The sequence below is a fragment of the Poecile atricapillus genome, chromosome 1, assembly GCF_030490865.1.
Source record: "Poecile atricapillus isolate bPoeAtr1 chromosome 1, bPoeAtr1.hap1, whole genome shotgun sequence".
In the NCBI taxonomy this organism is placed as follows: domain Eukaryota; kingdom Metazoa; phylum Chordata; class Aves; order Passeriformes; family Paridae; genus Poecile; species Poecile atricapillus.
Window position 1 is genome coordinate 125,851,828 of NC_081249.1, and position 72,089 is coordinate 125,923,916.

General features: G+C 42.6%; 1 protein-coding gene across 1 annotated transcript; it reads right to left on the minus strand.

Moving 5' to 3' along the window:
* Positions 1-4,297: 4,297 nt before the first annotated feature.
* RRAS2 (RAS related 2) lies at positions 4,298-46,778 on the minus strand. Its single transcript, XM_058844280.1, has 6 exons — positions 46,436-46,778; positions 15,745-15,832; positions 15,172-15,274; positions 13,670-13,778; positions 6,227-6,345; positions 4,298-5,756 (listed from the first exon to the last, which is right to left on the minus strand). The coding sequence occupies exons 1-6, from the start codon at positions 46,538-46,540 to the stop codon at positions 5,669-5,671; spliced, it is 612 nt and encodes a 203-aa protein (XP_058700263.1). The 5' UTR covers positions 46,541-46,778; the 3' UTR covers positions 4,298-5,668.
* Between the last annotated feature and the right edge of the window lie 25,311 nt (positions 46,779-72,089).

Here is a 72,089-nt window from a genome sequence, read left to right on the forward strand (position 1 = left end):
AAGGATGACTCCCTGCAGTCATTGTTTCCCTTCAAGGCAGTCCCTGCACCTTGTTCCCCTTCAAGGCCTTGCTTGGAGAGGGGGGAAACACTTCCTCCAGCCACCAGGAATTTCCCTGCTCTGCTTTAAAGATGGTCATGAAAGATGTCCCAGCAGCCTTGTGAGGGCAGCAGCAGGTTCTCTCTCCATCTTGGATGGGCTCCATCACGTCCTATGAACTTGGATGGGTCAAGCCCTCCAAAGTAACCCTGCCACTGCCCCTGCCTCTTCTCCTCATTCTACCTCCTCACATGGACCTTGGAAATCAGGTTGGTCAAGAGGCAAAGGAGGCTCTGGGTACTGTGTCTACCATCATTACATCACCCAGCAGCAGCTCCCCGTTTTCCTTGTCCAGCACCTGACTCCTGAAAGACAAACAATCAGAGGAGAATGGTCTGGAACAGTCTGAGGAATATGTCACATTCAGTCCTAGCAATATGAAGAAGTCAAATAGGAGTTCTAATGGACTGTTTTGGTGCTACAAGTGGGAAACAGGTGTGTATTTTTTATTTCCACTACAGAGCCTTTCAAGGACAGTCATTACAAGTAATACTGCTGGAAAGAAGTCATCACAAAGCAGCTCCTGTTAGCAATGGAAGAGCCCAAACCTTAGAACCTGGCAGTGACAGATGCCTTCCCAGTTGTCCTACAAACCCAACAAAATTTGGTATCAGTAATCATCATGGATGTATTATTTAGGCTGAACACAAAGTGTTTGTACATAACTTTCTGACTGCAAATTGTATGCTGTTTATCATTATTATTGTTACTAATGATACACAAATATCACTCATTTTTGCTCTGTCTCTGATATTCCTGACACAGCTGGCAACTATAAAAGCTAGCAAACTGAAGAAAATGAAGAATTTGTACAATATTTTAATTAACACACATCTAATATCTTAGACTTGCAAGCATCCTTCCTGCTTTTCATATCAATTTTTCCAGCACCACTATTTATAACCCACTATTTTTTTCCCCAGCTATAGATCATCCAGATTTTACAGAACCCATGGAAAATAATTACTCTGAAATAGGCCTGACACAGGGCCCCATTTAATTACAGATCAACAGCTTTGTTATGGTTCTCGCTGTTCATTCCTACCCTGCCTGTAAGAGCAGGCAGCTTAACTGTGTGCAGGGATCCTGCAGAAAGCAGCACCTCGGGCTGCCCCTGGTGCCATCTCGTGGTGGTCTGTAGGAGATCCCGGGGCATTCAGAGATGTGCTCTACTGCTCTTCAGTTCAGTTAATTCATGTGAAAACCGGGTTTAGCAGACCCTAATCCATGCCTTAGACTAAGAGATAGGGAATTATGAGATTTAATCACTGTCTCTACTTGCATTTTTGGTGTTTGCACTTTGCTTGCTAATTTCTCCCTCTACAATGCTTTCATGTCAGAAGCATTTTTTTTAATGTAGTAATTTAAGAAGTGCTAATGACACTACAATATAAAAGTCTCTCAAACCCCTAATAACTGAAGTCTTAAAAGTCTAGAATAGCAAGCAAGAAACAGAAAAGTCTAGAACAAAAAGCAAGCCCAGCACATATTGACAGTGTTGCTCCCAAGTATTAAGCTTTCCTTGTGGTTTAATCCCTTGCCTTTTCCACACCTGTGGTTTCTCATTTAAAGCTCTTTACCACCCATCCTCTTTCCTGCACCTGACCTGTTGCGTGCAAGTGTTCCCATGGTCAGAGCTCTACAAGAACATTTCAGTATCAAGAATTTTCCCAAGTTTTCTGGCCTTCCAACATGTGTACACAACATTGAGCTTAAGATCTCTACTTACCTTTACCATGCAAAGCCCAGAATTCGCTTCAAGCCTGCAATTTTAACTTTACTTTACAAACAGACCCAGGTAAGAAGGCAGGAAAGGCCACACAAAGAAATGGAGGAGTGCATTTACCATCCAGGATGCTCTGAGCAAGAGCCCATCTTGACAATTTTAAGCCTTCATGTTTTGGCAGACTGCTGCCTTGCTGTGGGTCAGTGCAGTGACAAAGGAAACATTCCCATGCCCCCTCCTATTTCCAGCTTGTTTGTTTTCCTAAATTCTGAGTGTTTCTTTCATAATGGTTTTGATACGTGAGGGTAACCAACTCCAAAATCTATGCCTAAATCAAATGCAAATGCATTCTGCTCAGCCTGACCCTTTCCCAGCAACAAACTTCTAAAGAATAAGTGCAGATAATTTTTGGCAGTGCTGGGCTTGTGGTGACTGACTTCAAAAGTCTCCTGTTTGCAGTAGGCTCATCAGAGTCTTGTAACAAGATGTGGCAAGGCCAGTCAGCGACTATACCACGGGTGAAATCCTGTCACATGAATGAGGTCAGAAGAACCTCAGCCAATATTTTTGTTTGAATCCAGACTTGAACTTTATCAATGATGACTAACCACAAGGCCATGCATTAAAGCCAGACTTTTCCTTGGCATTAGTGGGAGTTAACACCTTCCAAATGTATTTTGCTTTATTAACCCTTTCACAACAGCTCATGCTCCCATGCATAAAAAGGTTTCTGCCTATGAGCACGTCAACCTCACTCCTCATGCAGTGGAATAGCAGCTTCAGTGGTGTGAGATGCCACTAAGAGGTGTTATTTTGTACTTTGAAACACAGATCCAGACCCTACCCTCTGCTCTAGGAAGAACAGGAGATCATTTCTGAGTACATTCTAAGCACTCTAGATTCCTGCACTACAAGTTTATTTACAATGGATATGACCTTGACTGAAGTAACTACAAACATAAGTAACAAATCTTAAAGCATTTCTTCTGCCAGGAAAAGTTTTAAGAATCTCTCTTGGACTGTCAGCTAACTCTTTCCTACAGCAAGGTGGCAATGTTGTAAATTCACAACCAATCCAAGGCATATGGATCAGGGCTACCACTTTTTAGAAGACTGACAAGGTCCCTTTTACATTTTTTCAAGCACCACACCAGGGCCAGAAGCATAATTTTTCACCATTAGTTTCAGCTACAACAATTAGAAAAGCAAATCATTGAAATACCTTCAGCTGTTCTGAACTCACAACCACCTAGATCACATTACCATTACAGGTCAAAAACCCCTATTACTTCTCTAAATATTTATGTCATGTCTGAAGAGTAGGATCCAAATGCCTACATTTAACATCTCCTTAAAGTGCTACAGTCTTGAAAAGAGATAGCATCACACAGAGATTTCTCTGCACATTCTCTCCAACAGAAGCCTTAAAAAGCACGTGCACATGTCTTAGTTAATAACATTGCACAGCAGTTGCTGGTGGTCCCAGGGTTGTTTATTTTGTTTGTAAGGTTCACCATGTTTACAATGTGGCTTAGCAGGTGTTGGTTCCTTAGAATCAACCTCCTCAAAGTTATCCATCTCTCCACGAGAAGCTCTAGCACCTTCTCTATCAGTTATGGGGAGCTGCATGTTAAAAAAACTTACCTATGTAACACTCAGCTATTTAAAGCCATTCTATCATGAGTGAAAGGTTAAAAAAAAAAGGGAAAAAAATGATGAAAGCTAAATTATGTTCACCTCACAAGTTCAGTCTCAGCACACATGCTGTAATCTGTTGTTTTAACTCATTCTAACGCCACATATTCAGTGATTTAACTCCAGAGAGCTTTACATAGTTAAGAAAACACGTGGTGTTTGCTACAGGCTGTAACTTCTTACATTTGACTTGAAAAATGCAATGCATCTCCCAAATGTATTTCCACTGTAACTCCTTGTTTGACTCTTCCACACACTCCTCCTAAGCAGCCTTTCATCAACCAATAAATCCACCAGGGAGGGGAAGCTACTCGCTCTCTCAAAACTGCATTACACAAGCTAATCTAAATTACATTTTAAAAAAACTTAAATTCCTCTGCAATGCCTGGCAGTAGCTTCAATTTAAGGTTTGATGCCTTGCTGCTGTAAAGGTACCTGGAACTTGTTTCAGCCCTGTTTTCTCAGGAGACACTTCCAGATTTATGGCAGAGCACCTGATGGTGAGCATAGCCTGAAAACACAAGGAGTGCTCACTGGACCACTGACTACACACTTCAAGCCAAAGCAAACATCAGCTTTTGTCATCTGTCACGACTTAAGTTGAAATGTTTCTTGAAAGTAAAGTTTCTTTACTTCCAAGCTTGAGGAAAATGCTGTTGCAGACATGTGTTGCTATTCCCTAGCCAGGTGCCATCACTCCCTTCTCCCCGCTACCCCCCCCCAAAAATGCAGGTTTTGGAAGAGATTCAGAAAGAGGCAGTGTGCTTACCCCCCAAAAATGGTTAGATCATCTTTAATTCTAGCACCTGAAGTTATACAAGGGTTTGCTTAATAATCAAGTTTCAAAGAACTGTTGGACACATTCAGTTAAGGTGACAACTGTGCAATACCACTCAGTATTTCGATATCAGGGACCATACTCTTGAATTGTTTAAACACAATCCACAGAACTCAAAATTAAACAACCATCCACAGTTTAACTAAACAATCAGTTAAAAGTCTTACAGTTTAATAATTCACATAATGGTCAGTCTTTAGTAAGGGATATTGAAATTCATTAAAACACAACACTAGATTTTACTCTATAGGTGTGCTGGGCAGGCACATAATTGGCCATTCTTGGGTATAACCGGGAGAGTAAGGAGAAATTTACCACAGTTTGGCAAATCCCACATTTTGTCAGTTAAAAGTGAACTGTGAGAATTAAATACTCATCTTTACATATACACAAGTTATGCTGTGAAAGCATATTTGCTTACAAACATATAAAAATACTTGTTAACTAGTTTGATAAGAAAATAATGTATAAAAGTATATAGCAAAAACATTTAATCATCTCTGACAATGGAAAGATCAAATTCGTTTTTATATCACATGAAACAAAAACAGCTACAATTTTAGTTTTCCTTAATCCCTTACCCAGAAATACAAAGGAAGACACAATTTGTTTTGAAACATAATGTGAAATTTCTTAATGAGCTGAAATGCCTCAATCCAGAAGGAGCTCAGGTATTTGGCCATATCCTAATAGTAGTAATCATCCTGTAGCTGTTCTGGATTCAAAAAATAAATACAGTAGAATGTTTTGGCCACCGAACTAAAACTGCAGCATAAATGAGAGATGAACATTTTTGCTGACAATGAAATTCAGTGTAGGTTTCTTAAGGCTAGCTGAATACTCAAGTCTAATTTAACTGATGGCAGAAACAAAATAAAAAGCCAATCCACCCCTTTTTTAAAAAGTATTCTCTATACTCCAATATAGGTCTCTGTAATAGCTAATGAAATGTCAGAAGTAAAAATAAATTAATTCACAAGAGACAACTTATGCATGACTTCAACACCTCGTCCTACACGGTTTTGTTTCATCTCCTTTGCGAATAAAACTCCACAAGGTGCAAGCTCTGAAGGGAGAGAAGGAAGGAACTGTGGTATTAGAGAAGCAGCCTTAGTGTTTTGGTTTGAAGTCTGCCCCAGGATGACCGAGTCTTCTTCAAGAACTATTCTGCCAGCTTCTTGGACTAAGGCTATTCTGGTGACCACTTTTAGGACATGCACATATAAGGCTAGACCAATACCAGAAGTGATGTAAAATGATGGAAATAAAAAAAAATGATCTGGCAGTTGATAGCTTGGTTCTTGGGATTCTCAGAAAATAACACAATGGCAGCCTTTCTTGTCTTTTTCTTTCCGTGTTGGCTCTGGTGAAGGAGGGCACTCTTGTTCCTGAAATTTCCTGGAAATAAGTATTTCAAATTAAATTCACAAAATAATTTTCAGGTAAATAAACACAACTACTGTGTTCAACATTTTCTTTTTAGACTTTCATAGAGAATGCAATTCCTTTTTATATTCTAATTACCAATAAAATAAGTGATAGTTTTTGAGTTCAGCTTTTGGGTTTTTTTTAAGAAACCAAATTTTTCACAGAAGGCCTGTCTCAGCTGCAGTTTATCACATTCACTGACTCGGTGATCAATAAAATCCAAAATATTAAGGCAACAAAATTCTATTTCAAATATATATCAAATTCATGTAAGCATTTTTCCTAATGCACCTGAGTGCTTTATAATGGAGATCATTGGCTGAAGCTTAGAGGCAACAGCAGGCAGAATCTTCCCAGCAATTTCTCACTGCATTTCAACACCTTTGCTGCAGCTATCCATTAATACACAGACATGAATTATCTGGTCTCAATTACCATACCTTATAACTCTGACAAGTTCATGAAAAGCTTGGTCTACATTCAATCTGATTTTTGCTGAGGCTTCCATGTAGGTTACTTTGAGTTGCCGTGCCAGCTGCTGGCCTTCCTCTTGTGTCACCTGGAACAGACATCAGTCATTAAACTCGAGGGTTCTGCAAGCAGATTTGTATCACTGCAGGTACATGGTAAGCATCCAGCTCCCTCAAACAATAATGGTTATTTGGGCACAGCACAGTTTTCACCCTGTACACCTTATACAGCTGGGAAATAGACTTTTTTTAAAACAAGTTTCTGCAATAGACAAAGACTGACTTTCCAAGGAATTCCCCTCACTCCAGGTGCCTCCAGTTCTGTGTAAGACCAAGTTTTCCTTCACAGGCAGACATTAATCTCGTGCCCCTCCTCAAAGCAAGAGCTTCAGTCAGCATCTGCTGGATTACTAATAGAATTCTGAATATTATTACTAATTTCACCTTTGCATTGTCCCAGCTAAATATAGAGAAACAAACAAACAAAAAAAAAATAATCAGACTACTATTAAAGCAACAACTGCTGTTTAGCTTCTAAGCCTTTATAAAAGTCATTAAAAACAAAGTTCTATCACTGGCATAGCAAAGTAGCAACACTGCCAGTTTGAAACATAGCTTAGATTACCAGAGTTCTAAAAATCCATGAGGCCTTCAGGTAATGCAGAAATATTAAAGAAAACCTGGCTACATAATGACTCCTTGAGACAACAGTGGAAAAGGAGATGAACAGGAAACAAAGAGCATCATGAGAAGTCAGTACAAAATTTAAAGTGATGAGGCAGAAGACAGGAAGCCAGTGGACCCTTCTAGGAAGGAGGAATAAGGTGGGCACAAGGCAAAGGAGACCAGTGAGTATTTCTGGATGAGGTGGAAAGCAGGGAGGTCAGAGAACAGAGGCCACCCTGAGTGGTGCAAGGCACGCGAGGCTCCGACGGGAAGGTCACCCACAGGGCCAGGGAGGAAAGGGCAGCCTTCAGTGATAAAAGGAAGTACAACAGATCTTGCCAAGACAGTGCTTAATGGAAGAAATGTCAAAGATTACACTGCTTTCACAGAAAAACATTAGACCAGCACGTAGAGGACTGATATACTAACAAAAATAAGGAGGGTTTATTCTTAAATTAGTTTTGAAAAGGAACTCAGAATATTCATTAGATTAAGAAGCTACACAGAAATGGAAATAGATGGGAATAGTAAAGAAGTGGCAGCATTCACCACAGTACTTTTCAGCTTGCAAAATAGTTTCTTAACAGCTATACAGTGGTTTAAGAGCCTTCATGCATGGCATCTCCATATGTTTGATTCCTCTGTCCTTAGCATCCCACTGGTACTATATCCATACACTTCCTGCTGAAATCAGGGCTGCTCCCACTAAACCCTCGTGAGGCTCTACAAAATGCTCCCAGCACTCTGTGCCATTAGCTGGAGTAATTCAGGATGCATCTGCCGATCTTAAACACTCACAGCAAGTCTGTGTTCATTTCAGTGCTATCAACACCAGCTGAAGCCAAAAAAGAAACCCTCAGAACCAACTCAATCCCAAGATCAACTACTGGAGCTGCCTTTTTAACTGCAGGGCACATAAGGGGAACTGGAAACCTTCAATCCTCTACTGCTGTCTGAAAACTGAATAATAATAATAATGAAGACTCCTGGTCCCCTAGCTAGAACAATTCCACTTCAACCCATCACTCTGACCCCAGATGTTGAAATATTCCAATTGCAAAGCTTATGAAGGTTGCACTTGGACAAATATTTGTAGCTGTTTTCTGGCACATCAATGACTGTAGAATCTCCTAAAGTTTGCACTAGACCTTCCAGAACCTTCTGTGTCTACCTCAGACTAATAAGTTATAGACATAACAGTACTAGCAAAATGAACCCTTTTACTTTTCTTCATCCCTGCACAGTTTATTCCAGCCCCAGAAAGTAAGAGGCAGAAAAATAAACAACAAAAGTAAATAACTGGCAAGGAATGTATAATTCTGAGGAGAAACTGAACTCAATCTTTAAACACATGTTTAAAGAATTTCTCTGCTATTGTACCTAAAGCACATTACAGGTACAAGTCAAACTAACATTGTAATAAAGTTACACTTCCACAATATCCTGCATCTAGAACATTATAAATAAAGTTCTTGTTGTATTTACTAGAATACCTGTAACTTAAATTCCAAAATAATCTTTGTTGTCAGTCTTATGAGTGTACATTGTTACACTGTCCATTATGAGTACAAGTTACTTGTGGCCAATTTTAGTGACCTCAAAGTCAGTTTTAAAAAATATTTGGTTTGAAAACACTATGGAAACATGTACAGTGCCCAAGATGTAAATTAGAGGCCAGAACATACCAGTTCCATCTTCAAAGCTTAGGGAAATGCAAGTACAAACATAGAAATACTTGTAAATAAAAACATGAATTTTCATCTTTTTGTCGTCCCTTCTTGAATACGACAACCCTGTAACATGACAGCTTTTCCAGGAAGTGTGATGGGACACTTATTTAACATCAAAATAAAAACTAGATCCTTTTTCTTCAAAGAAGACTGGATGTTATTTTGACAGAACTAAAGAGAACCACAGATTTGATGGTAGTGACTGTGTGTACATCTGTGTGTGTTGGTTCTGCATTTTTAGCGAGCTTAAGGCTGAATAAAAATGAGAACCACTCATAATGCTCATCCTATTTGTTATAGGATATTTTACTGTTTGTTTCTGGGTATCACTCATTCAAGCTGTTCAGACAGTCAGTAAAAGTTTCTCAAATGAAAACTCATTACAGAAGATGTGAGCCAGTCAAACATGGAAAATCTTATTCCCCACCTCCCTAAGGTAACGTTCTTTTTCTCAATTTCCATTTGAGTATCTGCACAATAATCCCGTGAACATGTGCCCTTCTCTCTTCACTATTCTGTCTGATATCTGACAGAAATACATTAATTTCTGAAGTTTCCAGGCTTTCCTCCATCTAAAGCAACTCTACAAGGCTGCCTAACCTAACACTGCACCTGTATTTTGCCTGGACACTTACACAAGGGTCACATCATGCAGGCAACAATTAAATGTTTCCTCAAGTTTGAGAGGAATCCATTTCTACCCTGCAGTGCTCCCAGCACGAAACACATTGCTCATTTCCACCCAGAGTTCCATCACTCCTGAAGAGTGCATCTGTCATCCCAATTTTCCTGCGGGGTAGTTCACTATCCCTAATTCCAGTTTGTCCACACTCTCCTATCAAAGGTCGCTTTGGTACGTGCAAACTGTGGTTGTAATCACTGACACATTCAGGCTGGCTCACTGTATTCAGACACTGCATCAGATGCCCAGCTGCTCATTCTCTAGAAAGCCCAAAATCACACAAGCCACAGGAGGATCAGGAGGTGGGCACAGAGGTGTCCCTGGACATAGTCCCAACATCTGCCACTGCAAGAAGTTATTGTCACACTTTCATACAGGAAAATATGACAGTTAAGAGTTAATTCACATGGAATTATCTTTAAAACCTTGCTTTAAAGGTAACTGGGAGCAGAGATGATCTCAGCACTAGGTCTTTGTGTTAGTTAAGTCATGATGCAAAAGCAAGAACTAGCATTTAATGAAACCCAAGCACCTTCCTGTTGCAACTTGGATTTTCCTTGAAACCTTTCCATCTGGGGAATGATCAGACTTGACCCAGTTTAAGCTAGCAGTTATCTACAGAAAGTCATACATATCCTGCACTGACAAGTCTACTCCTCTGTCACTAATGGTTATTATTAAAACATCTGGTGCTCTACTGAATTATCTTACAGTAGAAACATCCAGTGTTGAGTTCTAAGGAATTAACCCATTTAACAGAGAGACTGCTACACAGTATTTACTTTCAGAAAGAGCAGTGAGAGATGGTGCTTCAATTCTGGTTTCAGAGTCAGCAATTTGTGACAGGTGAATTTGGAAACACTGGCAGCTTCATTTCTTTTCATATCTTCCAAAGATTAACGCTTGCTTGTCCTCTAAGGACTCATTTTTCTTTGTCAATGTAACCTATGGATATTGAGAGACAAATATCACCAGAAAGCTGCTTAACTCTATTTATCTATACAGTTATTACTATGACAAATTGCTATTTCAAACTTACCCTTTCACATCCCTCCCAAAACCACTTGTGAGCTGGTCTCTGGTGTCTAAAAGCCCCACTAATTTACACCATGCCTTTGGTGAGCCCCAACAATTTATCAAGATCATACCATTGTTTGTGCACTCCTGCTGTACAACCCAGTTCATGTATTTCCTGAGAAACAGTTGCCACCACACGGGGAGGATTAGTTATGCATCAATAGCCTTGAGATTTATGGTGTCACAAAGACAGTACTCTGTACTCTGTTCAACCTCAACACACATTTACTTGGATAAAGGTGTGGCCAGACCCTTGAGACATCCAGAACTCTTCCACATGTTTAACTCTTTTGGGCTCTGGGAACATTTGTTGAGTATCATTTGCTGATCTAAACACACACTAAATTACTTTCTTTAACTTAGTTTAATTCTTTCAGAGACTGCATGTGTTCCTCTGGTCTGCCTCCTGCCTTTTGGAAAAAGCGGGCAGATGCCCAGTACAAGCAGTTTTGCTCTAAAAACTGGCACCCAATTTCCTGACTTTCTAAATATGTTACATTAATTCTGAAGCTGAGAAATGCACAGTTGGGATTAAAGGAGTCAAGAGCCAAAGAACCAGATAAGCAGAAGATACGTAAGACTCTAGCATGGCCTAGCAGCTTTTTGGTGGTGCCCAATGAGGCCTGACACATCAGCAGGCAAAGTGTGAAAACGCAGAGGACTTGCCCTTATTGAGCTTCTGCCCACAAGTTACAGCCTGGGGATACCCCACACTTCCCACCCACCCACCCCTCCCAGCCAAGCTGAGGGAGCAGCCTCTCCTCTGACCCCACACCTCCCATCACAGCTGCCTGCACAAGAAACCCACAGCCAGAGCAGGATGAACTCGTCAGGCTGAAGGTTTTCCCTCACTTTTGGACTAGCTGGTTTAGCTGGTGGCAGAACTAGTTGACAAGTGTTCAGCCAGATGAACAGGCTGGAGCCCCTCAGTGACTGGATGGCTGAGAGAGCTCACGAGGTGGAGCAGAAACAACCCCCAGTGTAACACAGCTGATAACATCTCACTGCTCGCTGCTGCCAAAAGGCGAGGTCTCACTTGCCTCCCCCCACCCCAACTGCTCCCTGCTCTGCTCCAAACCACAGTCCCACCCCTTCCCACGCTTCCAACACTGGCACTCAAATCTTTCTGCAAGCTGATTTAGCTCACACAGGTCCCAGGAAGCCTCCCCATCCAGAGAGATGATCCAATTCCAAAAGTGCTTCAAGTGAGATCTGGGAAAGAGTGGGAATGTGAAGTCAAGAGGGAGGGGAGCCTCTCCCTTGTGGGGACCAATTATGTCAGCTCAGCATCCCTAAATCATTCCTTCACACTGACTGAAGGCCAAGTGAAATGTGCCATGTGATGGGGAAGGGGCAGGGAAGAGTTAAGAACGTGCAGTAGCTATTTAAGCAAACCCAGAAGAATTTTCTCAGCTACATCTGCCTAAGTCTCAGCTTATGATGGGAATGACAAGTCCACCAATTGGTATATAAATGGTGAGTGAGAGCACCAAAAAGTTATGCCCATCAGCATCTAATCAATTAAGGCAATTAATACAGCTATAAAAAGCAAAAGGAAATTTTGGAGACATGTATCAATATCAGTGGCAAAATTGCAAAGCTAGGCAATTTAGAAAAAAACTGCTTTGAGCTTGAATGTGTTCCAGCCCATCTCCACCTGAAAAAGAAGCTTTGAACAGGACAGAGGGACCAGCAGAACAGGTGGCAGGCACCTCTCTGCCTTTAAGGGAGAAACAGAAGCTGTGGAATGACATTAGGAGGGTGGAGGAGAGAGAACAAAGTTCACAGCTGTTTCTAGAAGTGGATGTAGAGGATTACCGACTACAGCTTCAGGTATCCTGAGAGATGAGACTGACAGTAATGATCTTATTTCCTTTCCAAAGCATCTGGGTGTTTGTCCTTCAGCAATTACAATTAGCAGAATAATTCAGTTTCAGCTCCATAATTTCCATGCCAACATTTGTGCAGGAGATGAAGTACACATTTTCCAGGACCTGCAAGGTTACATCTAGGAATTCTGATGGGGGCATGATGGTAACTGAAGAATAAATGAGTTTTGCTTCTGTCTCAGGGCCAGGCTGTTCTGTGAATGTGTGAGCACTCAAAGTTGCTTCAGAGGAATTTGTGAGCTACTTCTGTGAAAACTTCTTTGAAAACTGACAGCATCTTTCAGCATGATTTTCAATTTTGTCATGATCTTTCTACACAGCTTCTGGGATGAAGAGGCTGTGACAGTCAAGGGACCACATTCAACAGGAACTTTTTTTGTACTGTAACTGTAATTCAACATTGCACAAACTAACTCACTGGGCCCTTTAAGCTATGTTTTTTCTTGTGAAACTCATAAAACAATTACAACAATTTTGTAATATTTGGAAGTAATATTTATTTTATTATATTTGGAAGTAATATTTATTTTATTATCCTAAAATCATGTGTTTGCCATCAAGCTTTAGATGTCATCTTACTGTCTCAAGAGAAAATATTAAGCTTCTCAAATTAGTTGCTGAAGAAATTACAAATTTGACATCTGTTTCTTTCCTGCTGCTATAGTAAGATTATTTTCATTTCAGCTCAAATTAGTTTGATTCATTAAAAATCAACAGCAACTAAGGAAAACACATTTGAAAGTCCTTTAAATCATTCTAAATGAAATATTTTAAGTTGTCTTGTGAGTAGAGATGAAGTGGAAAACTATTGGTCTCAAAACTTTAAGGTACATAAATATAAAAGAAATTGTGTTGCTGTACATCCAGCTTTTAAAGCTTTACATCAGTTATGCAGAAGATGAGTGGCCAGAGAGAAAGCAGTGAGTAACTACTAATTTATACATGACAGCAGTGAAAGGTAAAAGCAAGAGCACTGAAGACTAAGGATTGTTGGAGTTAGTGTTGGAATGCACTCTGCTGGCACAGTGCAGGGGTGAGTAACAGAACTGAGGAATTAGACACGTTCATGCCTGAGTAATCAAGTCATGACAGAAAGCTCACAGCTCTGTGAATAGACTTGGTCTCAACATAACCCCACTGAGTCAGACAGAAGATGTGCTGTGTATGGAATGCCATCATGCTCTTAAGGTTCTTCAAGTACAAAAACTGAGTGGAGTTTGTTGAGAGTGCATTGAAGTTACTTTGTATGATACGACTTTTTAAATTTGTTTGTTCCCATTCTGGGAGGAAGTTTAGTTCTGGGGGAAAACTGAATTTTCTTCCAGAAAACTTCCAGTTTCTTAGCAGTAGCTAACAGCAAATGAATTACCTGTCTTTGGTGGTCCAGATCTGCTTTATTACCAACGAGAATCATTGGAAACTCATCGCGATCTTTCACTCTAAGAATCTGTCGCTGAAATTTATAGATTTCTTCAAAGCTGTGAAAGATAACAGATAACAAATAGAGCATCAGTACACTAATTCACAGATTCTTAGGTTCTGAAAAAGTTCAGAAATGATGAGTCACCTATTGGGACTTGCCCTGCCATGACACACAAGCACAGACAGCTGCAGGCACTCCAGAGTCACAGCATGACCTGTTAGAGAACCATCCAACACTCAAACTAAAAAAATCCCCAAGTGAGCAGTGTCCTCTGCACTGGGCTGAGGTGGGGCTGCAGGGTGAGAAAAACACTGACTGTGTCTCAAAATCCATAGGGATCCAGGGCCAATGTGTTGCAGAGAATCAAGCAACCACAGTCCATTCTATAAATACTGACTCTGGAGTTCCATTCCATCTAGAATATTCAAACTACAGCACAGAGACCCAGGTGACTGATAGTTCAGCTGGGAACCTCCAGAGCTACTTCTGAGAATTTTGGGGGAAGCTATCAAAGCTAGAAATTTTTGTTTTGTCAAGGACAGAAGAACAGCAGAGCTAAATGATCAGAAAGCTTTCCAGTTACCAAATAAGTTGTATCAGGCATTGATGCTGTTCAAGCATAAGGAATATTCCACCAGTGTTTAAGGAAAGGTGAGCACAGCCAAAATCTTCTTCCAGGATAGTATATTAAACAAGCTAATTCTGGCCTAAGCAAGGGTTTTTGGAGAATGAATAAATAAATCACTGCTTTCAAGTAAACACTGTTAAAGCTACATCACTACATAAGGACCTTTGCAGCACAGGCACTTGCAGACAATCACTTACCTTTTGTAGCCTTCCAGAAATATAGTCTGAAGGCATCTACACCTAATTTGCCAGTTAAAATTTAAAAGCAAGATGATAATCAGTAAAAAAGTCACATTAAAAAGAATTAGGCAGCCAGAAACCTCGTGCAAATGTGAACTAGATGGGATGTATGTCACCGAGCACAGCTCCCCATGAGGTTCTAAGAAGATGTTTCATCTTCACTCTGCAGCCATTCTGTCAATGCATGGGGGTAAGCAGAGGGACCTCTTCCTGCAAAAGAGTGCAGGCACATACCCTAAACCCACTCAGAAACCCAGAGGCAGCTACTTGATGCTGGACATGGCAAAGGGATATTCCTAAGAACTGACTGAGTACCAGTCACTCTCAGGAAAATGGTGTTCTGGACTGTAACAAAGCTCTTGAATACAGTTGTCATTTTTTTGTGTATGTTTTCAAGTCATCTACTGAAACAGACACTTTCACAAAGCGATTGGTTCAAAACTGGTCTTCTTCAATGCTGGAAGAGCATCACACCTTCAACCTAACATACTTAATGCTTTGTTTGAGATTATTTCAGTTAATGATAAGGTGCAATTTAAGAATAATTAAAACTTGTTTTAATAAGTTGACCTCAGGCTTACCTTCCTCTATCTGTGACTGAGAAAACAAGCAGAAAACCCTCCCCTGTCCTCATGTACTGTTCACGCATGGCTCCAAATTCTTCTTGTCCTGCTGTATCCAGAACTGCACATAAGCAAAAATATGGATTACTACATTTCATGTTCTGATAGATTGAAAAAAAAGAAAATTCCTGATAAGATATTGTAAGAGTCTCTCCTGTGCACCATAGCCAAGCAGAAACCACTTTTCACAGACAGTACTGGATATTTTTCTAATATTCTAATATTCCAAACACTGACTGAACAATTCAAGACCTACAAAACAAACTGAACAACAAAACACTTGAGGACTTCTGCTAATTCCTGACCATCTGAAACAGACAGAAAATGCTCAGAGATACGTGGGGATGAGGGCTGTTGTTTTACTCTTCAAGAAATCAAGAAATGCAAGAGCTGAAATTTTTAAAGCAAAGCATTGATATTGCACTTGGGGGAGGCAGCACAGAGGTGTGTTTTCCATGCCACCATGTCACTCCTGGGAATAATACAAGTTCCTGATCCTAGCTTTGTGGGCATTGTGGGTGGGCCACTTACTGTCCAAGCGCGCGGCTCTGTCGTCTATCACACATTGCTTGGTGTAGGAGTCCTCAATGGTTGGGTCATAATCCGTAACGAAGTAGGACTGCAGAGAAGAAAACAAGTTTGTGTCTTAGACAAGCACACACAGGACACTCCCTGAGAGGGATCCTACAGCTGGACACTTGACAACATAAGGAAGGGGAGTGTGTTTATCCACGTACAACCATTTGACGCTGCATGCAAAGATAACCAGTAATGGTTTTCCTATTCCTAGTAAATGCTCATAAATTGTAGAGATTACTAGCAGAGTCACTGAGTTAACTGGATTCCCACAGCCTTTCTAACATTTTCTGGACATTTACTGGTAACTCCTAGGAATTCTCAGAAATCCCTAGAATCTTTCAGTTTCTAGGGGTTTCTAAGGTCTCTCTGAACTTCTGGAAGGGTTTAGAAGTTCTTTGGAATTCTCAAGTCTACAGAACTTCCTCTCCCATTCCCAGAGCCAGCAATTTCTGGGAAGTACCAAGACTTTATCAGCTGTTTCTAGAATTCTCTAGCAGTTTTAGGACAATTTGTAGCAAAAGCTCTACTCAGCACAAGTGGCACTTAGCTTGTTAGCTGAATGAAGCTTGTTGGAACATCCTTGTTCCCAGGATTTCTCTCCTGGTTTTAATGACTTTAAGCACTCACATCCTCCAGAAAGACAACCCCTGAAAGCAGAATAAGCCATGAAATGCCCGTGCCACCCATGGCCTAAGCACAAGGCTCCACCAGACACTGCCAGGCTGCTGCATATCACCCACACTGAGGAGCAAAGCACGCTTTGGTGCATTTCTCTAGAGACTGCGTGATTTGGTATTGAATACTGGCTTAGCAACAGCCTCAGAAGACAAGTTTAGAATTCAAAGGATGAAGTTTTAGCTTGCATGCAGTCATAGTAAACTTCACTCCATCTAAAACTAAAGCAATCACACTGGCATAACAAATCTGAACCCTGATCAAATTCCTTCCCACCTATGCTTCCAGCAGGCACCCAGTGCACAATTTGTGCAGAACTGCAGGAGTACCACCTGTGTACATTATTCAGTTCTGTAAACCAGTAAGGAATTAGGAATGTTTTGAAACCAGTTATTGGCTACTAGGAAGAAAAAAAAAAAAAAGAAGGGGGCTTTGCTGAAACACTTAGCCCATCACACAAACTTAAAGATACCAACAAGACAACACTCTGCTCGCCTAAACTTAGCAAAATCAAGTTAACAGATGTCATGGTTGGGAAAACAAAGCGGGGGGGGGGGAAGGAAGAACTGAAATCACAGCACTTGCCTACTAACCTTCTCCAGACACACCACTGTCAGTGCAGAACAGAGTTAACTATATTTGGAGATAATCTATGTGGCTGTATTTGCCCTTGTCCAGTTCCAGTTCGGAGCTGCTCCTGAGGACAGCCTGCAGGATGCTGTCCTGACCCAGCACCCAGCTGACCCCACCACTTGCACATGTCCACACCAGGCTCCTGGTTTAGCAGCAGGGACAGGGGTTCCCCAGCAGAGCTCATGGACTGAGCTTCAGCTGCCTTCTTGGGAGAAACACATCACCAGCTGTAGCACACTCAGCCAGCTGTGGCTGCTGTATATAACCTGTGCTCACACACACACAACCATCGTGCAGCTGGAGTCCATACAGGTTGCTGTTGATGTGTTTATTTAGACCTGGCACCACACTAAAAACCTGCTGCCCCCCAGAGCACAGACCCTGAGCAGCTCCTTTGCATTTCAAGTAGACATCAATGTCCACTCACTGGCACCCAGGACAAACCCTGCTACAACCCCACCCACACCAATCAAAACAAAAAAAAACCCAAACAAACCCTCTTCCACTAAAAATAATCCCAGTAAACCAACAGGCATGGAATCCTAAATGCAACACACAGCCCAAGTGCCTATCTATAGGCAGCAGGACCGTCACCTCAGAACAAGCAGCTCTTTCAACTACAAGTCATCCCTTTACCTTGCTCCCCTTTATGATTTAAAGAGGAAAAAATTCACCCTTCAAAACTGTTCTCATCTTTTCTCTTGCCTCTATCCACAACTCAAAACATACCATCCAGGAGCTTAAGAAGAGACTTCGAGGAATGAATTTACATGAAGTGTAAATAAGGTCTCAACTCTTCTATGGCTTCTAACACTGAAAGATGGATGAAAAATTTATGTGAACATACAGATGTATATATGAAATAATTTACAGAATCTGACTTTAAAAGGATGATCACAAGGACGGGAATTAAAGTCCTATGTTTCATTAAAGAAACAGAAAGTGATATTTATTAAAAAGCATTAGGTGACTAAACCATGGAAGATAAAGCCTGCACTCTAAAATTACTCCCTATCCCTCTCCAGCTTTCATTCCTCCATTCTGCAGAATTCAAAGTTACTGTCTGAACCTTTACATCTACAAAATGGTAAAGGATAGCAGCTTTTAAATAAAAAGGAGAATTTGGAATAGATTTATTTTACTCTCATGAATCAGTGTTAGTAGAACACCTAAAGCAGCAAGTTTTTATCCAGCAAGGGCAATATTTTTCACTAAGAGTTCAGAAAAAGAAATCCATAATGATCTCAGACATATTCTTCTTATTTTCCTCATTATCTGTCCAAGGGCCAACAACTACAGCATGTTCCGTAATCTGCAGGGCATTTCTGTGAGTCCCTCCACCCTTTTTAGCTTGTTTCTTTTAATTAAAAAAAAACCCCAACTATGCACAAAGCAAGAGTGCAAGACTAGGTAGAGAGACAGGGAACGTGGTTCCTCCCTCAAAAAGGGAAGTAAGATTAAGCTGTCCTGATCCAGCATCAGCCACATGTCAAATTCAGAATGAGCAGATGCCACAGCTCCCCCATGTAACAATTGCTCTTACAAGTATTTTCTTCTCTCCCATGGAGCTGCACTGCCAAATCTGCTGTCACAGCCGCTACAGGAGAGGTTTGCAAAGGCAATTAGTGCTGTGGTTTACCTCCAGGCACTGGACAAGGCTTATGTGCCTGAAACAGCTGCTGGTTTTGAAGGAGTCTTCCCAAATTGCACTGGGACTTTGTGCTGCAGGAAACACAACCACCACAGCTCGCAGGCCTTACCCAGCCCGGGCTGATTCCCAAAACTTAGATGTAGCAGACACAGTATTTATCAATTTGAGCAGAAACCGACCTTCCTGCTGCTGTTTAGCCAGTGTTTAAAGAATTAAGGAGTGGCAGAGCATATCCTGAAGCATTCCATGAGGCCATCCCTTCGCTCCCGAATGCCGTCCGGGCAAGGTGCCTGCACACCCAGCAAGCCCAGGACCCCACACTGGCATAAATTATATAAAAATAACTTTGTCAAGGTCAAGGAGTTTGTGGCAGAACTGCTTAAAAACCTCACAGGAGCGCAATTCCAGTGGACACAAACCACTGACAACCTACTGGTTCCACACTGATGCCAAATCCAGACAAATTAGAGGAGCAAGCACATCCCACAGTGTTGGAATACCCAGGCCTGCCTACTGCTGTTTTATGAAAGCTGCCAGTGCAAGCCCCAACACCTCAGAGCTGCCACCCTGCCAAGCTACAGCAGCCCCAGGAAACTACAGCAGGAGGCTGGGATGAGAGCTGGCACCACGGAACACGCGGCACAGCTCGCCAGGGTGGCCTGATCCAGCCCAGGGATCGGGGAAATATCAGAGAAACTCCATTTCTTGTAGGAGCAGTTGAGTTTCTCTGACAAATCCAAAGAGCCACGACTCATTCAGCTGGCTCCACTGCAGTTGGCCACTGCCTGCAGGAAATAATTAGAAGCAGTTAAATTTCTTCTAAGGAGATAGTAACTTGAACAAGCTCTCCTGTTACACCACTCCCTTAATCACCAGCAAAATCAAAGCTCTTTCCACCCGTCTCCTAGAAGGGAAATGAGAAGTTGAGCCCAGCAGTCTCATCAGCCATTCAATTTATCCAGAATATTATGCAACAGGTTTTCTAGGTTTTCTCTTTCTAGGACTGCTGAGGCAATCAAGTCCAGAGACGGGAAAGCTCGCTGCCAAGGATGTTTGCAAAGGGGAAAAAAACCAAAAGAATATAAAAATCCCCATCCCCACGCTACCTACATCACTTAGAGCTGGGCAACCCACCACTAAAACCCCTTCTTATCTACACGCTCCTCATTTTAAAATGCATTTCAAAAGATCTCCTGACCTTCACAGGAGTTTCTACTTGCAGTGCATGGAAACAATGACACTGTACAGAACACTGCTCTAGCAGTCTGTGTTTTAGGCAACTGCAGTCCCTAAATCATTGTTTCAATCACTCAAGTCATTTGATAAGGAGAAGATATGAATACCTGCTCTTAAGTTTATAATCTCCCTCCATTTATATGTTGCCTTTAATATACATAGAGAAATTCCTCCATTAGCTTACAAGCTTGAGTCCCACTCCATAAATAAATAAAAATGACTAAGTAAAGACCCCTTTGATGGAAAGCCCCAGTGCCAATTCACGGCTCTTCTGCATCTCTTACATTTACCCTTCATAAAGTAATCAACAGTCCACAAACTGAAAAGCCAGGAGATAACTTTCTTTTGCACTTTTATGTTTTAGGGTGGGAGAGAAGTAGGATGTTGTTGACAGGAAGCTGCTCTAAGCTGCAGTCCAGAGGCTGGCTGCATAACATTCTTCCCTTTCTCTTTACACCAAGCTCGAAGGCCATGCAAGGAAAGGCAGCCCAGCACAGTGAGAGCACACCACTACAAGTTAAAGGAGAGGTACATGCCAAAATATATATTCATCCTTGCTGTCTCTATAATCTCCATCTGTATTTACTAAACATACACACAATATTTCAAAGAGCCACTGGTTGCTTATTTAAATTTTTTCCACATGTTTTAAGTTTTTGGTTCAAACCCAGTAAAGGCAAGGAAATAGAAGGGTTTCCACCCTCCAGCTACAGTTAGAGACCAGCTCTGGATTTAAATAAGCATCTGCAATTGAAGCACTGCAAACAGCCCAAAAATCCTCCCTAGATATATTTTTTATGCTAGAACTTAAACATGTGTAGCATCCACCAATGCTTCAACTTTAGACTTGAACATACTCCCAAATGCCTGAAATATATGATCCCAAGACATTCCTGTGCTGTGCTCCTTGACAGAGTATTTCTTCTGGCAATCTCTCCTTTGCCTGCCTTCTACACTATCATCTCTTCCCTAGGTTTTACCTCATTTCCCCTGCACTTGACCCACTCAGCCAATATGAAGCCAAATTCATCCCCTGCACTGCCCAGGTCTCCACCATGGGCACACAACAAAGAGCAGTAACAGCTGCAGCCCTATCACACACCACACTGATCACATCAGAAATATTTAACCCAGAAAAAGACAGAAGTTCTAAGTTCTCTTTATTCAAATGAGTATGTCTAGCATTCGTTCCAAGCCAAAGACAAAGTCAGTGCCATAGGTGAAGGCCAGAGCTCCAGTGCCACAGCCAGTTTGTAGGGCCACAAGTGGACAGCTTTCTGTTTGAGGTACTTGGCTACACCATAAAAGCCTTCTCAGACCATGAATTAAGATCTAAATGACTGACTGCACAGCTCAGTTTGGAACTTCCATTGTTTTTCCACCCATGGAATCTTACAGCCTCTGCCTTCAACTCTTGTACCTAAGAGTGGCAGAGCAGTCAAGTGACCCCAGTGACACATTGTGCCTTCCTCCAGGTTGCAAAGGAGGTGAGAGACCATTTCTAAGAGTTCCAATCTATGCTCCTCTGTGTCTGGAGGAGCAAGCAGATGGGTTCTGTGTCACCACAGGCAAGTTCCTAGAGGATGGGTGACACTGACCTGTCACTTTACCCACTATGCTGCCCTGGTCCAGAGCTAACCTGCCCAGCAGAAGGGGTCATCAGGCAAAGCAGCAGCTCAGGGCCTCAGCACCTCAAGGGACTAAAAGAACCCCCTTTCACAGCACATGAGCTCCTTTAGAGCACACAAGTTGGCTGGCTAGAAAACAAGGAAAACATGAAGTAAAAAAACCTTAACTGACTTCTAGAAGCAAACATAAACTCAGACTGCATTCCAGAATAAAGGAACAGACAGAGCAGAACATACAAATTTAGCATTTTGCAGAGCCCCAAGCATTTGGGTCACAGAGAAACCCAAACACACTAAAAGCACAACACTAATCAGAGAGTCTCTGAGGAGCTTGTTCCAATAGCAAACATACACCTCCCCAGGAGCAGGTGGCTCCCTAGGACCCAGTATTTCCAGACAGGTTTAAGTGGTTGGGGCTGGAAAAGCAGGAGGTGGATGCTGTTGGGGCTGATGACATGAAGTGCCACCTCTGCAAAGGTTTTGTGCCAGAAAAGGACTGCAGGAGGTACCCACAGCAACCCAGCACCATTTCAAACACAAATGTTCAGGCATAAACAGTCACACTTTACAGAATGAGGGCAAATATTTTGGTGTTGAATGTTGAGAGAATAGGAGACCAATGGTCTAGAATTACCCTGATAATGACCAGAGTAACAAAATAATGATTAGAACACTGCCTCATGCTACAAAAGGCTAAGTGTGTCATCATCCAATCATCCCATATTCCTACAAATCTTTAAGATGTTCTTTCTTTTAATTATACAAACAGTAAGAGCACCCATTCCTTTCTTCCAAGAAATATAAATTAAAAGATAGTCAGTGCTCACAAGTAATCAATGATGCCTCCCTCAATTTGCACTACTTCCCAGTGCTCTAATGTGTACTGTCAGCGTTGTTATGGCTATCCAGGGAAACAGATGTCATTTGTAACTTCAATTACTGCCATTTCCCAGTGATGTGAAACACTTAATTTCATGAAGAGAGAAAACTGAGGCACAAAGAGAGAAGAGGATTAAGCTGAAGGAAGCTCTAGTGAAAGAAAGATGACATGAGACATGTACAAGCTAAGCCCTGTCACAGTACTGTCACAGCACAGCTGGGCAGGACTGGACAAAGTGAATCTGACCATAACACAAATCCAATTCAGCTAGCCCAGTTCATGCCTGACCATGTCCCCAGGTAAGCTAAAGGGACCCTCAGCCATCCCCATCCAAGCTGAGAAGCAAGCACACCCCTGGCCAGGAAGCTGGGCAGGGAGAGAGATCTCAGCCAATAAATCTGAAGCCCAGGAGCTTTTGAATTGGGTCTTTAAGTGAGCTCTGAATAATAAATGAGGCTGTGGTCTCATCAGCACCTGGAACACGACTTGTCTCCCCACCCACCACTGGCATGTTACAAAGCCCTTTGCAAATTCATACACAAGTTGAAAATTTTAATATGTTCCTGAAAAAATAGCAACACATACATAAAATACCAAACTTTATGATTAAGTACATGCTTAATCAAACATTAATGAAGAAAGAAGAAAATCATAATGGAAAATGCAAAGTTGTTGTGTAAGCCACGGCAGCCTTAGAGTAGATCCATTAGATTGCTCCCCTGCCAACATACAGGTCAAAGACAGTAGGATACAGAAAAAAACACCTGACTTGGTTAAGCAGAGGTAAGTCTCCTTAATTTTTTTTATGCAATGCAAGGATTGTCAAAAGCTGTGCTTAGCCTGGAAACACTAAAAGTGTGAGTCCTGCTACACAGCCACATACTCTTCTGCCCCTCTCCCTCCATGGACACTGATCACTGTGGGAGCACATCAGGAAAAGAAAACTCCCAAGAAAACTGTGTTCAGTGCACAAGCATATTTAATGCACATAGCTAAATGCACCATGGCTCTCTTCTATATGGGCTTTGTTCTGCTCATTACCCAGAACACCTAATAACAAAACTAGTTTTGCATCCCTCACAGGTGTGGGGAAAGATGAGTTAGGATAGGGAGGTGGGGGGCAAGGGGGAAAGTGTATGGAGGGTAAAGTGTCCTCAGTTTGAATGTTAAAACATAAATCTGTCTATGCACCTTTAATTTTTGCATTTCCTAAATGAACACTTGGATTTTGTATCCATAAACACACTCATATCCAGTGATATTTCTCCAGATGGCTGTATGCTAGGAAATTTCAGATTTCATCCCCAGTTAGGCAGGAGTGACTTGTGTGACAGATTCAAGAGCCAGGTTGGTTCTGGAGCATCAACTGATTCTGCAGTCACGTAGTACACCAAGACTCAGGAATACGAAAGACGGAAATCAAACTGACTTTTGTGCGCTGACAGGGAACATCCATCAGCTCTTACACATCTCAACACGCCTAAAAAACTGTCTGCTATTCTTTTCCCTTCCCCTAACTGCTATTTAAATAAAGCAGCTTTGCCTTCTCCAGCCCCACCCTTTTTTTCTCCCTCAAACCTGGCACCTAAGGCATGGCTGGCAAAATAACTTAGGTTTACAGGTAGAAATATAGAGAGTGTAACTGCTAAACAGATAATTACAAGATCCAGTAAGAAAAAAAATAAACCCAGATACAGTAAATTTGCTTGGGGAAAAGAAAGCGTCTTTGCCACTTTGACTAAGCCTTTCAGGGCATGTTCAAATTATAGAGGTTTCAAGAATAATCATTAAAACTGTTTTTCTGAAAAGTTATGTGCCCTTTTGCTAACACACTGCCAAGCTTAAACACACTATCAGACACCAGTACAGCCTCAACTTGACCTTAAATGCCTTTACCAATCTAAAGGATTCTATGGTTCAAATTATGTATGTGGGCTATGTGAACATAATGTAAAGTACATCATACTGATGAGACTGGGTTTTCTTTTCATATATATTTTTCAATGCATGTGAACATCTTTTAAAATACTAACTTCCTTAAAAAACAGCAGACTGATACTTTTTAAAGACAGCTTTCACCTTTTAAACTCAAACTGAATCTGCACTGTGCTTAGGTCTCCTTTCAGTTTCCAGCTTACAGCTCTCCCCACAGAACAGTACCTTGGTATTAACAGCCTGTGAACATTTCCCTCCAGTTTATAATCCTCAAATATCTCAAAATCAAATCACACCAAACACCAAGCACACTCACTCAGAGACCCGCTTTAGGCAATATGTGCACTAAACTTTGGCCTCTTGAGTACTTCCTAGTGGTGCAGTTTTCATTGCTCAAGATCAGAGAGGGTGCACTTTCACTGTCTGAGAAGACTTTGAAAAGCCTTCAGTTACTGCCCTGTAATGCCAGTAAGCACCTACAGAATTCTTTGAAGGCAGCCCTGCAATTTCTCAAGTTGAAACATGTCTGACTGTAAAGCACATTCTATACTGCAAGCGTAGTTGGGTCTTGATTTAATTTCTTTTCATTTTAGCTTCACAGTATGTGCAGGAACAATGAACACACCAGGTATTTCATCTTCCTCATCTTAACCACTCATAATTCTAGGAAGAAAAAGACACTGGCTTTTCATCTATAAAGTTTTATCATGTTCAGATAGTTTGAAAACTAGCAGCTCACACAAGCTCTTCATGATGAACTCAAGTTTTTTCTCAAGAAAGCAGTAGTATTTTTTTAAAAGTACATATCTGATTTTAGGACTGTGTAAAACCAGATAATGGGGACTACAGCTGTAAGAGAAAAAGTAAGGTTGCTTCAAAAATCCCCTGGTGAGGCAAAAGTCATAGAATACTTTTTCTCATGCACATGAAATCATTAGAACACCACAAGATATACAGTGTAATTAAGAGATTTTGGTTTATAAGCTAAGTACAGTAAGTGGAGAAGACTTAGAGTCAATTAAAACCTCTCTTCACTTCTGTAACTTGGAAGTAATCACAGTCAGCAACAGACTTCAGCTTAGTTTAGGGCATTTCCAGTCTATTAACAAAGAAGCCACCTCATAACTCTGATGAACTTGGACTTTTCAGATTGTCTAGCTTAGGTTACGGACATTTGGAGCCAGACAATTACGTTAATTAAATTAATTAAAGTAAGAAGTTTTTCTAGGCCAACGAGTCAGTAACACAAAGCTGCACTCCAGCAACTCTAACCCCTATTTCATATTTTAAGTACTTGAAAATGTCTGATCCCTGGGACTCCACAGCGAGCTAAGATCAAAACTCTTTGAAGTTAACACCTTTCTTATTCTGGCGGGTTCATCAGAAAGAGTCAGGAAGAAAGCCTGAGGAAGGTGAATTCTCCACGTTCTTCCTCTTGAAACATTTGTTTAACATGGAGGTAGAATCAGGTTGACTAGCCCACTAAACCCAGAGCCTACAGCTTTCTAGAATGAGTCAAGCTGGGATTAAGTATTTCTAGGTTAGAATTTTATTCTACAATTAAGCTACAGCAACTTCCTAGTGAAAGAGGAAGGTTTTACCATCCCCAGTTCTGACATTCCACTGTAATTCCCTGCTGCCTTCAGGATGATCGAGAGATCACAAAGTTCAAACTGCCACATAAAAATGATAAAAATCCCTCACCCAAATAAATACTAGCCATGCAAACCACATTTAAATGCCCAGACACCTTAACAAAGTTCACATAATATCACCAAGAGATGCCTTTTGATCCAACTTTAATATATACAACTACTTTATTGATACACAATTTGCTCAAATATATAAATGCCAAAAGGGACTGAACCCAAAGAATGAAAGCTTCCAGAAGTTTTGATCATAGCACTTGTTCTGCTGGAAAACAAAAACATTGAAATGACTCTTTCAGACCCAGTAACACATTTTTATTTACACTGCCAGGTCACTGTAGACATTGATAGCAATGCACTAGCTCCTGTCCTGTAGGGTTTTTTCTATTACCAGTAAATTCCATGGAATTTTTGAACACCAGCTTGGACGATATCCAACATAATAACACTTAGTTTCATTAGCAAAGTCTGGAGTGCTTTATTTTTCAAAGATTTGTTGACTGATCATTAAAATCTAATTATTTAGGAAAAAGCTATAAAATAGCACTTATATCTAATAAGAACTATTGCTTCAAGAAGATAAGCAGAGCTTATTTGCCCAAATTACATATTTATTCAACTCCAACCTTTTGGCCTTAGATTAGACTGTCTAGACTAATTCTGCAGACTACAGACAATTACTATTATCTTTAAGTTTGGAAAGTGTCATAACCAGAAGTGTCAGGAATGCTGAAATTACATTTGTGTAAGTGTTATTTAGCCATCTATTTTCATTTGCAAGGCTAATAATTACTAGCTTTGCCCCCAGATCCTCACCCAACTCAGTAAAACACATAGCAGTTATCCTGGAGCATGACAATTTTAAATGATAATTGAAATAATTGGTTGCCTACCCATGAAATAATGGACTCCTTCAAAGTGTGTTAATCATTCAGGAGCGCCAGCATCAGAGGCTACATGGTGCATATATTACAATGGTAAAATGTGCTGCAAAATTAATTAAAATAAAAACACACTGGGTAACTTTCCTTCAGAAAAGGGTGTCTCAACAGCTTGCAGGTGGCAAGCCGCCAACCAGAAATTCATGCTAAAAACTCCAACAGCAATAAAGCACTAAACACACACTTCTAACACATCAATATCTGAAGTTTTCCACACACCACAGTGACAGGGCATGAAAGCCACACCAAGCCAGGCTGAATAACCCAAGGGGTCCCATGCTGCAGGCCCAGCAGCGCAGCAGCCGGGCACACCCAGAGGTTTTTTTTGCACATCCATATCAGTCATCAATCACACTGTATTCTAAGATGAAAATGTGCTTTCCTCCACCTGAAACCATTTCTCAGAAGTTTGTGACTAAGCAGCAAACCCTCAGAAAGAAGGAGAATTTGCACTGGTCAATAGGTGGTTTTTTCCATGCGATCTGTACTTGCAGATTTGGCTGCTCTGAGCCTGGCCAGCACACGGGCTCCCACGGGGACCAGGGAGCAGAACAAAGCACTCCACTCACTCCCAAATCAGTAAAAAGCTCCATAACCTTCATGTCCCCCTCTGCCAAGCGGAGTTTTTCAAGAGATTCAAATTTCAGCACCTGATTTTTAACCCAGACACATCAAGGAGAAGCACTCAGAACCACAGTTTGGGATTTAGAGCCAAACAACAAAAAGCTGAAGAGCATTTTTTTATCGTGGCTCTAACATAAGGTGTCAGGTTAACCCACCTAATTGTGAGAGTGAAAAGGAAGGAAGGGGATCTCTTCCAAGGCAGGGCAGGCTGCGTAAGCCTTTTCACGCTCGGGACAGCGTGTTCAGGCCTTCCTGGCACACAAGCCTTTGTTTTGTCCGACTGCTTGGGCACGGTGTTCAACAGATGCAATTCTGACAGATGGGAAGAAAAAGAGCCCAGACTTAGCCATTCTAAACTGAACTTAGCACAGCAATGTGGTCACTCCACCTTTGGAGCCAGATGTGTTGTAGTAGAGTTGTTAGAAGAGTCAGGATGGAGAAATCCTACCCCATGTGAGCAGGGAGATACCCAACATGGATATTTCAGGGGTGCAGGCTGACCTGACATCATGATGTCAGAAAGCACAAGCACATTAAGCACATCTGTAGTCTCACAGATGTGGACACTACTGCTTCAGAAATAATTGTCCAAAATTACTATCACTATCCTCAAAATTCCAGGTTCCAGGAAGAACAAAAGCTTAGAAATCAAGTTCATAGGTGCAAGAGGCTGCAGTGCGGACTAGTGTAACTGAAACAAAGTTTCAGCTGGACAATCCACTTCAAAAAAAAAAGCAATACAGGGTATTTCCAATCACAGATACCAGGGAAGTACAATGCTTTCCTTTCCAACCTAATCAGTGCTTGCAGAGAAGTTTAATCTTAATGTCCTTGAAGAATGTCTTCATAGTCTCTCTCACTACCAGCAGCAGCAGATTTCAAGATCAAAGGTTATTACTCCTTCCCATCTGACAACAGCGTAATTCAGCCTGGTTTTCTCATCAAGTGGCTAAGGCACAGGACAGCCCATGAGGATTGTTTACAAAGCCTATGTAGCACTTCATTTCTGACTTTTCAGAAGCTAAGCCATGTCTACTGGAACTGCCACATTACAGGCAGACAGCTGAAGCTCTTAGAAGAAACACATGAGGTAAAAGAGAAAGTTTTATCCTAAATATAAATAAAAACAAGGAAACCCAAACCACCAGACTCATGTTTGGGAAGACAGAATTTATGGCTCCACTCCATGTTTTGCATTAGCATCCCACAAGACAACCCAAAAATGCTGTCCTGCAGCATCTCCAGACCCTGCACCTCAGTGGCACAAGGTTACTCAGTGAGATCACTTAAATCAGCACATTTGCAGAGTGACATATGAAGCTTATGTGCAGCCCTAGCATTGTCTGTGCACCTCCTTCAGAATCCACACTCGCTTATACTCAGCTGAAGAGTATCAAACGGGGTGGTACCTATTTTTCCTGAGTTGTTTTACAGTGTGCATCAGAATCAACATTAGAATCACAGAACAAGCAAGGGGCAGAAGCTTTCTGGGCAGAAGATGCATGGATGGCCATCCTTTTGTTCCACCAAGCGAGCACCACACACAGGCCCACCCCAGCAGCACGGCAGTTGCAAAACCAAATCGTTCACAACTGGAATATTCACTAGGGAGCTTGACAGAGGCAAGATGTTGCGTAGCACCATCCTCCCAATTAGTCAAGACTTTAAAAGCACAATGTGACCAATATTGTCACAACTCGCATATAGGGAAATGTGCACACAGCCCAATTCCAGGAACCAAAAGCTACTGAGTGGTTTGACCATTGCTGATCCTGACATGAGTACAATTTCATTGCACAGAACTGGTTATATGTACTGTCTTGCTAAATTAGCTTGTTAGCAGATCTACAGGGAAAAGGAAGAGAACCTAAAGCCCCAGTAAGCAGAATTAAAATGCTCTTAAGCAGTGCCAGAAATTCCAGCCTCAGCAACTTCAGATTTTGAAGTGTCAAATGGAAACACATTTATGTCCTCAAATTTTATTAAAAATGCTTTTACCCTCAGTAGTCGGTCTACATATTTAAGAAAGCAACGATTTCCATCTAAAAAAAACCCTTATTTACCAGCAAAACATTTGGTTGTACTAAAACCAACCACAGTGTTTCTTCCCCTTCGCCTGTGCACCTGCGGGTGTGGTACCACTCTTAGTCAGCATCACCCCGCTCACAGGGCAGGGAAACACGTAGAAATCTCAGAGGGAGTTTATTTTTTACTATGAAATATCACAGACACCACCTGGAATAGAAAAAGATAGCAATAACTAACATTACTTAATATCTATGGCATTGATGTTAATGAGGGATGAGAGCTGGATGAGGCACCTTGTGCCGTGGTCTGAGTAACATGGTTGTTATCGGTCAAAGGTTGGACCTGTTGATCTCAGAGGTCTTTTCCAGCCTAACTGATTCTGTGATTGTTAGATGAGTACTTCCCATGACTTTTTGAGTTGGAGGATCTATTCAGTTGGATGTCAATCCTGGCTTTTGTACTTTTAGAGCATGTATGTCTTAAAAGCAAGGATTCTTCTAGCTCAGTGAGAATGCAATTAACCCTGAACCACATGTTCTTATAACTAAAGCAAAAAAGCCAAACATCTGCTGTAAGAGACCCTTGTCATTCCATTAAAACCCAGAGACACAGCACGCTCAAGATGCATGTTGGGAGACCTGGTCTAATGTTAAGATCTACTTCATGCCACAAACTAGTTTTATGCGCAAACACCTACTTTCACGTTTCAAAAAGCCACATCTGTGACGAACCACATCAAGAAACTGCAAGCAAACATTCAGCTGAGGCACTACACAATCAAACACCACACACAGTCAACAAATGTTTTTACAGTATGGCCATTTATGGTAGCAGTAAAGAAGGCAAACAAAAGATTGGAGCAGTTTCACACTGAGCACCATGGCTTCCCATAGTGGAGCAGATTCTAAGTAACAGATTAAAATCACGATTTGTATCAAACACCACATCCACAGGCAATGCAACCTTATTTCACGAATTCACAGTTTGAGCTAGCAAGTATTTTCTAGAGTCACACAGACCTTAGCATCACTGAAAATCTGTTTGGTATTTTCCTCTCTAACAATCTATTTAGCAGTACATGAGAGCAAGTTCCAAAATAGCTCTCTACCCATGCGTGAGTGAAGTTCCTCCAAAGGGAAGAAGAGTTTAAAGATCAAATTAAGAGCAAACACTTCCCATTCAGAAGCACATGAATTGCTGAAGGGAAACAGTGCTTAATTTCCTTCCAGAGCTGGATGCTCAGGCTGAACCTGAGCTCCCCAGTGGAGACCTTTTCTCACGAAACAATGGGTATTGTAATTCCCTGTTTGAAGCACAAGTGCTCCATACACTGACCCAGCCACGCATGCTGTGACAGAGAGAGTCATTCTCCACCCTTGGTTCTGTCTTCTAAAGCTTGTAAACACAGCTTTCCTTAAGTAACTGGGCAAGCAGATTAATACAGCAAACAAATGCTCCTCCTACAGTACAGCAGCAAACCCTGTGAAAACTATTAAATGCATCTACAGAACATGAGAGCATCACGAGCATGCAAACCTCCACTGGATTAGAAACTTTCCACACTCTTCCCTCGCTTTTCACCTGATCCTCATATTAAAAACCTCTGGGACACCATCTATGCTGCAGGCACACAAATCCTGACGAGATGGTATCTCCACAGTATGGCCTTTGCTGGAATCCCAAGGCTTAGCAGACCAACCATCAATAGAAAGGAAAGACCTCTGGCTGAGGGATCTTGCTCTGTCACGTGCTTTGCTTCAGGGAAATGTCCCGTCCCAAACAGAAGAGGATAGAAGCACCATCAGACTACACACAATACATCTCAGCTCAGTTCAGGTAAACAAACTATTTTTCTCGTCCTTTTCCAAAACTGTAACTTTATGTGCTTATTTAAACAGACTTGAGCCCAGTTTTCTGTTGCCATTTCCTAAGAGCTAAATCTTTGGAGTCACCCAGGTAGGTCCACACAAACCTTCAAAAACAACTCTTCAAACAAATTTCACTTGAATAGAATAAATACTTCCCTCCCTCTCCTTCTACTCCTGTTCTGAATAAGACAATCTAGTGTTTTAGCAGGCTTTCAAGTTTTAAGGGAAAATAAGTAAGGCACATCACTAAAAATGCAAAGAATTTCTTTTTCTCCTACAGCATACTCACACTGACCAGTTTATCATCACCTCCTTATAAAGACTGGCAGGCTTTGGGATTTTTAGATTGTTGAAGGTGTGAACTTAAAAACTAAGGGTTCAAATTCAGCTACTTCAGTAACAGCAATAGTCAAGATTTGCTCCGGGGGTTTCCAGCAAGGTGATTTCCCTTCTGCCCCATGTGCACTCATTCTTACAAAGAATTTGCATAAGTTCTCAAATAAACTTGTTTTCTAAACCTACAAGCCAGCCTGCACAGAGCAGCCAAACCACATGATTTTTACTTCATTTGCATTAGAAGATACAGGCTGACTTCTCTATGCATTTTTCTTTTACAGACATCAGTTGAGGAGAAAAGCATTATTATCTGGAAAACACAGGTGCACATCAGAGGAATATAGGTCATGAAAAGCACTGGTAAATATATTGTCTAAACCATGTACAAGGATGATCAAAGGCATGGACAAGGGCTGATGAAAAATAATCTGATCATGCTAGTTGTATTTCTCCACTTAAGACAAGCAGGTTTCACTAGCAGCTGCTATCTCTCCCTCTGATTTTATGACTACCAACTTGTAACAAATCTTCAAGGAAGCTTCCTTCTTCAGGACAGACACTGTGAACAGCCATTGCCACAAAAGTAACTCTTAATTTGTTTATTACTAAAATATTTTGACTTTGAAAACCACATTAGACCAATTTCCTTTAGGCATATAGCAAGCTCAGAAAAGAGGGTACTTTTATGAATTCCACAAACAGCACTGAAAACATTTGATTTCTCCACAGTCTAGAACCAACTTACAAGGAAGATCCTTTTTGTGGCTGCTCTTACTTGCTTTTTAGGCTTCTCCAAAGCAATCCCTCCTTTCCTCACTTAATTTCTGGAGGCCATAATCCTGCACAGGCTGATTCTGGAGTGCAGAAGGGACAGCACAAGGCCTTGCTACCCCACACAAAGAGGAAGAAGAAAGCAATCCAAAAGCTTCTGCAGCATGAAATGCAGCAATTATAAAATCCACAAACAAAAACATTAGAAACAAACAATATTCAAGTTGTTCTCTCTACAAGCAAGTTCAGACTGACAGGAAATGAGAAGCTAACAAGTAAATTACCCAAGCCCAGTTGAGAACATGTACAGAAGCAGGGAACTCATATCAAACCAACCAGATTCACTACATGTCACAGTCCTTCTGTACTAACTCTTAACTCCAACCTCTGCTAACCTGCTACTAACATGTTAACAGTTTGTGAAAAAGGGGCTTTACCATACATCTAGTAAGGAAAAGAGCTTAAAACATCCTGCCCTGAAGGAAAGAACATACTCCATCACCCAAAGCCACTTGTTTTCATTAGGAAATTGATCTACAGAGCAACATCTAAATTCAAATTGCAACATGCAATGGTCTTCCCTGGTCTGACAGGCACACATAATAAAGTATTGCTTCAAATAAGTAGGGAACATCATTATTTGATTGCTTTCTTGAGCAAAGAACTCCTGCAAATTATTTCATTTAAAGGTATGAAGAGGCAGCAGTACAGCAAATGCCATCTTAAAATGTGTGAGCAGTATGCAAAGACCTTCAATTTGTTTACTTTCAGAAGGCAGCTTTAGAATGCACGGGGTTTAATCAGAGGGTTGTTTTTTGGTTTTTTTTGTTAGTTTAAAAAAAAAAAACCAAAAACCTTACTGCTATTTCCGCTCCCATATTCTACCAAGTAGAGATCTTGTGGTTAAGGCATTCAGTGAAGAGAAAACAGAGCGTGGAATGCACAGGCAGACAACCCTCTGCACCAAAAACCACAGGAAAGCACATTAGTTTCTCTCCATTTCTATAGATTAGAAACAGGTTCTTCAACTTCTTCACACTTAGAATAATGGACTATTCAGATTTGAAGTGATCACAGGTGAAGCCCCACAACAGGCAGTCCCTCAGTGGGGCAAGCAGAAGCCCTTCAGAAGCCCTTATCTTCTCCTAGCTTAACTTGAATGTAGCAGAGTGTGAACATCCCTCTGATCTCAGCCCTAGCACCAGACAGCCCTGCCAGCGTTTAACAGGCAGCAAAGCTGATCTTAGTTACAAAGACAGGCTGGATGCTACCAATTAAAGGCAAGTAGTTTCTCCTTTGAGCTTTCTTCCAGCATTAGAAAGTATTTTAATTTAAGTCATAAGTCTTAGAAGACTCATTTCCTGTGCATGTGTTAAACTCAACCTTTCATAATGACCAAAACTCAAAGCTGCCTGGAGGGACCGTATGTGTTACAAACATGTGGAACAGAATCAAAGCCCACTAAAGCATTGCTAGTTTTCATACATATACATATCTATATATATATATTTATGTATGTATTTTTTTTTTTTAACCAGGAAAGCAGAGTTATAACAAAGTCCTCTTCAAGTAAGTTTTGGCACTGACAGTCTACATGCTTCAGGTTTAGGAAATGACCGTCAGATCCTGAAGACATAAAAACAAATCTGGGGATATCTTCCCGGGAATGACAGTGACAGCCCACTGCAGGGAGAGCAGGCAGCAGTTCCTTTGCAAAAGCTCACACTTCAAAGCACAGGCTGGAAGCTGATAGAAGTCAGTGCTCCAATTTGGAGATGTTCTGTCAGCAATAACAGGACATGGGGTTTTGTCCAGGAGAATCAAGGAGCGCGAGTCCCCTTCCCTCTATCTATCATGTGTTTTCTGGACTGAGGAGAGACAATCCATTCAAGGAAGAAGTTACAAAAAGATGAATAACTAGGTGAATAGTGCTAGGCAGTCACAGTAGCATCTTGTAACTCCTAGCACAGGGGAAAAGCTGAGATACTTTTCAATTTCTCACGCTACTCAATTGGCATGGGATTAACTCACGTACAAAACAGCTACCTAAAGTACATGTGCTGCAGGGAGTTTTTTAAGTTTTAACATAAGCTGTTCAGCTGTTAGAAAACCCAGCCTCAATTATCTAGTCTGATGCAAGTGGCTGCAGTTTAAATTATTCATCTTCTGAAATCACCCTGAACAAATTCTTCCAGATCACCCCCTTCCCTCATGCAGGCAGGCATCCAGTATCTTTTTCAGGAGATCAGCTCAAGAGATGCAGGGCTTTTGTTTATTTTCTTCAAAGCATTTGTAAATGGAAGACATGCACAGAAGATAGAATTTCAAGGTGCAATTTTAGCTCTTAAACTACAAGAAAAAAAATTAGAAAAAAACAAAACAAAACTCAAACCTTGAGCAAAATCCCCAAATCAATTGGATTTTTAAACCTCAGTTTCAACAGACACCCAGATCAGCACAGACCAGATTATTTTCAAAATCTGCTCTAAGTGAACAATTTTATTATCAGTTTCCTTTTTTGGGAGAGGACCTCTGGCATGTCAGTAGAAATATTCAAGCCCTCCCACAAAACAAGTCAAAGCAGCTAAGGAGGAGGGGAAGCCACTATTAAAAATGTGTGGAATGTAACCTACACGGCAGAGGCAGATAATGGGACAAGGAAGTTGACTACTTCAGATCTGAGGCTCTTTTCCCATACAGTCCCACCAACAGAGACACTGGGCAACTTCAAATTTACAAACGCTAGTGAATTTTTCCACTTTTGTAGGATGTACTTGACTAAAAATAGTTAAACAGACAAAAATAATTTGTCAAAAGTTTCAGTTACCTGATAGACACTATATCCATTCCAATGGGTGCAAAAACTTCAAGACAGCTAAAGGAAAACATGTCTTTAGCTACTTCAAAAGCTGTGCTTGAAAGTGTCTTTTTTAAATTCAAAGAACTTGAGATGTCTGCAGTATTATATTTGAGTGTGCTGCTCCAGCAAGGCAGAAACAAAGCAGAAACTCTGTGTGAGACAAAACATTTTCTATAGTTAGTAGATTTAGGTCACAGATACAGGAATTCAGAAACGCTTCAGGTTTTAAACATCCTTGATGAAAGTAAAGCACTCTGTTTGAAACGTCTCCTTGCACTAAGTGATGTTCTCAGGACAGACCAAAGAGCAAACCCATCACTGGGCAGTCTCAGTGGTCTGAGATGTGCGGGCTCCTACAGCAGCTGGGTCAGCCAGAAGACCACAACACCTGAAAAACTTCAGAGCTGCCTTGACATTATCAGCTGAACCTGAAAGAAACCAACCCGCCTGCTCCATCAGCTGCTCTGACACGGTCTGACCCCCGAGACTTCAGCTGAACACCCTCTGCTCCCAGAGCAGGACTCGCTGGTCAGGATTACACACAGGGGCCATTTCACAACCCTCCCTGTGCCCTCTGCAAGAGCAGCAACCCCCCTTGGGTCTCAGCCTACCCCCAGAGCGGGTTAACCTCCCCCCATTGCACAAGGCTGCAGTTGTACACACATCATCTTCCGTGGTTAACCCGCTGCAGAAGCGGCTGCCTGTCCCACCCAGCCTGCCTGCACAAGGCCCTCACCATGGCTCTGCTGGTCCCCATGAGCTCCCCATGAGCTACAAAGAATTCTTCCAGTTCTACCTGGACACTTGTGATTCTGGGATTCTTCCTACAGCATCACCCTGAGGCTGATGCGGGATGACAGAGCAAGTTACAAACCATGTAATTGCCAGAAGCAGAAGCATCTTAAATTACATTACGACAGAAGGCCTGGTTTTTATGTAAAATTTAATGGTAAAATCATGCTCAAGAAGTTAGACAGAGCAGCCTGACTCCCTTCTGATAATTTCTTGATGATTCAGGAGTGCCCCCAGAGGATTAAAACTCCCGAATCCCAGGTATGGCATACAGCTTAAACACACAGTTTTTGCAGCAATCAAACCAGAAAAGAGCTTTATGGTTTAGCACTCCTTCAGTTGGTAGCATCACTTGTACAACATAAAATAATACTGTCCCAACAGCTGGAGAAGTAGTTAAACCGACTCTAAAGAGCTGGAAACCAAAGCTAAGTGGACAACAGCACTGTGGCTTGGTGACAGCCTGCTAAGAGCCAGCAATAAAAGCAGCAGGGCAGGATACTCAAAGTGGTTGGTCCACTGGATAGCACAGACAGAACAATTTATTTCTAGAAGCACGAAAACCCCACCACAAACGTCCCTCTCAAGGCCCCTACAAAGACAGAAATCAGATTATCTCCACAGTTTAACAGGTCTCCTTCAAATACTCTCAGATGGTAAGACAAGGCACAGCTGCTTAACTTTGCTGATGTGCTAAGAAGGATTTTGGCCTCACAGGCTCACTTTCAAATTGGAGGGTCTGGAAAATGTTTATCATGGCATACACCCATCAGAAAAAAGCTTCAGAATTTGGTCCAACACTACAGGAGTGGTGCTGAGCACAGGAGGATATCACCTCCCTCCACTGTATTTTGAGAATTCCCATTCTTTCCATTCAGGATGCAAACCTGCTTCACAAGGAGGGGGAACGTCAGTTCAAGGAAAAATCAAAGTATGGGAAATCAAGGTGACACAGCACGTATGGGCACATCTTGGAAAGCTCTCAGGACGTGGTCAAGTTTCAGTAACATAGTTGGGGGTCTGAGAGGAGGCAGGAGAATAGGATGCAAAGGCAAAGATGCTGTGTTTTCTGGAGGACTTCAAAGACAAGCTGCTAGGAAAAAAAAAACATAAGCAGCAACTGAAATTGCAAGGCAAAGTTAAAATATACTCATTATTGCATTCTCAGTAATACTGGGTCATGCAAAGCCAGAATCCATTTAAATACATCACCATTACTTTATTGGGTTTTGCTAATGAAGGCTTGTTAGAGTGAGCTACTAGAGGAAAACACTGTATGCACATATACAAGTACATTATAGACTGGTACCTTTCTACATGATCATAAAGCACCTTCTTAAAGGGAGGGAGAAACACAGAAATATTATGAACACACAGTTAAGTAACTCCCTACCTCAAGCAGTGCATATTACTGTAATCCCACTTATTTTCCCTGCATAGAACAAGTCCAATATAACAGAAGAAATTTAGTAGATCATTTTTCTACCCGAAGATGCCAGATTTTTCACACAGATTTATCACTGGCATCCTACCATTTCATGGTCTACTTACCACACATGAAGCAAAACACTCAGATTTTCTTGCAGGTTTATGGATTTATGTCTGCTTAAATGAGGAATACTGAAGATGCTCTTCAATATGAGCTGGGTTGTTAGCTTTGTCAGGAAAACTCAAAATGGTAACGAGAGTGATTTTACAAATTTCTTTTCCTAGGAAATATAACTGGTGACTCAACATATTATATCACTACAGTTACAGAATACCCTGAACAGGACTGGAAAAACAATTTGCTGGTAAGTTGTGTGGAAGCTCAAGTTTATTTTCTGGCTTAGAAGACTTGAGGAAAGTGACACATTTGATAGTTATTAATGTGTGTGCCCACAGCTAATCTGCTGAGAAATAATGCTTCTCCTAGGCCCCCTGAATAAAGATTTTTGTGGAGTACTTTGCTTGTGAGTGTTACACTAATTTTTTTTCTTCAGCTGCACCATTTTTATGTGTCAGTGCTAACATCTAGTTAATTATTAAAGCAACGCTGGTCCCAGCAGCCAGCACTTTATGCTATCTTTAATGGTGCCCTTCTGCATACATTCCTATCGCCTGAACTCATTCCTATCTGGATTCACCAAAAACTCCACTTCACTTTCTGCTCACAGCCGAGAAGCTGGTGCAGGGCTGGTTAAATGAGCTCGACTGCCAGATGAAGTTGTTTGCAGAGCTGCACAGTGAACCAGACAGGGTAACTGATCCCGGGTAAAAACATTCCCTGGTTATTTTTAACTCCGAGGGCTTGCGGAGTTTCGGTGCACTGGAGGGAGTAAATAGCTGTAATGGCAAACTGCTGTGGCAGCAGGGGGACCTTCTGAACATTTTTCCTTACTTGTAGTACTAGCTTATCAAATTAAACCCTCAATTACAGCAAAGCCCTGTTTCTTCAGGCTTGAAGAACAAAAACATTTCCCCAGCCTTGTGCCTGCCCACTGTCAGTCCCTTCTAAAAAGCAAACAATCAACTTGCCCTCGCTTTCAAGGCCCTCCAGTTCCCCATCTGCACCAGCACAGCTCTCGTGGTCACATATGCAGCCCTCTCTTGCCAACTGCAGTTCTGGGGAGCTCCACACAAGCCTCTTCCAGAGGCACCTTCTCCTCTTCAGTCTCTTTGTGAGATTTAGCACATGTGTATGTTACAGAGATTCACCGTGAGCTCCATCATCCAACAGGATCTCCCCCTGTAAGCAGAGTCTGTGGCATTTCCCCATGCAATGGAGAAGTGCACACAGTCTTCCTCAGTAGCCCTCACTCAGTCAGGTTTGAGACTCTGTCCAAGTTCTCCATCTCCTTTCCCATTCCAGCAGCAGATTAGAATCCCTGATCTCGCTGCAACAACAGCCCTTGCACACAATGCTTGATTAGTCTCAAGATCAAGCACTTCAAACGTGAATATGTGACCCTCTTTAGCTTAACCATGAACAGTCCATGACACAGCAGTCCAGCCAATCCTCTTAAAAACACCCTAGTAAAAGCAAGCAATCTACAAAAAAGTAATTTCAACCTCACCAAAGCTCCATCCAGAAGCACCACTGTGTACCATGAGCTTCACACGCTGGGATGTAACTAGCTTAAGTATACGCATGGTGAAAAAAAGTAAGAAAAGGCAAAGCAAACATCCCTTGTTTGCTATCTCCTTTAAGTAATTAAGCTCTAAAGAGAGGAAAGATCTGTTCCCATTAAGTGCCCTACAGGCTATCCCAAACCCAGGCTGCAACCACACTTGAGACATGAGACAGAACATACAAAATAGCAAAGAAGAGAAGATAAAAAAGAGACAAGAAGAAAAGTTGTTCACTCAGAGCACGTCTTCATAAAGAAGGATACAGTTCAGGATGAACAGAAAGGGCCTCACTCACTGCCCAGACAGAAATCATTCACTTGGGATCTAACTAGAAGTTTGTAGTAGCAGGCTACCACTGCTGTCTCTCAGAATTTCAAAACAGAACTCCAGCAGCTTTGTACGACAAACCCCTTGCAGGCCAGCATTGCCTAAGTGCATTATTTGCAATTAAACTTTTCAATCTGGCTCCCTCCTACTCCTCACAGTAAGAGTTTGTCTTGGTTGTTCAAAGTTACATCCAGAAGTCTTTGGACGTGTCCTGTGCAGAACAACAAGTTTAAAAAAAAATAAAATAAAAAGTGCCAATTACAGACATGATCTCTGTTTTAATGTTGATTTTACATACTTCTTGAACTAGAACAAGAAGTGGTGCATTGATCTGGTTCCATTTTCCTTTAACAGTGCCTTGTGACCATAACTGAAGATGAGACTACCAAACCGGCGCAGTTAAGCCACCTGAATTGTTGGAACAAAGGGAGAAGTTCTCTGCTTGTGTCACACCAGTCTAGACCTGCAGACTGACTAATTTGGGAAGGTCTGCAGCAAACCTAGCTTCCTACCAGCCAGCCAGAAGTCTGCAGCATTCCACTTCACGAAGCTGGTATTTATCTTTGGATACCTCAAGGAGTTCAGTCACAACATTTCCAGTGCCGGGAATGCTCTCGGTAAGTGCGAACAGGTTGCACAAGGTATAAAAACACGAGCCATTTAGGCCTTTCCAAACTCTTGGAATATAAGGGCCCTACTTATAAGAGCCACCCTCCACCACCACTACTGAGCCCTGGAATTCAGAGCTCCAGCCAAAACCAGAGGCAGGAGCCTCTCCCTCTAGTACGGGAAGGAGGCGCAGGGCTGGAGGCCAGCGGCTGCCTATTCATCCCCGGGAGGGCAAAGGGCATGCCAGGCACTAATCTGGGAAACTGTGCCAGCACTCCTTGTGCAAGTGGCAGTAGGGGACGACCTGATAACCAAAAGGTACGTCAATATTTACTCGCTATACAAGCAACCGCTGCTAGGAGCTAAGGCACAGAAAGGCGCTTTCGGACTGCCACGTGGGTTAAATTATCCCACAGGAATTTCACTTTGGAAAAGGATTTGTAAATCGCTCAAAACCAGAACGGTGAGTATCTCAAAACTTAAGCCCTTTTTTCATGCCAGCTTTTGAACCCAGCTCAGCTCTACCCGGCGAGCGCACCAGTGCAAGGCGTGACTGCTGGCTAACAGGATTCAATGTGCCACTGCTGGCCGTGCTGGAACACTCAGACACAGCCTGAGGTTTCCTGCTTGCCTGCAAGGCAAGCCTGAAGTCACCTACCGCGTTCCCAGGCTGTAGATCTGTAGACTTTTGCTTGGTAGCAGTGCTGCAGGAAGCGAGGAGCCGAGCGGTTCAAGTTTCACAAGAGGGGCGACAAGCAGCCCTTATTATTCCAGGTGACTGCATCACAACTCCTTTGTTTTGATTAGGGTTTTTATTTCCCACCTTTAACCTCTACAGATGTCGACAATCAGTTGCTCCTAAACTGTATTTTGTCACCTCAAGTTACGGTAAGGAGGCCCCAGCTTTATCTCAGTGTGAGCATACCAGTCCCAGCGTAGCCCTGCGTGAATCCGCAGCCTGGAATCCCTGGCATTTAATTCCTTTAATTTGCTTGTGCGCTTACTCCAAGAGCATTTTTTGACGGTCAGAGAGGGTTAGTCAGACTATCCAGAAACTGTGGAGGGATTTGCACATCCCAAGCCCAGCACAGGGAACTGGGGCACCAAGACATCAGGGTCTGTCAAACACCCAGCACGCCGGCTCGAACACCAGCTGCACGTTCAGTTGTTGCTTTTCAATCTACTTTACTACTCTATTTTGGAGCTTGGAATTCATATATAGAGCATAAAATTCAGAACAAGCCATTTTGTTGCCCAACAGCTATTTCAGAGATAAAAGACACTTTGAGATAACCCACCTTTGGGTTTATTGCTAGTTAATGAGAACAGTCTTGTAAAAGCAGCAGCTCGGAAAAGGAAAGGGAAAAAGGGAAAAAAGCCTGAACAACTGCTCACCCATCCATCTGCAAGTCATATGCCTGCTTTCAGACAAAGTGTCTGATACTAAAATTCAAGAGTCAAAAATCTACATCCAACTCATTTAACTCACTAGTGAGTGGAACCGTAAGCTCAGCTCCAATCAGAATTTGTTACAGACACTTTAAGAGCAGTAGGAAAAGTATTTTCTTTTACAAACTTGGCAGTAAGATTTGAGCTTGTAAATACAGCATGAAATCAGTAAACAAACAAAAAAAAAGTCCCAAACACTGAAGCCCTACACAGATTTTGTATTGTGTTAAGTGTTTTAGCAGTTTCAAACATGTGCATGCACTACCACAGGTAACATTAAGCTGACTGACAAACTGAGCTCAACCTAGCCACACTGAATTACATCCATTCAATACCATCTCAAGGGTCTAGGGACATTTATTAACTGATACATTCATACAAGTCACCCAAGCCTACTCAGTATGCAAAACTATACAAGTCATTGTCACAAAACAAAAGGCATAGTTTTACAAAAAGGAAGAAACCACCAGGACAAATAAATTTATCAATTCTGATCAAAAGTAGACAGTATTTTGCACAGCAGGCTTGAAAGAATACAATATGAGTGGCTTTCTTGCTGCATACTGCTAAAACTAGCTATGTATCATTCGGTTTTGCAAAAAAAAAACCAAAAAGAACATGAAGTAAATGGCAACTGCAGGATAAAAAAAAAATAAAAAAATCAGAGGGTGATTAGGTAGTTGCTAGGCTGTATTCCCTTTGAGCAAGGAAACCTGAATATTACAAAGGGCTGAGTTACAAGGGAATGTGGGGTATTTTGTGACAGACCTCTGCATGACAGCTGGAGGAAAGCTATTGTGGCAACAGCTGTGCGCTCTGCACAGCTCATACTCCCAAATACCTCAGCCTGCTAAGAGGCCAGTTAACTGGCTGCAATGCATTTTAAAAGTTTTCTGCCTCTTGGGATGTGAGCATGATGGATTATTTGTGTATGTTTTCAATAACAGAAGGAATGCTTAGTTCTACCACTTAGACTTTTACAAAATGCTGTGGTGTAATGCTGAGCTATCATTCACTGCTGCTTTCCTGGAGTTTGTAGCTGCAACATCCCATTAACTCCCCTCCACAATTAAAACATCTTCACTTCCTGTCTTACCAGTGCACAGGCTTGACAGCAGTAAGTTCATCTATCATATCCTGATTTAAAGGAAATGATCTGATATTTCCAGGATGATATCCTGGCCCACCAACAGCAATATCGAGCTGCCTTTACCCCCCTAGAGGAAGAATTTTGAGGAACACACTGCTCCATCTAACCACTGAAAGCTCTGATCTGCTAATTTGTGCTCCAAAGTTACGCCAAGGTGTCAGATGAGTGTCTGAGAGGCGAGCCCAAGAGCACAGGCAGCTGTACACAAGTGACCAGTTACACCTCACTTACTCCTGCTCGGCACTAATGAGCACAGAGACTAATGAACTCGGGGCACCAAGGAGCTTCCATGGTACGAGACGGGTTTGCTGACACTCAGCCTCCTCACAAACACACTGCTGTTCCAGGCACAGCAATCATCAGGAACTGATACTCTCACACACACAGGGCAGCGAGCACAGGAGCACTGTGCACTGCCACAAGCTCAGCCACTGCTACTCCTGCAGGAACAAATGCTCTGTGCTTTCCCACCATCATCTGAACGAGGCAGGGAAGGATGGGCTGTGCAGAGATCCCAGAAAGCTGGCAGAAGAAAGAAGATTAACTGGTTCTTCTTACATCCTCACTTTCTCATGTCTCCCTTTGTTTTATCTGAAATCAAGGAAGAGTTTTCCCATTTTCAAATATGAATCTCCTGTTTTCTTTCAAAGATACAACGTAAATTGTGGCACATGCTTCCTCATGATATCCTGTCACCACAAGTCTTATTTACTGGAAAAAAATCACGACTGAAGTAAAAGCAACAGCTGTACTCGAGTACGAATTTACTGAAAATTGAAAAAGAAAGCAAAGCCAAGTGTAGAAATATTTGCTAGTATCAGTAAGTAAAAAAAAAGCTTTCCTTTTTAAGCTTCAAAACTCAGTTGGTGACAGCCTTATTTTAAACACACGCAGTAAAGAAGCAAAAAAAGAATTTAAATCCTCCATTGACATCAAGCTCTGTCATGCAGCAAAAGCTAGTACTGATCCACGTTTTAGTGAAGGCCACTACATGTTTGTCACTTAATCCTAAGAAATTCCAAAAATGAAGCACGTGACTTGCTTGTAATCGATTTTAAAACAACTTGGAGCAGTCTCTGTGCAGCCTTAAAAGACAAACGAGGTATTTGGCAGTACACTTGCCTTACAGAAACTACCCAGGTGCCTGCATGGCAAAGCACACACTTGATAACATCACAGCTTCAAGAGCTCAGGAAGACGCTGTGGGATATAAATAGTACACCAAGCCTCATCTCTTATTGTCCAAAACCACACAGCAAGCACGGAAACAACACAAAACCCTTCTCCAGCTACCTGAGATACTGCCCAGATCTTTATTTCCCAGCTATTTTTCTTTGGTTTTCTTTCAGGTTGTTTGGGGTTTTTTAAGGCTGAATTTTCTGCTAAACTTCACTTTGCAGTGACAAGATTTTATCTCAGGATAAAGCTGCCGAGAGGGCAAGAAGATGGAGATAACTTAATGCAAACTGACAATAAGTTGTTTTGAAGAATTCACCCTCAATGCATCAGCTTAACACCATGGTGCTGTTCCCTCAACACTCTTTCAAAGTGAACCATTTATTTTTCTGCTGTTAATTTGAAAGGATCCTTACATGTGACAAAACAGACACAGGTTCCTCATTTGCTGAAAGACAAGTGTCAGTCACAGCACTTGACCAAAAATTTATATTTATATGTAATTTAAGCTCAAACTTTTAGATTAAAGAATTCATTTCTACAAGTACTCAAATATTGAGGCTATCCAGTACTCAGCAGAACCTTGCTGCTCTTAAAAAAGGTGACCATACAAAGGCATCAAGTGTGAACTTCCCCTTTTTTCCTCCTTAAATCTTTAGTATAAATTACAGCACTTTTGCTGCTTAGATAGTTATCCCAAAGCCCTGAAAGCTGCTATGGAATGCAGAAATCCCTTCAGCAACATTTCCCAAGACAGCAGCATCTCAGGACTGAAGCCATATCCAGCTGCACGCATTACTGCCACAGCAAGACACAGCAACACCACCTAAAGCAGCAGAGCCGTGCTGGAGTCAATGGCACCCCAAACCAGCTGCAGAAAACCGAGGGTTTCATTATCTCCATATGCAAGCAATGAGGAATTCAGTCCTGACAGAGAGGACTGCAGTTATTCCAGCCCCATCACCTTCAAACAGACCAACCAGCCAGTATTTTACCTAAAACTGACCAGCCATCTACACACCTGACAAACGACACCTGAACATTACACCTCGAAAAACACCATTCAAACTAAACTAGTTCCAAAGAACCAATTCTCCCAAAGCAACCCCTCTTTTAATGTTCTGTACAACACTGGACCTTATAAGCATTTGGGTATCCAGAACTTACCCAAAAATTCAAAGTGCTGTTTTCTATGTAGTTACTTAGTCTAGGCTGCAGAGATTAGATTCTTAACAGAGCAGTTGAGCTGATGAACACACGGATGCACGTGTGAGTGAAAAAAACCACTGAAATAAAGAAATAGTCTATTTGCTCTCAGATCACCTGTTCTAACAAAATATTAGTTGAGAACATCATTGCCCCAAGCATTAAAAGACAAGTGTGTCCCCGCTGTCAAGCAGCCCGTCTGAGGGGAAGGTAGAGCATTACCGCCTCTCCTCAGTGGAATAAAAGAAAACAAACAAGAAGCCATGCTCTCCAGATTTGCTGCTCTGCCGTCAGCAACAGCAGCAAGCACAACGCAAGTAGCTGTCTCCTCCTACCACCATAAACAGAGGTAGAAACGCTAACAGCAACAGGGCAGCGGATGAAAAAAAGTAAAGGAGGTACGGCTGAATTCGTGGCGAAACAGTAAAAAGGGATCTTCCTCGTAACACTGACACGCACCCTTTGTATCGCCTACTGGGGCGTGTTTTTTTACTGAAAATGAATAGACGAAAAAGTTCAATTGTCCACAAGTGGCAGGATCAACAGCAGGCGCTCGGAGGGGCGGTGGGCGCTGGTCGGTCCCGGCTGGCACGGCGTGCCCCGCCGCAAACACCGCTCCTCCCGGGGGGAGCTGCGGGAGCTTCCTGGCCCCTTGCCGGGCCAGCACAAGATGCTCAGCCCGGGGCAGCTATTTCGGAGCCGGACGCCGAGTGTCAGCGCTCCCCGGCCGCGCCTGCCGCTTCCCGGGCGGAGCGCGGGGCCGGACCCCGCCCGCGACACCGAAGCCGCCGGTCCCAAGCGCGGCGGCGGCCCCGGAGCCCAGCGCGCCCGGCCAGCGAACCCCACCCCGCCGGCGCCGCCCGCCTCTTCCCGCCCTCCGGAGCCTTCCCGGGGGCTCGCACCAGCCCGACCGCCGCCGCCCCGAGCCCCTCAAGGTCACGCCGCCGCCTCCCCGCCCCGGGCTTCCCGCTGCCCCGCCGGCAGCATCCCAGGGCGCCGCCGGGAGCTGCCGCCCGCCGCGCCGGCTCCAGCCCCGGCCCCCCCGCGCCGGGCAGCGCCCAGGCCCCGGCGGGCGGAGCGCTTCCCCCCGGGCGCCGCGGCCCCTCACCTGGATGAACTGGATGGTGAGCGCCGACTTGCCCACGCCGCCGCCGCCCACCACCACCAGCCGGTACTTCTCCTGCCCCGGGCCGTCCCTGCAGCCCGCGGCCATGGGGGAGCCGAGCGGGGCGATCGCGGCAGCGCCGCCGCGGGGTCCGACGCCTGCCTCCCTCGCTTGGCGCTCTCCTCCCGGTGCCGCCGGAGCTGAGCAGCCGCAGGCCCGGCAGCAGCAGCGGCAGCAGCAGCAGCGCCCGCCCCGCCGTGCGGCAGCGCCGAGCGGAGCGCGCAGCACCGCCCGCCCCCGCAGCCAGGGCGCCGCGGCACTAATGGCCGCCGGGGGCGGGGCCCGCTCCCCGCCATGCTAATGAGGGGCGGGATCCTTATCTGCATGCAAATGAGGGGCGGGACCCCGCGGCGCTAATGGCGGGCGGGGCATCCCTTATCTGCATGCTAATGAGGGTGGGGTATGCGCGAGCCGCGGCACAAGCGGCCGCCGGGGGGCGGGGCCGCGCTCATCGCCATGTTAATGAGCTCATGCATATGCATGAGGGGTGCCCGCCCCGCGGCACCGCCACGCCGCCGTGTTTGTGTCCCCTCGGCCCCCCCCGAGTGTCCCCTCGGCCCCCCCGGCAGACAGCGAGCCGCTGTAATTACCCGGAGGTAATTAGCGATGTCCTCATGGGCTTTGGTGGGGCGCCGGTCTGAGTGCCTCATCAACATTAATGAGGCTCTGGATGCCCACGGGATGGGGAGGGAGCTGTCGGTGACCCTGCCTGCAGATGCAGAGCCAAGGCGCAGAGAGGTTTGAAACCAAAGCGTCGCTAATGTCGCTTCCCACCGAGAGGGAAAAATGGGAAAAAGTCGTAGCGACTAAAGCCCTCCACCATTATTCGTCAGGTTTCCTTGTGACCACGCAGGTGAATGGGTTTCTCACTCATCTGGGCCATCCTCTCCTCCGAGTGTCAGCCACCGCTGGGTGTCACAGCCCCGTATTCATCCCCTCCTGTCAGAGCACTCTGGTTTCGGTGCGTGGTGAATTCACGCTCCGCATCTCCACCATCTCGGCTGGGGACAGGTTGCTGTGATCTTCCAGTGGTGTCCTGCCCCTTTGGGTTATATCTTACTGCACACCCAGCACTCCCATGGTCGTAATACAACAGAATGTTGTAGAAGCAGAAGTTTTGCGGTTAGACCAACTTTCAGGGAATTCTTTCTTCCTTTCCTTTTTGTGAAGGTACAAAGCAACGAGCCCACGTATGTCTAATTCTACACACGGGCACAGAATGCCAGAGTTATCGTGCTCCTGAAGGGCATAATCACATCAGCAACACTCCTGTTGTTCCTCCTTCCCTACAAACAAAACTCCAGAAGCAGTGCACGCATGGAATCGTGGCTGAAGGGACCTGACCTGTACCACGCTGGAGCTGTGTGGGGAGGCAGGGACAGCAATCCGTGCTGCCTGCTGCTTATTCACCCAAAAAACCCAGACTTTGAAGGCATTTCAGCTCTGCACCGAGTGAGGGGAGGGTGCCACAGGAAATGCAGGAGCATCCTTCCCTGCACAGACCCGGCACAGCACTGACTGCCCGGTGCAGTAACTAACAGAGATGCACAGAGGAATTACAGCTTGTGGAGCTAATTAAGAACTATCATATATACACATGGGGGAAAATCCACGATGTAGTTTAATCTTAATTCCGTTATTACGCAATTTGTCATGCTGAGCTTCGCAATTCTTTAACTGAATTTCTCTGCTTAAAACTCCAAAACTTTAAAACCAAGAACAACATCCTGCAAGACCCATTCTGTCTCTAGGGAGAAGTGTCCGACGCTGAGGAAACAAACTGATATTTTGTGAGTTAGTGGTGTAAGTGTATGAGAAGGAGATACTTTGTCCCCGGGATTCACAACAGTATTTTGGAAGAGGAATGCCAGCGCTCAGGCTCGGTTTCCTCGGTATTCTCCAGCAGTGATAAACTGCTTTTTCACATCCGTTTCCTTATTGCTCATGCCAATCAGAAATAAGGAACAACTCCACAGGAGAGAATACGTAGCCTAATATTTTCCAGTTCGGAAAAAAGATAAGTGAGAGGGAGATAAAAGAGAGGTCTGTAAATTCCTAAGCAGCACAGGGAAGTTGAACAGAGAAAGCCTCAAAATAGGAGAGCTAAGGAACACCCAGTGATAGTAGGAAGAAACAAGTTTAAACAAACAAAAAAGGATGAAAAAGGATACTGTTTTCCACAGACACTATCAATGACACTGTGGAAATCTCTACCACAAGGGGCTGTGGAAAAAGAAACTGCATGTGAGTGACAAAAGGTTAGACTAAGCCACAGAGCAGAAAGCAGCAGAAAGCAGCTACTGAGCACAGGGACCAGGGATGCAGTTTTGACTCGGGAAGTCCCTAAAGCACTGGCAGCCTGCAGGCAGCTTGGCTAAACAAAGAACCCAGTTTATTCCCACATGTCCTGGTTCTGGTGCTCCCTCACCTACAAATCCGTTACTGGCCACTGCAAGGATCAGGGACCCATGCAAGTGTTAATCCAGCAGGACAAGTCTCCTAATTCTTAATTGCGTTCTCTAGCCTAAGAAAAATCAAAAGTACAGACTGTGAGGAAGTGAAGCTGTGGTTAATTTATCAAGTATTGAGTGTTTTTTAATCAAAATACAGCTACAATCTCACAGTTGGCCATTAGTACAGTAACCACTAAACTCCACTGCCAGGAATGGCAGTGACTTGAAAAGCAGATTTTAAGTGAGTTTTAAGTACATGCTAATCTCCATGCAAACTATTGGAATAGGATATCTGAGTTCTTGGTTCAAAGTTACATAGAAAGTCAAATTTTTATTATCCCTTATTTTTTAAGTTTCAGTTTCATTATACATAATTTAAAACAAATTTAGTATTCTGAAAACAATATCAGTATTGTCACTCATGTAGTTATCCAATCTTTTGAATTCTGCAAGGAAAATCTTGTACTTTAAATAACACTGACAGATATGACAAAGGGTTAAAATAATACAATCATCTATTATGATCAAAAGATTCTATTGAAAAAAAATACTGCTAAATTTTTGGATTTGTAAATTTTGAAATCTAGTTTCATAAATAGAGTTATATTCTTTCAAAGCACAAAGCAGTGATCACAGAAAAACTGAAGATGGATTGAAAGTAATGAACAGCGGTGGGCTTTGTAGTTTTGTAGCTGCACCCAAAGATGTCAGTAAGAATTGTTTACTCTTTGGTGTATGAACATAAGTAGTGGGAGAGATTATCAAGTATAGAGACAGTCTCAAACTAGGGCAGCCAGGGCAGATCCAGCCCTGGAAGTGCCAGTCTCTACTCTGTGCACACACCTTGTCTTCCCTCAGTAACAGCCCTTGCTGTGAGCCCTGGTTTTGGAAGACAAGGGGTGTACATGTGAATGAAGGCATGGAGATGAGGATACTCCAGGATTCACTTCCAGATCAACTCACCTGGGAAAGACTTGACTGGTAGGAACTTCACCCAGCAGGTGAAGACAAGGAACTTGTGACTGATAGGAGGCAGCAGGGGAAGAAGATGCAAAAAGGGTTTGGAATGCTCCATGCAGCCAGGAAAATAAATTTTGTAGCACCAGTTTTCATATCCCTAGGGGGGTAGTAAATGTGGGATTACATAACAGAGAGGAAGAACTCAAAATACCAAGACTTGAGATGATGAAGCCATGGCCAAAGTTTTGCTGAAGCAGCTGGGAAAGAAAGTACAGCTTTTAGAAGCATTGCATAGAAAGAAGCTGCGTCATTTCAGGTCTAGCCTGAATATGCATATTTAAAAAGAGGCAAAATCAGGAATGACATCCAGATGGCAGGCTTAAAAGAAAGATCACCATAGTGCTTTATATAATGACAGGGAGGAAAAAAAAGACTTCAGGAAGTGCTTGAGGGAAAGATCCAGAACTTTATTTTACATTGGCAGCCTGGCAAAGATGTGGGTTTGGAAGGTTAGAAGACGTGTGTGCAGTAAGTGACATATTGAAAGCTAAAAAGTGCTCCATGAGAACCTAAAGACTTAATTAGAAGAAAACTTATTCTCAGGCTTAGCAGAGAAAAAAGTTACAAAAATCTCTGGGACATGAGTCAGAGAGGCAGGTAACTTTAACTCTGAGTTATTCCACTGATTCAGGATTATACATGTGCCTATCATTAGCACTTGTTTATGGACCTTGCTCCAACAGGCCTTAAACATCACCCCTTCTATCATGTGGATAGTGTCACCTTAAAGACATCCATGTGCTGCAATTCCCATCAAGGACACCACTGTTGACCATAAGAATATTCGAGGAAACTGGCTTTCTCAAAGCCACAAAACAAAAAGCTTTGGGAAAAAAAAAGGTATAAAAAATTTGGTTTTCCTTGGAATTATTTCCTAATTCAGAATCAAACAGGCAATAATTTTCCTTGTCCATTCAAAAAATATTTAGCTATTTAGTGAGCAATGACCACTCAGAAACTGGGAGAAAAATAAGCCATTTCTCCTCAGACAAACTTATTTGTTTCTATCTGAGTAAAAAGTAAAACTATTTTCAGAAAGTAGCTACAGCTTTTTATAAATTTTGATCTATTTTTACATCTACCTATTCCAGTAAAGTCATCTGTAGTAAACACTTCAAAATGTGTCATTTTCTTTGAGGCTTGAAAACGACCTACAAACAGAAGTCCTAATTTATTTTTTTTTCTGTAATGTTTAAGATGGGCTTGTCAATTTTTATTAATCATTATGATTACATTAGCAATTCACATGTGTTTATACCCAGGAATAATTACAGAGAAATAATATCCCAAGAGAAAAAAGTAAAATAAACTGTGTAGGACTAGGATTTTTAGACAAGACTGTTTAAGTTTGTGATGCTGTATGTTTTCCCTGATATTTACATAACTGCCTTGAGCAATGAACATGTGGGCTAATTTATGGGGTGTTTTGTAGAGAAGGCACCAGCATCAGCTCTTCAGTGAGCAGCTCAGGTTTTGCACACCTGGGCATTCAGTCAATCCTCTACCAAACCAAGCAATCTAATCTTGATTGATTTGATATATAGGATTCCAGGTATATTTAGACAAATATGTATTTATCTATTTTTACACATGTATTGATTTAACTGTTTGTTTAATTGTGATACTAGGATAAAAAAGAAGCAGGAAGGAAACCTAAACTAGTGCCTTTTAGACCTTCCCCATAGACCTTAAAAATGAGAAAGAGATCCTAAAAGGAAATTTCTCCATAAATCAGCTCCAAATTACTACTTGAAAGAAGACCTTTACTCTGTTGGAAAGGTGTGTGTACCTTTCCTGGTCTCTTTCAAGATGAAGGCAGTAAGCAGGGGTACAAACACTGGCAGTGATGCACCACACAAATAAGCTCAGAGCAGATGGCATTCCCTCTGGAGCAGAGTGGCCACGTCCCTCTTGCACCATGGAGCTGGTGCCTTCAATCCCTTACACCACCAACCCCTCTCCACCCAGTGTGGCCATGACTGACCCATCTTCCTGGCAGTATGGGACCTGATGGGAGCATTCCCCAGAGGCTGATGAGCTCCACATGTGCCCTTGGTTGCTGTTTGTACCCCTTGCAGGGTCTTCATGGCATCTTCTGAGAGCTGCCTCCGGGCCAGAGAGATCCCAGGGAGGTTGTGTTGTTCCTTGGTGGACAGTGCAGGGGCAGGGCAGCTGCACCACAACATGCCCCCAGTGAGAGTGCAGAGCCCTGCAGCTCCAGGCTTGCTGCAGAGGGCCCGTGGGTGGTGAGTTCAGAGCTGAGACCTGAGGTTACACCTGCAGCTCTCTGTCCCCGTGCTGGTCTCGGTGTGTGTCCCTAATGGCAGCACGTGCCACCTGCACGAAGGAGGTTAGGAGCATTCCCAGCTCACCAGACTCACATCAGCACAGCCCACAGAGCTGCTCCTCTCTCCTGCCACACTGCAGGAGGGCTCCCCCAGCCTGCTGGGGCTCAGTGGCCAAGTTCACTGCACCATCCCACAGTGTGGGGGGCTTTGGAAGGGGATGAACCACAGCTGGACTTCCAGAAAATGAGCTCCCTTAACTAACGCACACAGCCTCTCCGTGTACCACCACAGTATGGGCAGAACCTCTGCCCCACAGGACTCAGAAACTGGGTTTTTTCCTTCACCACCAAAACTGCTAAACACTGCTGGTTTCTCTTCCCCTCATACAGGATATAAGAAACTTTTCTTCCCCTAATGCTATGAGCCCATTTGCTTTCTTATGTTTGTGATGTTTCTGCAGAGCTACAAGAGGCAGCATAATAAAAAGATGGTTCTTGTGTAGGAAACACAGCACGATCCAAACCTGCCTCTGAATCTCAACCTTGGGAACAGCCAGATTTTCATATACCTTGCCATCATTCATGATCCTGCTACCCCAAAACAGAGAAGCAGCTTTTTCCACGTGTCCCAAGAGTACTCTGCTGCTCACCTTGCAAAATCCTGAAGGTTTGTGGGCACCTCTTAGTTGGCTTCTATTGCATTTTTGGAGTTGGCAGGATAGTGCAGCCAAGAAAGCCACATTTCCACTTCTCACCAAAGCTCCCACACCAGTATTGCTCTAGATCCCCTTTGGTGATAGTTAAGGTTGATTAGAGAAAGAAAGGGTGAGAAATTAGGTAGCTTGGACTAAATCATCTGAGTCTGACAACATTTGTTGTAAGGTACATGGTTAGCAGTCTCAGAGGCATTGGTGGTCATCCTTAGAACTTTCTATAAAGTGAGTGAGAAGTTGAGGAGAATGTTAAAAAGGCAGAAAGAGTAGAAAATTGTCTATCAGTCACTCTAATCTCACCTTCTGGAAGAAAAAGTATTAAAACAAATAATTGAACTATTTGTAAATGCCTTTAAGAAAACAAGGAGACAACTGACAACAAATATGTCCTTCTCCAAGAACAAATGGTGCAAATCAAAACATTGTTCTCCTGATGATGCATCCTCTCCTGGTTTAGGGACACATCTTATGCCTTGATGCTTTCTTTCATGATTCAGTTTGTTCAGCCTGGAGGAGAGAGGGCTCCAGGGTTGTACTAATTGTACCTTCTAATACTGAAAGGGAGCTGACAAGAAAGTTGGAGAGGGACTTTTTATGTGAGCATATAGTGACAGAACAAGGGGGAATGGCTTCAAACTGAGAGAGAGCATGTTTGGATTAGCTATTTGGAAGAAATTCTTTCCTGTGAGGGTGGTGAGGCACTGGCACAGGGTAGGTGTTGGATGCCCCATCCCTGGAAGTGTTCAAAGGCAGGTTGGATGGGGCTCTGAGCAGCCTGGTCTTGTGGAAGCTGTTCCTGCCCATGGCAGGGGGATTGGAAGGAGATGATCTTTAAGGTCTCTTCCAACACAGGCTATTCTATGGTTTTATGATTCTCTGTGCTTATAATTAGGTTATTACATAACCCCTGTGTTATGTTAGATGGCAGCAGTAAAGCTGCAGCAGGGCAGGTGGCACAGCTGGACCCAGTGATTTTCGGTGGTTCATTGACAAAATTGAGGGCAGCAGCACACAACAATCCAGAAGATGTCACACAATCTAGTGTTATTAAATATTTTAGTAATAACCTAGATTATGAAACAAGAAAGCACATGTCCTACATTTTCAGAAGCTGCATGCTAGGGAAGAAAACAAGACTTGTGAATAACCACAAGAATTAAAGAAAAGTTCTAAAAAAGGAGAATGCAATTCAGAAACAATGCACATATTGTTCTGCCTGTAGACAAGAAATTGATAGTTATTTGATTGCAGTTAATTATATTAGAAAAAAAATATGCAAAAAATACTTTCCCTTCCCTTGGTGCTTTTCTTGGCATTTCCTTGGTACCTCTTGGTATCTTACACCACCTGAGACTGAACTCCCTCCTTCTACATATATACTTTCAGAAATATCCTTCCTTGTATTTTATTTCTCTGGCTAACTTACAGTGTAATTTCCCTGACAAAGGCTTGTACTACCATTTTAGTACAACTCTTTAGTATGATGACCTACATTTCATTTTCTGCATATTTCTTCCTTATGCTGAGATCAAAGGAGAGCTAATGATTGAGGCACTGGTCTGACTGAAATTCCCATCCTCCTTTTGCACTGAGGTGGTGTGTGTGCTTGTGCTTCATGGCATTTATTTAGCAAACTGCCTACCCTGCTATTTCTTATAAACTCACTTTTTGTAAGGCCACTCACATCCAGCCTCCGTTCTGTTTCCCTTTACCCTTCGTGACCCATTCCCACTGATTAACATTGGGATGCAATTTTTCTAGAATTCATTGTCCCAGTATTTCTGTACCTCAGCTGGATGCAGAGATCTGTCTGGTTAATTCTGAGAACTCCAAATACACAGAGGAGCAAAATGCACTAGGAATCACTTACTGAAATTCATGACCTTGAAATAGCATAGCTCCACAGCACAGATGGAGTTTACCAGATGTCTGAGGCTAGGAAATTATGAGATTTAAAAGAGTCAGTACTTTGGAGCAGTTTAAAAAAGCTGAGATTACTGGATAGGATAGAGATACTGCAAGTATATTTAAACAAGTATATCTACATGTGGATCCATGACTTTGTTGCCCAGACTAGTTTGCCAGCCCTACCTCTCTGGTGTGCACTTATTTGTGCAATGCATGCACATTCTGAGCACAGTGAAAGTTCTCTCTTCATTGATATGAAATGTGGGACTCTTCCTTGAACCATCAGCACTGGTCTGACAGTGATAATCCCTCTGCTGTTGGTTGTCCAATGTTTGGCTCTTCAAGCTGTCATGTTCATACACCTGGTGGTGTCTGAAATGACCAAAAATCCATGCATCACCCTTTAGGCACCACAAGAAGAGCTCTTCTTCAAAACAATTACATCATCTTTTAAATTTCCAGTACTAAAAAATAGGCAGGAAGGAAGGACTCTTTACCTAGAGATGTCTTGAAACAGTGCTGTCATTAGCAATGTGGTTTGTACAGCAAGGTCCTGTCTGGAGAGAGATTCAGAAACATGAGCATTACTCTTTCTAGGACTAAAAGCTGCCTGGGGACATGAATTTCTTGAAAAGAAATATTTTCCCCATTTTCACTCTCTTTTTCATCCATCCTATCAGCAAAGTTCCATATTTTTTCATACCTCCAAGGTGCCCCAACAGTTGAAGTTTCCCTTATTATTTGGGTCAACTCAGCTACTGATGACAGCTGCCTATGGAACATAACAGGGCATTTCTGCTGCTAGGGAATAAAGGACAGGTTAGTCTGGTTTCCAAATGTCACAGCTAGCTGAAATCACAGCTATTGCTTAGGGAAACTCTGTTTTCTCAGCCTACAACAATTTCCCTCAGCACTGTCATTTCACCACATAAGGGTTACTTGTGGGTGAACAGGAGAAGGTTCAGCAGTTCATTCTCTTTGGGTATGAGAACTGAAATATCAATTAAAAAAATCTTGTAAAGTGTATCTTTTTCTTCTCCTGTCTACCATTCTTGCTGTATTTTCTTCCTATTCCTTGTTGGCACACTCCCTCTCCACTGATTTCCTCTGCCAGTCTTTTTCTAAGATTCCTCCATGAGTCCTGCAGTGTAGCTGGCTCATCAAACCCCTCATACATCTCAACATGTGATGAGCAATGAAGTCAACACCCTTTCCATGCTCTTCCTGTCATCCACAGGCCAGGGAGCCCTTTCTCAGGGATACAAGGTGTTGAGAGGCACTGCTGAGTGCCAGCCCAAGGACCTGGAAGGCTGAGTTTTTACAAAACTCAGTAGACATGCACTGCACGAGTAAGATTGCTCTCTTCTGGCTTGCCCCACTTTAGGTAGGGGGACATAGGAATGGAAGAATAATTGCTAGAGGAGAGGAAATAGCCTCTTGCAGAGTTTGAATAATTCCTCTTCCACTCTTTCTTCTCCTGCCCCAATCTGCATACCTCAAGGAAACCCTACACACATAGCAAAACACCCTATACTCACAAAATCTTTTGTCCACCTTCAGAGGCACTTGAACTTTTGGTTCAAAAGTGACACTAGGAGATTTTGCCAAAGCCCTCGTGTTTTGACCTGTGAGGCTGTTGCCAAGCAGAAAAAAAGCACTTGTTCAAATATGTGAAATTAGGTTGTACTGAGATGTCAGCTGAGGAATTAACATTCAACTTTCATATTTGTCCAAGTTGTTATTTACTATCAATTCAGTGAAGCAGTACTAGTGGATCACACCAGTGGATTCTGCACCAACATGTTGCAAGATCCAGTTTCTGTCACAAGGAAATTACCATCTAGACAGACAGAAGAAATATTATTATCCCATCACAGACAGGGCTTTCAAGCACAAACACGCCAAGGAATATGCCTGAGGACACCCAGAAAGAGTACATCAGTCAAGTGAGCCCTACTGGGGCATGAACAACACAAGCCCTTTACTTATCGCTGCTCCAGACACTCTGTATCTTCCCCTAAATCAGCCTATTAATTCATCACCAGGAACACCACAGGTGAAGAAGCTGTTGAAATCAATTTTCTTTTTTGTTGTCTTTATTTATGTGCATGAGAACAAGAGACTGAAGTCAATAAGAATCAATGAGATCAATGTATCTGCTGTAAGAATGAATTTCCTTTAAATATATATTTTAAAACAAATATTCTGCTTTTTTATACTCACATCACTGAAAATAAGAATCTATCTGAAACACAGAAAATATATCTAACAATGGAAAAATGGGGAAATTCAGGTAAAAGTAAACAAGCCAGCTTGATAACAAGTGCATGGTAAACAGACATTTCACTGAGAAGGAGACTTTTCAGATATTTCTATGACATGTTGTTGCCACTTGAAATGTGGTGCCTTCTGGTGCTGTCTCAGAATATCTGGCAGAACATGTTGTATGTAATCAGACGCTATTTTTTCAATGTACAATTTTTTAAAATTCTGTCTTCTCTGATAAGCATCGTGCAAGACAAATGTTCTACTTGCCAAATAATTTCTTTCAGAAAAATTGAAAACACACATCTCTAGGATTTTCTGTTCCTAGCAACTCCAACTCCCATCTTTAAAAGTCTTAATGAAATAAAGCAAAATCTTTAAGATGCTTTGGCTCACTGTCAAATCTCCTATTAAAGGAAAGTATATTTAAAAGATATTCAAAAATAGTTGTAGTCACACAAAAACATAGTGGAAAAAACTATAATAATAACTACATTTACCATTAAATATAAATGTATCTTTCTATTACATAGAATAAACAGTCACATTGAGGAGCTTACACTTGTAAGCTCACTGAAATGTGGGCATTTCAGTTTGGCACTCACTAAACTCACCCATGTACTCAAAACACCACTTGACTTTACCACTTTGTAGTAAATGAATGCTAATGAGTAATATTCCAGTTAACTCTTACCCAACTAAACCATTTCTTGGTTTCCCAGATAGAACATTTCTGTGGACATTCTCCAAAATCACAGTCAAGGCTACTGCCTGGTTTTAACAAGCGCCATCACAAAAAGCACAAAGGACAAAAAGGAAAGTGGTGAAAACAAAAATCAGCAGAGGCAATGTTAAGTAACACGTTCAGTGGTGACAAGAGAGCTGGCAAGATATCCAACCCCAAGGTCAGCACATCTTCCCTGGCTACAGCAGAGCTTGTGCAGGAAACCAGCAACTTTTTCTCACATTATCACATTGGCAGGAGCCGTGTGGCGAAATGCAGAAAGTGACCTGTGGCTTTCCTGGGTCTGGCATCAAGTCTAGTGTGTTAAATTTGCACTTCTTCAGAAGAGCTCAGAAGATGCAAGGAAATATTTGCCTGCTTGGCTCCCGGCAAATGAAAACATGGAAGTTCTTGCCTGAGCACCACCTGCTAACAAGGAATGCAGTGAAACAGGAGCGGGTCAGGAGAACAAGACTTCTTGCACACCTTTTTCTTCTGACCATGTTCCTCTTAACATTCCTTGTCCTATTCTAGGTGACCCTGTGGACCTGGCCTCCTCCCAGTGCTGGGCAGGCAGAGGCAGAATGAGAAGCCAAGGCAGCTCCTCAGGACACCCGGAGTGAACTGGCTCTTTTTGAACAGCATTTGCTTGGAGGAAGAGGAAAAAGGCATTGAGTTTCTCAAACTCTTCGTGGTCCTTGTCAGCCACCCTCTAAACCCTGCAGCTGTCATTCAAACCTCAGTTTGGATGTCCAAACCTCAGGACTTCAGGAGTCAGAGGGCTCACTGAAGCCCACAGGACACTGCTTTCCGCAGACTCCCCTTTATGTCAATCCCATTCTCCCATTCAGACCCCACCCCAGGGCAGCTCCAACTACGTGACCCACAAAGACCTCCAGTCAGAGTCAGCCCACTGATGGACCGACCAACACACATTTGCAGATATCCTGGCAGGCCCCCAGAGGCCTTGTGGTATCTGTTTCCCCCTTCTCCATCATCAGGTTCAAAGGGGATGCCCAAACCTCCTTCCCAAGCAGGATCATCACGGCATGGAGGGGAAGAGGCTGAGCCCTCTGTGCTGTTGGTGGTGAAGCCATACTGGCACAACAGCGGGGAGCAGGGCTAGTTTAACCACATGCTATGAAATACTGTGAATAAATGGAATGTGCTTTTTTCATTGACTACAATATGGCAGGTCCTGATTGACAGACTAGACACAAATGTGCAAACTGCACAGGCTGCATAAGCAGTGCAGCCCTGATGGCTGTTGTGTCCTACACAGCTTCTGCAAGGAACTGGCTGAGCCTTTCCATCTGGACTGAACAAGGACTATTTCTTCAGCAGCTTTATGCTCATCTTCTGCAGTCTGTGGGTTGGTGGAGAAGCCAGATGACCCTCTGTGTCTGACCATGCCTTCATTAGCAGGGTCAACTGAGCAGGGTAGGGTGGAGTTCAATGACTTTTCTATCCCATTCTGTTTTCCAGAGGAAAGGTTTAGGTGTGCCTGCTTTACCCTCACTCCCTGGGGCACCTCAATCTGTGCTTCTGAGGAAACATGGCTTCTCTGACTGTGTCTGTCCTGGCCCTCTGTGTCCTTTTTGACCTTGTGAGCATTCTGGCATGCGGCTCTGACTGCTGCCTCCTCAACCCTCAGGAAACATCACGGGCTGAGGGCTACGTGTTTCGCTAGAGAACAGCGTGGCTGACAAGTGGCTGTGCCATGCAGCTCGGGAAAGGGGGGAGGGTGAGGAGAGATTTGCTGGCTGTCTGAGTCCTGGGAGGCAGTGGAGAGAGTGGCAGAAGGAAGAAGGCTGTGTAAGCAGCTCATAGGGGTGGGGGAGGAAGAGTTGATGAGGGCTAGAAAGGCAAGGAAAGGAACCAGCTGGCTGGACCATGCAGGACAAAAAAAGCACCCTTCACTAGGGAAATCCTTTCTCCCTCCTGTCCACAGTGACACAAGACCTTCTATCCCATCCCATTTTCTACCTTTTTTATCTCTAGAGAAGGTGGCCATTTCCCATTTTACCAAGGCTTTTGGCCTATTCATGGAGTGGCTGTGCCTGCTGAGCCTCACAAGAGCCCCCTGCACCCCAGGTGGTTTTAAGCCTCTCCATGTTGAGGAGAGGAGACTCCCAAAAGGTCAGAGCCTGCTGCCATTTTGTGCCCTTCAGCCCACACCTAAAGAGGACTCTGAAGAGAGGAGGACACAACAAACATTATTCTTCCTTGTGCTCGCTTAGCAGGCCTACCTGGCACTTCTTGGGATCACAACCAGTGGAGCAAACAACTATCCTGGCAGAAAATGCAACTTGTACCCCATGACAACTGCTGCTGTGAGGGAATTACAGAGCGAGGACACGGCAGTGGAACCACCCTGGGGTCAGACAGAACAGCAGAGCCCTGCTGACAGCTTGGCACCAGATCAGATCCCAAGCACAGCCAAACCAAGTATTGCCAAGTTAGCTGTGCCCACAGGGGACAGGGAGCAGGTGAGTGTGAGCTTCAGCCACAGCCCACAGCAGAGAGGATCCTTGTCTGGCTGTGTCCACAGAGCCTCCTGTATGGCAGGACAGGGCCCAAGGCAGGAGGAACCATTCCCAGCTTGCTCCTGAACAGGGCCATAAGAATCCTGTCACCAGAAGCCACTTGATGATACAGCCAAAAGATAGGGTCTGTTCATTGTTTGGATTTTCATTTTGTTTGGGTTTTCATTTTGTTTGGATTTTCATTTTGTTTAGATTTACCTGATATTAGTGAAAATACAGACATTCATATTAGTACTGGCATTAAGATTTTTTTTTTACACTTAGGCCCAAAGTGATTAAAGGGCTTTGGCTTCCAAATACTTTCATTAAGCCATGCCTTCGAATTTGCTGAAAATGCTTTGTTGAAAGCAAGATTTCACACTACAAGTTTGACCAAATTTCTTTGTAATTCCCACTCGCAGAAAAGTAAAGTAATTTCTCATTTTACTGTAGGAAGTCATAAAAACAAACCTGTCATTCATCCATTCCCTACAGGCTTTTTGACTCTTCTTTTGGCACTTGCCTTAGTATTGGAGAACCCTCATGGATAATTGGGCAATGAAGTGTAAATGCTTTTCGATATAGAGAGTAAAGGATAGGCCTTTTTTTTCTAGAAATAATGTCTAATATTGTCAGAACTTCAGTTTTAGTCTGATGCTACATCTGAGCATGGATTCATCCTCACCACATCTTTCTTTCAAGTCAGTCTGTGTTTGATTATGAGAGGCACAGTGCAAAGACCATCTTTTCTGGCCATGTGGGATTGGATTGCACACAGTTACAGACGTTACATCCAAAGCAGTGTGATTGTATTATTTTTGCTGCTCAATATATTTAAAAGCTGCCCTAGGGAAAACAGGCAGGACTAAGTAATATACACATAACATAAGGGCTCCTGCTGTGTATTTTTGACACTCCTTAACAGTGAGAATTAAGATCTATCACTCTCATCTTCCTGCTGATAACATCAAGACAGGCTGCAGTGACTGCACAGAGCCTTTCTGAAATCAAATTGGTCTCTGTGCAAACACAACAGGTCACATGGGGACTGTTAGACAAGAACAGTTTAGAAAATGCAGCATGTAAAGAACAAGCCCCATTTCCTGCACCAGGTGAAGCTGTACCTAATAGTGGTCTCTGACTCCATTCTGTGACACGGGGACATGCTTTCACTGGGGATGTGGACAGGAACTGCCAGCAAACAGGTAATCTCTGGTGGAAGAAAACCCAGCCGTCACTGAATAATTAATCTTGCATTCCACTTGAGATCTCTCCCACACAAAAGGGAGAAGGATGTGTCATGATTCAGATCACTGCCAAAATAGCACGGCGTGTCATTTTGCAGTTTAATTGTTTCAACAGATCATTTATTTTTTCTGCAAGAGTGAGCTTGGTTTGAGCTCTCATCCTTGAAATACCAGGGAAAACTTCATGGAACACAGTTCACTTTTCCTGAGTGACTGAGAAGACCCCTGTGGGAAGTACAGCAAACTGCACACTCCTGGCAGGAACTGATGCTCAGGAAGTTCCACTGAACGTGAGGAAGAACCTCTTTAGTGTGCAGTGACCAGGCACTGAACAGGCTGCCCAGAGAGGGTGAGTGTCCCTCAATGGAGATATTCCAGAACCATCTGGACACAATCCTGTGCCATGGCATGGCTCTGCTTGACCAGAGAGGTTGGATGGGATGATGCCCCTGTGGTCCATTCACTGACCCATTTTGCGATTCTGTGAACTTAGTAATTTCTTCAGTTAATGTTCTTTTTAATTTTTTTTTCCCTAGAAATGCCAGAACTGGCTTCTTGTATTACTAGTTTCAGTTCAGCACTTAAATATTAGGGACTTGGTGAGTATTTTAAAATAGGTTTACAATAAGTTTCTGAAACCTTTGTACAATCCCAATGCATTCAGCATGTACTTTTATATGTCACTCTGGCTTTCTCTGAAATATAAATGAAGGCAATGAATCCCTAGTTAGACAATTAAAGCACTGGATACTGAAATGCTTTTCAGAGAAATATATGAGGGCACAGGTCTGACTATCAACAAGCTCTTGGGTTCTCTATTAAGAGAAAAATACACAGGTATAGGAAGGCAGTTGTAGAAACAAAACAGTAAGGGGCTACAGTTTCTCTGTTTTTTCCCTACTGGATGATAAAGATGTATTTGTACCATGAGATTAGGATGAATTTGATCTGATCTCACTGCAGGGTTCCTGAACTTGAAGTATCCATGGTGAGGTAAGCAAAGCACTCAGCAATTCACCTCAGGAGTGCCATCTTATCTATCCCTTTTTAAGGGATTAATGCAACACTGGCTGAAATTGCTGAGATTTTTACTGCAGAGTTAATAAGAATTGTAGCTATCAAATATGACAGACAAAAAGGGTTCTGCAGCCACTATGGAGGACACATGAAGAAACAGGAAATAGATCTGCTTTTTAAGTGTCCTGGTGTTTATCTGCAAGCGATCTGTAAGTGCACACCAAACACATTAGTTCTTTATAAGCAATAAATGGAGGCAATTCCATTTCACCTTTACACAGAGATGGCCTTGTTCTTCAGGAGAGCGAGCCACAGGTCACAGGGATGGGCAGATTCCTGCAAGGCAGCAGGGTCACTTACCTTCTCTTAACCATGGAAATGGCACATGAACTGTGACAGAGTCCCCAGGACCTTCCTTTGATATTGCCACAGAGGCTGTGTTTCAGCTTTTAGAAGCTTTCTTCGCACTCCACTGCCGCAATGGAATGTTTGGATTTAATTCACTGTTAATAAAATAATATTTATAAATATAGGTACTTAAGACAGGAGGTATTCTGTGACACAGCAACCAATATTTATGTTTGTTTATTTATTTATTTATTTTTAAAGGCCAAGCTTAAGAGAAATGAAGCATGAGGACTACAATTCAACCCATACATCCTTACAGAGCAAAGCTACCTGAATCTTTCAGCTTCAGACAGCACCTGCCCAGAAGGCAGTTTGCACTAGTCACTAGTGAACTTTTCCCTTCCTTAAATAACACATATAAAAAATACCAACAACACAAATAATACTGTCCCACTCATCTCCTTCAGTAGCTGAAACAGAAATTAGTAGAATGAGAAAAGCAAACAAACCCACCACACATATGACGGTGCTGAACAAATGTGAAAGCTGAGCTGCAGTCTGGTTTGCAACAGCCCTTCACCTCCACTTGAAACAGCCAGCCTTGGAACAGCCAGCCATGACTTCACTCATGTACACATTAGGGAGAAAGAGCAGACTCACACAGTAGCTGCAGTGACAGTTAGTTATTCAATAAAAAGCAGCTCATGTCCACCCCATCACAAACCTCGAGTAAACAGATTCTATTTATCTCTCCACCTACTTCTTATTCCAGTCTTCCTCAACACTCATTACTGTCTCAGCAGTCACAGCATACGAAGTGTTGCTTCACCAGCACTCATTTCTTCAGATCTCAGCAGAGCCATCCCTCTCTAGGAAAACTTGGTCCCCACTCAATAGGATTATTTCTAAACTCTCTCCATGGGGTCCCCAGCCCCTCACAGCAATTCCTTACTTTGCCCTGGGCTGGTCACAGTAGGGCTCTAACAGTAAGTCATCTTTCCATGCATACTGTCTTGGAGTCCACTCTTTCAAGAATTCCTTGAAAGAATTTGTGTTCATGTTTCCCAGCTTCAGTGATTGACACAATCTCACTTCCATTGATGCTGCCATTTCCCCCTTTCTTCCCTTAAAGCTTTCCTGAGCACCTCTTCTCACCAAAACCCTGTGTCTTTGCCATCATCCCCTTTCTTCAGCTGCAATGCTCTAAAACTGAGATTTTGTTCAAGCACATTAGAGACAGAATTACAGCTCATGGAAGGCTTTTTGAGATCATAAATGTCTGACATCACAGGTTGTTTATCTGGCCAATGCAGTGTCTATTAAATGTGTCCTCAAGCTGTGTTTGATGCATTTGGAAAAACAGAAATAGCAGTAACAGCAAGGAAAGGAGTAATTGCTGAGAATTTCCAAGAGCTGTAGCACATGCCAGGCATAAAAGAAGGAGACGACAGTAATCGAGGTTAGACTCCTCTGTTAGAATTGTCAACTTGCCCCTCATACCAAGGTTTTGCACTGAGCTTTCCTGCTGCTCATCACCACCAAGAGGACAAAATTAAAGCCCATTATGCCACAGGTTAAGGTGAGTAGCTAGTAGGTGTGCTGGGAACATCATCTGAGAATTGTGGTAGCTTGTTTCCCCTAAATAAAAAGAAGAAAAAGGCATTGTGCATCAGAAAAGCATGGAACTGCCCTGAGGGTTCTCCTTGGACACTGTTAATCACACATAATCCTTACCTTAGAACTTTTCCTTAGGCACTGTCAAACAGAAAAAGAAAGAACAAAATTTAAAAGTTCCAGACACCATTAAAGGCATGGTTAAGGGCCAAATTAAAGGAGGAGAGCAATGGATGAAGGTATTGGAAGATGGAAATAGTGTCAGAGGTTAAACTAATTTTAAGTTTAAAAAATCCCAAACAACAGAGAGTGGGAAGCTAGTGAACATGAATAAAATTAGATCTGAAAACCTCTGAACATCAAAAAATTCCAATATATAATATCAGATCATTCCTATGATGTACATACCAGAAATAAAGCCAAGACCCTGGAGCAAAAGAAATGGAAGAATATGAAGGATAGAAGGAAGTCTAGAAAAAGTATCCATTTCAATATTGGACCACTTCACAGTTTTCCCAGTTTCACTAAAATAGATCATTACGAGCAAGCAGCATTTTCCAGAGAGAAGCAAGTTAATAAAAAAATTAAAATATTATCAGCTCTTGCTATAAATGATACTTATCTCTGTGCCCAGATATTTTGCCTTCAGGAGCAAAGCAGGTTTTTTTCTCCCCATCTGCTGTTATTGGAGAGATTTTACAATATTTCCTCATGCTGCCTCCCCATGGTTCCAGGGTATAACTTGGTGTAGACTGGGGCTATGGATAGACCATGACAAATTTTATAGAGAGGAACAAAAGGTGACAAATCTGGTTCTATAAAGTTAGCTTTCAAGGTTATCTGCTGGCAGGTTCCATATGACTGCCAGATTACTGTTTGAGTTAAGGTACTGCCTAGGAATGTCAGACAGAAACTAAGAGTCTATTTCTGAATACAACCTAGAGATAATCAACGTCAATTACACCACTTCTAATGAATTAAAAAATGTAGGCAAATCCTGTGCTCAGTCAGACAGTTTCAGTGCAGAAGCTCACAGTCTAGGAGTTGCCTCTGACACAGTGGAGAGACTAAAGAGGAAAGTGAAGGGGCAGGCAAGAAAATAGGCAACAAAAAAAAATCAAATAAAGTCTAACAGGAAGCCAGGACTTTGAGGATGCAGCTCCTTATTTGCTCAGTTTCCATCTTCTAAAAGTTGTGAAAAAGTTCCCACCCCAGTACATTTTGTTAAAGCACCTTTTCATCATTTCTGTTTTGTTTTATTCAGCAGTCACTCAAAAGTTAAATAATGGAAAGTAATATTAAAGGTTATGAAAAATGCAGAGTAGAGTTCAAATTTTAAACAGACATGGAAGTGAGTCTTGTCCTTGCCTCTCCACTGGAGGAGAAAGGTGGAAACTAATATTGTACATCTCTGCTAAATACTCACCTGATGTAATAAGACCTATACTAAATAAACTCTCAAGTCAACCACATTTAAGAAGTTCACTGGAATTTTATGCTTTTTTATGGAAGGGTCTTCTAACTAACTTTTGCAGATCATTCAGTATGGGGTCTTACAGAGCTACAGACATGATATAATCTTCCCTAATTGCTATCAGTCATTATTTCTTTGCTATTCATCATCATTTTTCACACTCTGGTAGATTGCTTGTCCTCATTTTAATCAGTCAACTCATCCCACGAGTCAGAATTTGTATAAATGTCAAGTCAATACTTAATTCTGTTAAAGTGGAAATTGAAAACCTTATCTCATAAACCAAACTACATTTTGCAGTCTGGGCTCTGAGTCAAAGTCAGGTGACATGAGGGAAAGTTCAGAGAATCAGAAGAAATTCCTGGAACATCTTGAAAGCCAGTGACAATAAATTGTGTGTCACACCAAATTCCACCTCAGGTAGATCCCTACCACCCTACACTCGAGTACACTGTCACAGGCTTGCCATTTCCAGTAAAGATTATTGTATTTTAGTGGGGACTGATTCTGCATCCATTAGTGGCCTGCTTAGTGCTGAAAGGTTTGATGAGTTGCTCAAGATATCTAGAATAGTATATTGTCACTTTATTATTGGAAAAGCACCAGACAGGCTATCAAATGTTTCCCTCTCTCTCTCTCTCATTATTTTTTTTCAATTAATAACAGAGAAGACACTTTCCTACTTTTACCTGCATAAAAATTCTGTGATCCTTAAACACACAGAAATCACAAAGCAGAGAGAAATTAAAAGGTTATATATAAAGGTGCCTTTAAACAACAGTAGATACCGAATCTACATAGTTTTTCTAATTTCAGAGCTTCAAGAGGACACCATTTTTGTGATTTACAAGAAAAGTAGAGACTTGTGCTCCTGCTTAGATGTTTGCTGGGAACTCAGTCTCCCAGCATGGTGACTTTTTACTTGATGATTTAGATAGATAGACATACGATTGAATTTACAGCCAAATTAGCTTCATAATATTAGTAAATGAGACTGCACTGCTCTGTATTTATAGTCTTCTTGGAAATGTGAGATTCATCTGCCCTTTCAGAGACAGACATCAATGAACAGACTAAGAACTCCAAGCCAAACATTTTCCAGTAAAAATAATTTTATCTATTTTTAGGTTCATATTATTTTACTTATTTTAGATATAATCAAGCAGATGCAGTAAAATCACAGGGCTCTGAGCACCCTGAATTTTCTGTGAAAGGTAAGCTGAAATAAGCCAGGTAGGCGGCATCCCTGGATGGGACCTGTTCAACCCCAGAGAATGTGGAACATTTTATGACTCCTCACAAGACCCTAGGATGGTTTACAGGCATAAGTAAGGAATATGCAAATAAAACAAAACAAAACAAAAAAATCTGAGCTGGGAAACTTAATAATTTTTCATTTGAATGGGTTCTACAGCAGAGCAATTGCAGCCTTTAGAAGTGTCACCACTAGATCTGGGCACTCACCTCTCTGGGAAATGTCTGTGACTGATGGGCTCCTAAACTACAAACTCAGGTCACCAACATGTGAAGAAAGATTGCTGTGTTAAAATAAAACTCCTTGTTGTATTAAAGCAAAACCAAAAACATTAAGAAAGATTTGTAGATTTATAAAAATGTTAAAAGGTATTTCTTAGGCATGGGTCTTTAGCTGACAGTATGGACTTCATTAACTGAATTCCCAAACTGCCTTGAGGCATGACCAAAACAATATTGGCAAGATCTCCCACCCTGAGCAATTGGACATGAATTTTTTACTCCCTCAAACATAAATAAAACACAAAACTCTGCTGCTGACTAAAACCAAAACCAACCCTTCCCTCATTTTTTACACATCACTTACTCAAGAGAAATAGGGTGGGATTAAACTGTCCTCACAGTATGGGAAGGGGGACGCAGAGCTGCAACAGAAAGGGGACAAAAGTAACTATTTTATTATCCTCCATGCTGGCAGCCACATCCCCACTGCCCCCTGTCCTGTCTGCAGCCCCACATCCCACTGGGACACTGCAGAGAGCAATTCCAGCTCAGAGCAGCCTGGGCTAGAGGGAGGTTCAAGCACTCCTCTGCCTGAGAGCATCATTAGGTTATTTTTGGGTTTGGGAGAGCACAGAGACTGTTTGAAATCACAGTTGCCTCTCCTGAGCATTGAGATTCTGAGGAGGTTTTTTCCCCTAAGTAGCCCAATTTCAAAAGACTTATATGATCTCTTTATGAACACAGAGAAGGGACTTCACTGTTACCCTTTTTGTCTTGCCATCCAGCAAATGAAACACAAATTAACCCTGACTTTTAACTTGCAATGATTTTGCACCTGTTTCTTTGGTGTGCTTCTCACTGAGGAAGAGAAAGTGCAGGCTGCCACCACACTAGGGCTGGTGAGAAGGTCACATGAAGCTCTTGCAAACCTGTGCTCCCACCGTGCCTGCCACGATCCAGCTGGAGAATCTGGAATTGCTAAGGGTTAAAGCACACTCCAGGACACAGGCTTGGCTAGCTGCTGCTATCCAAACAAGTTGGCAGCAACTCCCTTTTCCACTGAGAAGAAAGGCTCCTGTGTTAGATTTGATAACTTCACCTTTCATCCAATAAGTCTCCTCAGTATGAAATGAAATGAGAATCCTGCACGATGGACTTAAAGCCATCAGCTTTTTTTTACTGTTTCAATGTTTTTAAAATTATGCAACAGAGTACCTGGGAAGCCCTGGGGTGGAGTACTTGGGCCTTAGGCACACCTGGGAAAGATGGGTTTCTAAGTCAGACTTCCAGCCTGACTTGTGTGCTGCTTTGGATCTGCTACTTTTACTGTTCCTAGTTTGTTTAACCTTTGTTGCAGTACCTCCTCAAACAGTGAATTCTTCCACATACAGGTTGTCTCCCACCATGCATTTATGGAGTCCAGAAAGACAAACTTCCATCCAGGTCTTGCTGAAACACAGGTAATAATCTAGTTTGATTCTTGCTGGGGAGATATAGACAGATAGATAGATAGATAGATAGATAGATAGATAGATAGATAGATAGATAGATAGATCCCTCACTAAATCAGTGGAATTTAAACACTGACCTTATTTTTTTTTTAATGGCTTTAGGAAATCAGTAAACTCCTCTTTGAGAGCTGGTACTTGAAATAATTTCCAAAATACAGCACACAAAGTGAAGCAGAAAGGCAAGCCTAGCTAGAAACCTGAGCATGGCAGGAGGCTTTTGTCTGAGTCCTGCCTTTGTTCTTGGACACCCAGGCACACAAATAATGCCAAGGAGGGGCACGGAGCAAGGAGAGAGGGCAGCTTACCCTGAACAAGCACAGCAGTGTAATCATGAAAAACACCTTGGTGAGCAAAGGAGAATGTAAGAGCATGGAGTGAGTGTTGGCTTTAGTGCTGCAGGAAGACCACTGGCCTCCCAAATGAACAAGATCTGGTCCTAGCAGTACCTCTTTCACCAGTTTCTCTTAAGGCAGACAATCAACAAGACCCTGGGTAGGTTCATCAGAGTAATATAAACTCTAACAGTGCTTTTAAGTGCAGCAAAAAAAGAAACGTCAGGACAAATAAGCCTGGGAAGATACACATGTGCTGTATTTGTCCCTGGGTGATGGAATAGAACAGGTGGCACAAATCCCCAAACCCCACAATTTAGAAAGTTTTTTTCCCCTTTGATTACCCAATGCACTGTGCCTTTTATTCTGCCTTTGCTGTACCAACTCACATATGATCAGGCAAAAAAAGAGAAAAAAATACTGATTATTTTAAACCATAAGGACCTAAAGCTCTCCACGAGCACAAAGGACCAAAGACCTGGGTTCACACAGCAATCCAGACCTGCAGTGACACTGTGTAATCCTGCTTCCCTTTTTTCTCCTAAGCAGAACAGAAACTGCACTTACATCCTGAAAGGAAGAGTCACCAAAGGGCGTGCTAAATGACCCAATAGACCTTTTGCACCTCTAATGTCTGATTCAGTGCAAAGAACGCAGACCTGTGAATCACAACACTGAGCTGAACAAGCGGTGATGCAGCTGGAGCCAAAAGACCTCCAAACATTGCCACTCACCCAAGGCCTTATTGTAAGCATATAATGAGCAGAAAAAGCTGATACGTTCAAGACAGAAACACAAACCAGAAGGCTGTGTGCCAGCCTGATCCCTCCAGCAGCACGTTTCCCTACCCAGGTAGAATCTCTGGGCTAAAGACTGCGTGGGCAGGGAATGGGAAAGAATCCCAAACGTGGTACCTCGCAGGTAGGTGGAGGATCTGATTCACTTTGTAATCATTTGTAATAGCCTGCAGCCAGAAGGCCAAAAGCTGTCATCTCCTCGGATCTTATTAAGCAAGGCAGTGTAAGCTGGATCAATATTTGCAGTGGAAGGTCTCCAAGTGGCACCAATGTGGGCAGGAAACGATGCTGATGAGAGCTGGGCTCGACCCAGCGCTGAGCCAGAACGGCAGGATGAGGTTTGGAAGGAATCACTCTGGCAGCGTTGCCACTTCTTACACTGGGCTCTAAAGGGCAGCCTTGGGGATGAGGGGTCAATAAAAGCACCAGGCCACTTGGAGTAAAGTTTCCTGATACCCTGGACAATGTCCAACCCACACAATTGCATCCTAGCTCCTTGCTGCAGCTGGAGACAACAAGGATTTGCCTTCCCAGCAAACCCCCTGCAGGGCCCTGGGTCTCTCTTTATGTGCAGTCCAGAAACACAGTGATCTGCAGTTCCAGTGAACTCTGGAAATTTATCAGGCTGGGGTAACTGAACTTGCCCCAAAATCTTAGACCGATTTCAATGAAACCTAAGGGTATGCTTAAGAAATGCATTGGTTTTCTTGAGCTGTTGTCTCCAGTTAAAAGCAGTGCCCCAATAGATCATTCAAAGTTTGAAATGAGGATTTTTGCATATGCTTCAGCCCCTTTTGTCTATTTTTGGAATGGACAAAGAATTTGAGACTAAAAAAATAAGTACAAGCAAAATACAGTTGTCTCCTTGTTACTGAAACAAACACTAAGTCATATATTCTCATTGTCATAAAAAAGACTTCATGAGGACAAAGAGACTCAATGCTACAGCCTGCAGCAAAGATACCATTAATAAAATAAATCACATCATTCACAAGTACAAGTGGCTCACTTTAAAGGCAAAACATAGGGAGAATAGGACTGTGTGTAGTTGGATGAAAGAGTACAATCTGTATCAGTGTACTGCACACGTCAACACTGCTCATACAATGAATAAAGAGGAAATGCAACACAGTCAAATACCTTTATTAATCTTCTGCACAATGACCTCCTACTAAAGTCATATAGCCAATGGTTTACATGCTGTATACGCTATCAGATTGCTCCCCTATGAATAAATAAAATTGCACAGGAAAGAAAAAAATGAGGATGAAAGCTCAATTATTGGTATCTCTTAAAGCTTGTGGGCAAATATCTCAATAAAACATAAGATGACTTGGGGCCAAAAAGGAGCACAGTGAAGTTTTTCAGCATAAGCAATAAACTGATACTACTGCTAATACCAATTTCAGCCAAATTTGACATACCACTTGAGATTATTTTTTTTTTCTTCATGCAAATCAGCTGGATGGAGGACAGAAACCCAAGCAAGTGGTCACATAGAGAAGAAAAATGGGTACTGTGAAAGAACAGGCAGACTAGCAAGGGCATCAATACTGACCTACCAGTCAGCCCCTCCATAACTCTACATTAGCCAAATGCTACTGCTTGTCCAGAGAAATACAGAGAAATACAGAAATACAGAGAAATACAGAGAAAGGGAACTAGAAATTCTTATAAAAGCAGAAGGAAAAGCAGTGTGGATATGAGCATGTGAAGAAGATACAAACATATAAAGGAAAGCTATATTGGCTCTGCTGTGAACAGAAAACTTGCCTTTCTCATGGATTTTATGGTTGTGCTTTTCAACTGAGAAGTCCACAGGCCAAACCCTTCATCCTGCAATGGAAATTTGGTGTCAACATAAAGTGCAGGTTTAAATCAGACAG

Bases quoted from the DNA above. Each gene is read 5' to 3' on its own strand.
- RRAS2 (XM_058844280.1), bottom strand. From the start codon at position 46,540: ATGGCCGCGGGCTGCAGGGACGGCCCGGGGCAGGAGAAGTACCGGCTG. The intron at 13,779-15,171 runs GTAAGCCTGAGG...TATCTTTCACAG, and splicing joins TCAGTCACAGATAGAGGAAG to CTTTGAAGAAATCTATAAAT. The intron at 5,757-6,226 runs GTATGGTAATTG...ACTTATTTCCAG, and splicing joins GAACTTGTCAGAGTTATAAG to GAAATTTCAGGAACAAGAGT.